Source organism: Diadema antillarum, unplaced genomic scaffold (genome assembly GCF_040938485.1).
Source record: "Diadema antillarum isolate AM-2024a unplaced genomic scaffold, OU_Dant_1.0 seq00000260_RagTag, whole genome shotgun sequence".
NCBI lineage: Eukaryota > Metazoa > Echinodermata > Echinoidea > Diadematoida > Diadematidae > Diadema > Diadema antillarum.
This window is the reverse complement of record NW_027271298.1, coordinates 1-72089: the sequence shown is the minus strand read 5'-3', so window position 1 is coordinate 72089 and position 72089 is coordinate 1. Positions and strand designations below refer to the sequence as shown.

The following is a 72089-nucleotide window of genomic DNA, read 5'->3' as shown; positions in this document are numbered from 1 at the left end:
TCTTTTAATTGATTGTAAATTATCTTGGCAGGAACAAATAAATCATTTATGTAAGTTATTATCAAGAAATTTGGGTGTTATACAGAAGCTTAAGCATGTTTTTCCCATATATATATATATATATATTACGTACATTATATATTCGACTTTGTTATTTCCGTATCTTCATTATAGCATACAAAGGGGAATTGTTCAAAAATACGCCTGGAGTCTATCTTTAGAATACAAAAGCGAGCTATAAGGATTATCAATTGTACCAATTATTTAGCACCGACAAGCCCACTGTTTAAAAGTAATAATCTCTTAAAGATTTTTTACTCCCTTGTGATATTTATGTACCAGTTAACTAAAGACGAATTACCTTATGCTTTCACTCCCATGTTTGTAAAAAATATACTTTCCTACCCAACAAGACAGGAAAATTCATTTCACTTTTCTCCCGTGAGAACTGCATTTGCTCTTAAAACAATAGTACATACAGGTCCGACATTATGAAATAGCCTTGGCTCCGACATTACTGAATCGTTGTCACTGAATTGTTTTAATCGTAAACTAAAAAAATCCCATGTGCAGGCTTATATCTAATAATACAACATGCAATTTTATTTGAACTCCCTCTTCTTTATCAGATTCGTTGTTTATTATATGTATTCCAAGTTTGCTTTTCGTTCTCTTTACTGAGTCATTTATGTCAAGGCTATTCCTGAATTAATAAATCATCATGCATCATATGCATTTTTGCGCATTCTTACAGTTACGTGACTGTGTTGCTCGGGTGACAAGGAGTCTTGTAAGCGCAATACAGGTGGCTACTTTGTATTTCGCCATGCTTTCGTATATTTTATTCCTTTCTCTTGCTCTTTTTGCTCTCTTTTCTTTTACGTCCCTTTCCTTCCTTTCATAGTTTTCGTTACTAGGTTGTTTAAGAAGACCAACACTTTCATATATACAGGGACCTATACATTACAAGCTTTGCTTTTTAGTAGGTCCCCACATTTCATGTTTGTTTAATTGTCTTCTCTTGTATTCTTTGTAATTACGACGCTATGTTTAATCTTATGTTCAATCGATCGTATCATGTTTGATGTTTTGAGATGTGGAACAATAAAATCAAATCAATCAAATCAAATCCTCCAAAAGTTCAAAATTTGAGCTAATTTCTGCAAAAACTTTAAATGCAAATTAATGGAACTCGTAAGGTCACATTTACTATGGTGGGCTAAGTGCGTGCTAAAGCTTTAATAATCAAAATTGTATTCTTAACTGTAAAATTAGACTGACAATACATTTTTAACTCCTTGCACAATAGAGCTGCGTGAAGCGCATGTTTGAGCAATGTAGATCTTGGGCGCGCATTGCGTAAAATTAGCCAGATGATTGGCTTATAGATACTGCGCCGGGCGTGTCCTGTCTTTCCTCATTAATATTCATTATTCATAAATGACTGTCGTAGGATAGGCTTAGGACAGGCTTACAGAATACCGATTTTGCCTGTCCTAAGGGTATCCTATTTTCTGTCCTACGCGCGCTCCTAGGATCGAAATAAGGATCGCGCTTACAGAATACCACCCCTGGCGTGTTTCTACAGCGCTGACACTGGAAACTGCCCCGGAAAGAACTACCTCATTAGACGGTTAAGTTAAGCGGAATCGGTATCGGAATCTGCATCGGAAAGAAACCGTTACTGGTGTGTTTCTACAGCCCCCTCTATCGGATACAATCCGATAGACCCGGGGTGGTATTCTGAACACTGTTTTATCTCTGTTGTAACTTCTGTTGTAACTACTGTTGTAAGTCCGTGAGTTACAACACCGCTAAAACAGTTGTTAATCGGTATTCTGAAAACTGTTTTAGCGGTGTTGTAAGTCATGAAAGCCACGCCCATCGCAATAATCATATCCAATAGGAAATATTGTTAGAAGTAGCATCTAAGACATTTCAACCAATAAGATTGCTCCCTTGGGCAAATGCGCCTTGCTTAACTCTGCGCGTTTTAACAAGCGCTCATTCTCTGGCGTGCGCACAAATAGGACAATGGTATGCGCAGGTAAAGAGAGCCAGAGATAAAATAAAGTTACAACAGAAGCTTGATCATTATGTCTTCTTACCGGTTTTGACGTATAGTTGGTGCAGTGGGGGATTCGCAAAGCTATCTCAGATTGAGTCTTTTTATTTGAGATGTTGTTGAAAAAATAAAAAGATATCTGGCGTTCATAAGAGGAACCCAAATTTCATGGTTTATGGGGAACTAGACGCTTCTAAATTAAGTTAAGCCCTTGCAATGCCATGTTATTATTATCATTATTATTGTTGTTGTTGTTGTTGTCACTATCTTCACAAGATATCTCTTGGCGATCATTATCACGTAAAGTTCCATCATGGAACCTTAGACTTCTAATACTTTTCTCAGGATTCGCGCCATCCCCAGCAATAAATATTTTTGAAACACCCAAAGGTACTGATAATGAATTCTTATTGGTGAAGATAGTGAAATCATATTAAAAAATATTTTATATTTCGAAAGATATTTTTGAAATGAATAGTGCTTAAAACAAGTTACTGCCGACAGTGCCGGTGACCTTTCTGTTCATGTGTTTGTGTTTTTATTATATGTGCATGATTACGCTACGCGTATGTACTTGCAATGTTACCGTTACCAAATTTTGTATTGTGGAATGAGTTAACATTTTGTCAAACTGCTATATCATTTGCCTTTCTGTACTTACATTGTTTTTATTTTTTGTGTATCTTTTTTATTTTGAACTCGTATACCACAATATTGAGTTGATGAATAATCTCACCATCTAACATAAGCTAAAACGAAAGTTACAACGGGGTTATAACACCTTCCACCCTGTTTTATCTCAGAAGCATAAATTTGCACGGGGCATGACTTACAACAGAAGATAAAACAGTTTTCAGAATACCGTGTAATCTAATGGGTGTTCAGGTTTGCGCCCACTGTTACGCGCGTGCGCATACCCTAAGACAATGGTATGCGCAGGCAAAGAGTGTGCAAGATAAAACACAAGTTACAACAGAAGTTACAACAGAAGTTACAACAGAGATAAAACGGTGTTCAGAATACCGATTTGTTACAACAGACTTACAACAGAGATAAAACAGTCTCAGAATACCACCCCCGGAATTTGGGGTTCTGTAGAAACACGCTGAATGACATTTTGTACGCGCATACGGTGCCTAGCAGTAGCCGGGTTCACACGTACACCAATTAGCGGGATACAAATCTCGAGATTTGCATCGCGATCGTCGTCCCGAGTTTTTTGCACGTGTGGACAGAAAAAACCCGAAAATTAGCGGGATAAGCATCGCGATGCTAATCCCAAGAAATCTTGCGCTGGTTCGCCAATTAGCGGGATAATTGGCCGCGCGCAGTGATAGAGAAGGGCGCTGTGTGACCCAGTTTGCAGGCTTTGCTGTTATCTCTATCGGCAATTAGCGGGATAATTCGGTACGTGTGGACGCTCGCCAAATTAGCGGCATACCGATCGCGATCGCTATCCCGCTAATTTGGTACGTGTGGACGCTCGCAAAAAAACTCGGGATGAGCATCGCGATCGTCATCCCGCTAATTTGTACGTGTGAACCCGGCTATTGGCTAAAGCAGTTTTTCATTCTGCGCGCGTGCTAATGTAGGGAGAGGGGTGGGGAGTGGGGGGGGGGGGGGGGGTCGGCTGAGACACCGCGTAATGGCGCTGCCCATGCCAAAAATACACATAGCGCGTCACAGAATCGGTCAATATTAAAGGGGCACAGTCCCGGTAGTGTAGAGGGCGCTGTTGATGAAACTGTGAGCGGACCACCGGCTACAGGGAATCGGACTTCTTCGGACTCGGAGAGGTGGGCCAAAGCGTAAGCGCTAAAGAGGAGTCCATAGCGTATCAGGCCTCTATAGGAAACTTGCGCCGTTCGCCCGCGTACGCATTTGACTATTCATGCACCTTTAATATACGGCACTGCGGCAGTATCATCAACAGTGCCCTCCCTCTACACTACTGGGACAATGCCCCTTTAAACCAATGACTTAATGATAGGGAGTTTATAAACATGGTGTTTGATATGCATGAGATTGCTCACAGCTTCAGAGCCCCCCCCCCCCCCCCCTCTCTCTCTCTCTCTCAACTCTTTTCCTGGTTAACGATGCGACTAATATACAATGATTTTCCCTAGAACAATAGAAATCATTGTAGGCGGTCAATTCTATGCAATCATTTAGGCAGAAAAGTTACAGAACACTTACTTCTTCTTTTGGGGTTATCTTTATTTTTTGTTTATTTTTTGGTGGGGGTACCGTTGATCGGATAATGTAGAACTCTAGATACGCTTTGTGAGCTTTTCACTGTTTAAAATTCATGACTTGTAGGCCTACAATGTATGTCTCTTTTTTGTACTGATCATTATATTATAAACATGAACATGTTGTTATTCTTGGGTGGCTGTGTAGGCCTATATTTTCAACAACACGCATGTCAGATTTCACATATTTCTTTTTGTACATTCTGTTGAAAAAAAAAATGATATAGTAAAGTTCGAATTTGAATTTGAATTTGAACTTGAATCAACATGGACCAAACCGATGAAGGCTATTATTATGCCTCCGCCAACGAAGTGGCCGGAGGCATTATGTTTTCGGGTCGTCCGTCCGTCCGTACGTCCGTCCCGTTTTGTTTTTGTCGATATCTCAAGAACCGTGAGGTGGTTTTGCATCAAACTTGGTATGAGGGTATATCCTGGGGGGATGATACTTTGTTTGGATTTAGGGTCACGGGTCAAAGGTCAGAGGTCACAGGTTATTTTGTGAAAAAAAGGTTGAAATTTCATGTTTTTCTCCGTATCTCGCAAATGGTTCAAGGTATCTTCATGGAACTTAGTATATATGCATGTACCGATGGGCAGTGATTATCTAGGGAAGTTGGGGGTCATGGGTCAAAGGCCAAGGTCAACTCCTCAAAATATCACTACTTTCCTTACATTTATGCAATGCCTGAAGGATTTTTTTTAACTTGATGTAATGCATGTATAACCCAATATTCATTCTGTGGAAGTTTTCTTGCCAAAAGGTCAAATGTCAAAAGGTCAAAGGTCAATTGAAAGTGCTAAATTGCACTTCTTCCTCCATATCTCAAAAGTAACTCAAGGTATTATCATGAAACTTACATATTTATGCATGTTCTACCTAACAGTGATTCTCTTTGGAACTGTGAGGTCAAAGGTCAAAGGCCAGGTTCTAGATAATACTATTTCACCATTTGATACTGAAATTATACTTTTTCTCAATACCTTGAAAATTACTCAATGCATAAACTTATAAAAGGGTCAAAAGTCAAGTAAAAATCATCAGTTCCCCCAAATACCTGCACTCTGACGTTTTAATCATTCATCCAATTGTACCTAGTTCTAGAAAAGTGAACATTCAGCATATTTGTGGCAAACCTGTCATTTCAATATTTTGCCAATTGTGTGAAACTGTCATCACACATTGTCAAGACATTGTACTATAGACCTATTAGGAGAACCATGCATTATGGCGGAGGCATACACCAGTCGCCGTAGCGACATTTCTAGTTTTCAGTATGTATTGTTTCATATGATGCGCGAGTTCGGGCAGATGATTTGGTGGAATCATATGCCGTCCTGAAGTAAATGAAATGAAATGAAATGAAATGAAATGAAATGAAATGAAATGGAATGGAATGAAAGTGTATAATTATCAACATTCTTATTTTTAGTATTATCGTTCTCTTATCTAATCGTGATTTTGTCGCCGTCACCTTACATTTTCACATTACTGATCCCAGCCTATATAAAAACGTCTCTTATTAATCATATCAAATGTTGACTATTCTTGCCGTAATATTTCTGAGTAAAGTGGCCATGTGTGTGTGTTTGGAGGGGGGGGGGGGGGTAAACATACATTAATCTCTTTTCTCGGCCGCAATACACATGTCAGATCGTCTCTCTTGGCCGCAAATTTTAATACCTCCAGGTCTGATCTGAGGACTTGTCTACCCCACTGCCCTCTCCAGCATCCCGTTGGATCTCCTGGATTATTCATGTAGAAATTCAACAATGTCAGCGCCCACTTTGTATGTGGAATGATATTTAGAATGTCTATAATCAAAGAGAAAGTATTCTGGGACAATGCGTGATTGGCTGAATCGTGGTCTGTCACCTTTTGATCCATGTTGTCGGTCTTCACGGTGCACTCTATTGGAGGTCGACAGTCATGGGGCCGGGGGGCGGTGCGTATTGGGGGGGGGGGGGGGGGGGGGGGGGGGGACTCATTAAAGGATGTCTCCCTCCCACACGAGGGAGCTTTTGTATTCTCAGACTTGACGATTTGGTGCACACTTTGGTGGAATATTTGCAATTTTTAATTAAAAAAAGATAAGTAGGAAAAGTGGCTAAATAATATGCGCGTCTTCAATGTGTAAGTTTATGAGAGGTGGACCAAAGGGGTCGGGGAGGGAGCCTATGATTTTTCAGAACTAAAATTCAACGATGTGATGCACACCATTGGTGCAATATTTGAAAATTTTCCATTAAAAATTTGTATCCTTTGGAACATGTTCGCACTGCAGAGCAGATACAAGCGCTATCAATAAAGTGTAAAAAAAGAAAAGAAAAGAAAAATGAGGAATGCTTAATTTGAAAACCAAGGGGGATAATCACCGGAAAAAAATTCCAGAGGATCATGTCTTCTCCCCCCCCCCCCCCCAAACAAAAGAAGAAGGTGTGATATAAGGCCAAAAGAGCAGGAGCAAAAGAGAGAAAGAGACTGAGGGAGGGATGGAGAGAGAAGGCCGCTTCAGTATAGTGTCTATAGCTCGAACTTTCAGGGACTATTATTACAGATTCGAAAATAATGGGCATTTCTTCATTTTTAAAAATATTTTTAGGCATAAATGATGATTCTAAATTGAATTTTGAGATCTTAAAGATTGCTATATCGCTGTTTGTCTACTTAAAAAGGAGAAAATTAAAGGGAAGCAGAATCCCCCCCCCCCCCTCTTGGTCACGTACTATACGCTCGCGATAATCCAGCGGTTTGCTTCCTGTAATGGCCGCCGTTGGGTTTCATGGCGTACGATACACCTGTTTACGTGTAAAATCGCCAGAGTACACCCTCTTGGCGCACTGCGTGCGCCTCTGTACTCTTTGGTTTATACCATGGACAAGATTATATGGCTTACACGGGTTAATATTTCCCCATAGAGACTTGTGTTGAAATTCAACATTCAAAAAATCTGTAAAATAGCTGGTAGAAATGAGGTCTCTTCGGAACCTGAAAAAGTGATATAATAGGGGAACGTGGGGCTGGATGGGCCACATTTCACTAAATGTGCTTTATTTCAAATACTAGGTCACAACCTACCACATGAAACAGGATTTACAAAGATTGTGTAAGGCAACACTATCACATGTAATATCATCTTAATTGCCTACTTTTATTTTACGTAGTAGCCATCTCATAATAGCCAAATCTGTCCCATCCTGCCCCACATACGTGGGGCACGATGGGACAAACAATGAAGACGTATATTTCCGTTTCCCACTTGAAACGGTCGCTCTTTCTTTTGTAATTCCGGACCATTCTGAAACTGAAAAAAGAATAAAACATATAGGCCTACATTAACCACATCAATGATGGGGCAAGATGGGAAACCCGCCCATCCTGCCCCGAGGTGGATGTCCCATCCTGCCCCATGCACACACACACTACACTTCTAAGCTCTACACAATACATGCAATGACATACAGTCTGCCTACATTTTGTGAAATAAACTTGATGTATAAAATATCAACGTTCTACCTTTCTCCATATTATGCCAGGGATACTATACATTTCTTAACTGCAGAAATTCTGCCGTCATCGATATCAATCTTTGCGTTTGTCCACCAAAGCTCAAGAGAATCTCAGGTTCACAGAGCGTAAAGATGGCTTCCTGACAGCGTGCTTTTTATCAGTGCAGATTATAGTGCCCTCTGCATAATGTTTAGTTAGATAAGTTATCGCATTGTCCCATCCTGCCCCGTGTCCCATCTTGCCCACGTTCCCCTACCGTTTCATCCATCAAATTTCCAGGGGGGGGGGGGGGGGGGGGGTCTTCAGCTCAAACTCTGTCCAAGGGTTCGCAAAGCCAGACTACGAGTTCTTTTTACTCAAAACAACATATTTTCTGTACATAATAAAATGGAGTCCTTTTGAATTCCATGAGAAAAGCTTTCATCTTCCAAGCAAAATGCAGCTTATAGATATCTGCAGCTATTATTTTTTTTTTTGCCTAACTGAATTTCTGACTTTTAATTATTTTTTTGTCCATTTATTTTGATATATTTGGTACGATTTTTTGAAGCTGTCATGGACATTCCATTTTATTTACAGGTGTGCGCAGGAGCGCAGGTGGCGACGATGCAGATCGGAACAGAGAAAGACCTCTGTTCATAGTCCATGTGTGTAGTAGGCCCATGGTGGATTCATGCGTGCTAACAGTTAACACACTCATTAGTGATACATTGTACTTACGATGAGGTAAATAGATATTAATCATTACCTCAAGCCACTTCTTGTATTCACTCTGGTACACCTCTACCAGCGATTAGCACGCCTGATGCCACCTCGCAATCCGTGCCATAAACCCTGAAACTAAACCATCGAAAATTTATATCGTTATCGTAGTGACACGTATGATGCATGCTTACTGTATATTAACAGCACCCTATCACTGAAGATAACACTTTATCATAAAAGACATAAACAGGTGAAAATAATGTGGGTGTTAAGATGTCACAAATATTCAAAATAACAAAACTGACATAATTTGAGAGTAGAACACGTGTGTCAATTTGTAGGTTCAGACTTTTTTGAATAAATTTTGTCTCATACGCCAAAGCAATACATGACAAACAAATCAATATATATATATATATATATATATATATATATATTCATATAGTGATATTAACAGATTTTCACAGTGATATATTAATATCACTGTGAAAATTCATTCGCACTGTCATCCCTGACGAAGGGGGAGGACCCCCGAAAATTCGGATTTTTAATTAAAATCACGATTGGCATTTAATGCATTCCTCTGTTGTGACATTATAGATAGATATATAGATATATAGATAAGTAACAAAGCTGCAACAAAGTTCATGCTGTATTCACCAACGGTTTATTTCTTCACACAAATTTTCCAGCGTCTCACCGCCCTTTCTCAAGTGTTGATACAAAGGGCGGCGAGACGCTCGAAAATTTGTGTGAAGAAATAAACCGTTGGTGAATACAGCATGAACTTTGTTGCAGCTTTGTTACTTATCCTTTTATCTTGCCAACACGTGGACTATCTTATCAACCATATAATTAATATATATATATATTATATATATATATATATATATATATATATATATATATATATAATATAATATGAGTTTATCTAATTGTGCACTGCAAGAAGATCGGTGGTAGATTTTGATACTATGGGTGCTAAATCTAACACAGATCAAAGCCAATAGAGGATCACACTGCCAGGAATAGAAAGTAGGCCTATTTTGTGATGGTGTTGAAGTGTTCACGTGCTGAAAAGTGTTTACCAGGCACATCGTGGTGTTAATTTGACACTGTAGCAGGTGATATTTTTGAAACTGTGCGGATGTTAATTCAACTACATATGACACTACATAAGTGTTGATTTGATATTGCTGGAGTAATGGTAGCAAGGACTATAGCAGTGTCAATAGGAGACCACATATCCATTTTTTTTTTTTATGCAGCCATTACTAGACCTATATGAATTCAATACGATATAGGCCTACGATATGTGGAAAGGATTTTTTTTTTTTCTGTAGTAGCTTTGAAGTGGATTCTGAAAACATCAAATAAAACTTGCAAGGGAAGCCATAGATTGGCTACCATAATTTTACATTAATCTTAATTTCCCTGCCCAAGTAGGTATGGGGTGGGTAGAGAATATTATTCTTCGCTATACTTTTATCCTTTTCACTTAAAACAAATGTATAATGTTCTCAGAACGTCAGGTCACATACTCACAGTAAAATTGCACATGGATGTAGCACGATGGTAATACGCTCATTTCCACATAGTATTCACTTGAGACCTTGCTTTTATCAGTGGTTTAAGTATACATTACTTGGGCTGAGCTCTTCGTGATACGGTATAGTGCTTGCGATTGACTTTGCAGTGCACTGCCAAAGGGTGGTTTCACACACACACACACACACACACACATATATATATATATATATATATATATATTTATATAATGTATACAAACGGAAAAAAAAATCGCATATTCCACCTTGATTGAAATGCAATGTTTTCTAGGGTAAATCAATCCTTCCACATCAGCGTGTGAATGCTGCCCTAAAATCCATATGCTACCAGAATAACAAAGACCTATATTGTGCATCATAATTAGACTTTCATGATGACGAAGCGCATGCACAGCACAGATGTATCACGCGACACGGGATTTTAGTATTATCATTATGTATAACATATTTTGTGGAACCACACCCGCGATCATTACATTATGAGAAACGGTTGACATTCGCAGTCCGACACGACAATGATTGCTAAGATCACGAAACAAGCAAAATGTGGTAACCTCGACCCTCCTAAGCCCAGTGAAAACGAAAGTATCTCACCTTTGTCATCACAGTGTAGATGTGATCGTGATCTCGTTCGACCATGAGAGAGCGCCACTGCGCGAATGCGCAAAATGTATGGTGGCCGTGAACAGATCATGCAAAAAGGAAATCTACAACTCAGATTGGGTGAGCGAAATGTATTCTTCTTCTTCTTCTTCTTCTCCTCCTCCTCCTCCTTCTTCTTCTTCTCTTAAGTATCGGAGAACTTTATAAACCATGATAAAAACGACGTGATAACTATACAAAACAGGGGCGGATCCAGGAAGGACCGCAACCGGCGCACGCCCACCCCCCTTCATTTTTTTTTGTTGAAACAAAAAATAAAAAATGAAAAGAAAAAATGGGGGGAGGGAAGCGTGCGCCCCCTTTAATTTTGTAAACACGCCCCCTCTTTACGGAATTCCTGGATCCGCCCCTGCAAAATGTACGGATCCGACGCATTCAATATTTGGCAAGAATTGTAGAAGGGAAACCAGTCCTTTCATTCTTTTTTTCAAAGCTTTTTCTTGTTTTTTTTTTCTCGAAGTTTGCTTCAGAAGACTACATGTAAAAGTGAAAATCAACCGTTGTGAAGGACTATTCATGATTATAACATGTAAAGTATACAGGTAATAATTTCCAGATAGACTGCCATGTAAGTTCTGATAACATCGGACGTGACAACGAAAATTATCAGACTTTGCATTTCTACATACCCTCACAAAATAATAAATTTATACAAGTGCGACATACCTAGGAGATGTTGACTTATAAGTCTCCCGTTGTCGTGCACGCAAATCTGTTCTTATTTAGTTACACGACATAAAAAAAAAGAAATTGGTTACACTGGCAGAGATTTTTGAGAATTTAAAGTGATTGGGATGAGGAATAAGAATGTTTTTGAAATTCACAAAAAAAAAACCACACACACACACTGAGCAAGAATGATGACATGTGGCAGCTTCACATAAGCATGCAGAGGCGGATCCGGGAACAAAAGAAATACAAAGAAAAAAAGGATCGCCTGCGCTCTTGTAATGTTGTAAAGGTGCCTCCTCTTTACGGAATTCCTGGATCCACCCCTGGTTGATTGAGTGATCGAGGATGCACTGAGAACAAAAGAAGGAGGCATGCATATTCTCCACAGATGGACCGTGTTAACAGGTGTTATTGCAATAGAAATAATACTGTTACATTACTGGAACATTGTGATAGGCATCCCATGACCTACAACACATGGACATTCATCGCTCGTTAATTAATTCGTGCACCTGTTTCTGTCAAAAGCGTCACAAAAACATTTTGAACATGCTTTCCTGCTTTGATCCAGTGTTGTCCACCGACAGCCAGCCTGGATAAAAACAAGACGGCGCTTTGAGAAATGTAAAAACTACATGCGCAGAATCTAATAACTCTCTTAAATCAAGAAAAATGTATGTGCAGTTGTAGTGTATATTGCGAAATCATCACTAACGCAATTTCATTTGCGAAATGCAAGTACTTTTCAAGAAAAAGCAACTAATTAAGCAGATTGACGGTGATTTGTAATCTATTTTTCCCAATTTGTCGCACATTGTTTCAGAGTAAACATGGGCAGTGACAGTAGACGACATGCTTGTCTTGCCATTCAGGGATGTGACATGCATGGCCGCAAGTGGCCGCTTCAGTAATTACCAATTTTGTGACGCAAAATTTGTCCTTGTTTCGGCTTCAGTGTAATCGCGCAAAAGGCCAAATGCGAGGCCAAAATTGGCCTCGCATTTGGCCTCGCTCTGGAGGTGGTTTCGGCCACGGCCACGGCCGAGCCGCGGCCGAGCCCGGCCTTTTCTTGGTGAAAACGCAAACTGGGCCAAATGCGCGGCCAATTGCGCGGCCAATTTTAGTCCGGCTTCCAAACCCTCTACATGTATCTTTCGCTATTCAGGATATTAACCCCCTCAACGTCGAAAACTAGTATAGTTTAAGGTGGTTTTGTCTTGCAAAGGATTCTTTCCTTCGGCAAAAGGCCTTTGCCCGAACGGCGACTTCGTCGCCACGGAATTCGTTTGGCAAAGGGTCTGAAAACCAGACAATACCAAATCGCGTTTGTTTACAAGCAGAGCGCCACTACGACAAAATATTGGAAGGTTTGAATCAAAAGCGCGGCCGAGCCCGGCAGTGTAAACGGACAAAATTGCGGGGGCCGGCTTCGCAATTGAGGCTGGGCTCGGCCGCGGCTCGGCCCAGCCCCGCACTGTAAACGGGGTCTAGGAAAGACGTCTGTTCATGGTCCATTATTGTGTAGTAGGTCCATGGGCATCCTATTCCAATGTAGTCCTAATCATCAACCACTGTTCAGTGTATTATACGTTTTGGGGGTTTTCAGAGAATTGCTGTTCTAGGACCCCGATATATTATAAAAATCTACGGAACTATCTATAATTATGATGTGAAATTATCCATGGAAGGTTTTATTGTCTGGAATGCCCCTTTAACCATGCATGTTAATTGGCAGATGTTGCTGAAGCAATGCACTGGATGTCACCATTTTTGTTTTCCGAAGACATATAAAACCATTGATACTGTACTATGACTTTTTTTAAGTATTGTGATTACAGTGAAATTTCTATACCATACCAACTGTTTTCTTGATTTCCCGCTATTTAATACACATTACATGCGCAACGAAATATTGTATATTCTCATGAATGATAACAGCTACAAAACTGCAAAGAAAAAAAAAAGTGCAAATCACAAAGGAATTTGTTAGCGGTGAATGTGACGTTATCAAGATGTGAAGAAATAAAAGATAAGACTGAGCACAGAGAGTAGGCCTAAGTCACCTTACATGTCAAAATAGTGTATGAAAATTATAAAATATGTGACCCCGCTGCAACAAAAGGATCCGAAAGTCAGGGAGGACAATTTTCTGAAAATGACATGACATTATTCCGTTACTCTTCCACTTTGATGCCACTTATGACTCATAACAGTACTCGATTGCGGAGATATCGATGACTTTATTTGTGCATGTCGAATGGTTTAGGATATCAGCGTTTCGAATAAACAGCCTTCAAAGTTTTCCCTCCGACGCTATCATGATCGAGGGGAAGCAAGACACAGTTTTCACCGTTTGACAATGAACGTACGCTCTTAGCAACGTCCGCGATGTTCATTCCAGCTTAGCGCCACTGCGCCAGCGGTCTACGCACGACCAATCAGTAACCAGGATGCCACGCACTGACCAATGAGATCACTCCCTCGTTGCTAGAGGCGGAGTCTATAGCTGCGGCGCCAAATCTAAATCTTCGGACAAGTTTCTGTGCCGTTGAAAGTCGGAAAATCATGGTCCAGAAAAACGCTATTTTCTTAACTGCCTTTCCTTTGATCATTTAGCTTCGAAATTCCGCCAGGTGATAAAAGATACATTAGACTACAAAATTATGTCAAAAAACAGATATCCGAACGTTTTGACAGATTTTGATGATCTGACTTCAAACTCGATTTTCTCGGCTCACCCGTCAGCGACTTCAGGATCCTTTTGTTGTAGTATTCTTAATAGCGTTAAGAACTATACAGAGAGGAGCCGTCTCCGCAAAGAGATTTTTGAATGTGAATCCCATCAAGCAAGAGGGCAATGGTTACCTCGACCCTCTCAATGTAAAAAAAAAAAAAAAAAAAAAAAAAAATTGTCATTTTCAATTTTATCATATTACATTATATTATATTATGTCATATTATAATATTATATTATATTATTAATATTGACAGGCCCTGAGGGAGGTACCAGAAAATATTGCCCAAACTGAAAGCATATTGCCCGAGTCGAAGACGAGGGCAATATGTTTTCAGTGCGGGCAATATTTATCTGGTACCTCCCGAAAGAAAGGCCAGTCAATATCATAATTATTACCTATCCCCTAGGTAAATTAAGAAAATATGTGAATACGGCTATACAATACGATACAGATCAAGCCACATACCTGTAGACCATCAACATGTTGAATAATTGCAAAATTGTTCATCAATGTATCATTCAACTCCAAATTCAAAGATACATATGTAGTTGTAACAGGCAAACTTCAAACATCTGAACGCTCTTACAATTTATTTTTACTTCTCAGTTTAAAGTTGGAGGGCTGTAAAACTAATGGTCACTGTGCAATGAGCACAAATGGACTAGTCATTGTTTGACGCCTAGTGCTGCTGCCAAGTGGTCGACCGTGTATGAGTTGATTTATCAGCGTTCTTCTGCGGTGCGCCGTGTAACTGACACCCTGGACGTCCTGGAATGTTTTCTTTTTGTGGTCGATCGGAATGTTTGAGTTTAAAGCAGGGAGGTGGGGAGAGAGATTCCACGCTTTCTCTTCCCACCTCCCTGTTTTACAGTGCACTCCTATTATAACGACCACGGTTATAACAAAATTCTGGTTATAACGAAGTAAAGATTTGAGCTGCAATGTCATCCACTATATGTATTTCTATTGTTTATTTGTTCAGTTACAACAACATTCCGATCTAACGAAAGAAAACTGCCGGTCCCGAGGATTTCGTTATAACAGGAGTCCACTGTATATGTAAAACCCCCGGATGCTCGTGATATGCTCTAATGTCGCCTGCTGAACTCCAGACCCTGCAAAATACCAACTGTAATTGCCTCGCAAAACTACCTCGTATAGGTAATAATATATTATATTATATTATATCATATTATATCATATTTCATTGTCCATTGATGTCCATTGATGGAAATTTATTTTGTTTACATGTCTACACATTAGATCGGTACATGCATTTTCCACTCTCCTATCTATCTATTTGCCTGGTATGGCGGAGCACTCCATTCGAATGTCACAGAGGTCTTCTATATCATCTAACCTATAGGCTACTAGCGCTTTGTTTGAATAGGGTTTTTTTGGTTCATTTTTATTTAGTTTGTTTTTGTGAAAGGCAATAAAAAGTTTTCGACATGCAAAAATAAAGAGAAGGAAATGCCGTTTTCATGAGTATGAGTGTCCTTACTGCTTTCAGTCATCACTGAATAAAGTGCAACTATTATTTTGTTCTTCATCAAAGTGGCCCGTGAACATTATAAATAGGACACCTCTACATTATAGGAAATAAGAATTGCCTAGAAACAAAACTCTACAGTTCAGTGTATAATGAACGTTTAAGCAAAAATTGATTTCATCACATATTGGCTAAACAGTCACAGGTTGACGTGACCGGCAGATTATAGAAAGTTTGATACGCGACGGGTTTTCTTGTCTCATTTCAATAAGAACAGTAGTTGCAAGATAAAAAGAATAAAATATTTGCTTCTCTATCAGGACATTTATTTCGGGAAGGGCAGCCGAAAATGTATTTGTGTTAAAAGGGAGTTCCATCCTGATATCAGGCTGTTTTTGTTCACGATGAGAACAGACAAATCAAAGATGTGGATCGGAGAAACTTTGGGCGAAAAGCAGACATGTGAAAAAAAATCAAATGAACTGCTTAAGATCAGAGTAAGACAAAAGTGGTAACTCTGTGATAATCTCTAGGGGTTAAGCGGCTCCCAACAGTTCGTAAAAAAGTTCTCTTTTTGTTGGATAAAAGGTACATGTCTGGCTCGAATCTTACAAATTATAGCAGCTTTGTACTTCAAATAAATAATAGAAGTAAAGACTTTCTAAAACCTGTACCACTTGCCTATTCATTGTTAACTATATACATAGATAGAAGTAGAGACTTAATCCCACTTGAAATTTGAGCAAAATTGCTCAAAACGATGTCTTTCAATAACATTTTCCATGAGAAATAGATGGAAATGCATCATCTTGAACAATTCCTCACCTTGTAAGACCCACAAGCTCGACACATGTTAGGCAGAAAAAAAAAGCCCAAGACCGCAATACATACATAAATCTCCGTGATAAAATGACGATCTCAGCTGGCTTTTTTTTTTTTCAGCCGAATCCAATCCATCTCATCCATCTTGTGCTCCCAGAAAAAAAAAAAAACAAACATAAAAGTAAATAAACAAACTCCGGATAGTTATGATTAGGCCCTGCGAGATACGACGAGCCAAAGTGTGTTGGTCCGTTTAGGCCCTTTTTCATTACAGTAATTAACAATGACTTTTCTGATATAAAGCTATAATATTTTATCATGAAGGGAAAATTCTGGCTTGCCATTTGATTAGCCTCATCGGATTATCCATCATGACTTAATCTTCATGGTTCGTTTGTCTTGAAAATGCATAGTAATGTAAAAAATCGGCTCCAGTGTATCTCTGCAAATCCGTGCACGAAGTTCTCATGAATTAAGTAAACGAACATCAATTATGTTACGAACTATAGTCTTGTATTAGCAACGTATCCCCAATGCTAACGTTATCTTCAACTTTTTAAATTCTCTGGGCAACCGGTGTGGTTCGATACGACGCTCGAGTGTAACGGGGCCTTAGCTGCTATATAAACGCTGGTACCTGTATGTTTATATACAGTGACATGACGTTGAAAACATACAGAAGAAGAAGAAGATGGCGTTTCCATTACCTTTATGGTAGTGAATCCTATATGGAAGCCCGTTGAAAGAGATTGTAGGATATTCCAATATACGAGTACATGGAAGGTATGCCTTGCGATCACTACCCACGCAACATTCACTGCGCCAGTGGCCTCTATACAACTCTACTTGTATTGTTGTAGCACAGCGGGACTGGGCTACGTTTTTCAGAGTGGGGGAGGGGAGATTTTGCTGGGACTTGTGAACCAATCAGGTGACGAGTAAAAACAAAATATAAAAAATAAAACAAAAACAACAACAACAAAACAAAGTAAAACAAAAACAAAGTCAACAAAGAGCAAACAGAGTCTACTTTTTTTGCGGTGTAACTCGATCCCCCACTCCCCCCCCCCCCAATAAAAAAAATGAAAGCAAATAAGAAAAAAAAAATGTTGGTCAGGTTAATCAAACAGAGTACTCTGGCCCATATAATTAAAGTTGTTAACCAAAACTGAATCACGGAAAAACAAGATGTTGAGGAAACAGGAAATTAACATTACTTCTCAGTCACAATGCACACACAGAACGTGCAGATAATCATAATGTTGTGTGGGGGAACAAAAAATACCCGTAAAGATGGCAGCAGATTTTTAATGATTGTCTGCTAGCCCAGACCCTTTCACTTCAATTTGATGCCTTATCAAAATAATACACGTGTAGGACCTATCATTAACATTATGTGTACGGGAAACAAAGACAATTCAGAACCTGCGCACTGCATCTCACGTGTAGGTATACAGTATTTCAATAATTATATGATTTCATAGCTTTTAGATTACCTATGTATTTTTTTGTTTGTTTCCAAAGCACTTGTTCCAAGAAAAATTCTAAACATTCTGATGTTCTAACATTTTTTTTCTATGAGATGATGAGAAACCTCTTATGATAAATGAAAGACAATGTAATTCAAAAACGAATTCTGCATTTATTCTTTTGATGGAAATTGGTCTTGAGATGATTGTGATATATCAGAAACAGAGCGATCCTAATAAAAGGTAGGACCGACCTTTTGTTAGGATCACTTTGTTTTACTTTGTTAATTTTGGGATGCCTCAACTATTCCGAAACAGATTTTCATCAAAATATCATCAACTTTGAATTCCTCTTAGAATGGCATGCTGTGACTACTATTTACTACGTGGTTTCTTGGTATCTCGCAAAAAGTTAAAAGCGTAATTCTCAGTTCCACCAATACTATACCATTCTTTTAAAGACCACCCACCTTAACTTGCTACTTCTTTTGTCGTTACACTGTAAAAACATCGGTGTTAGATTTAACACCACGGGTGTTAAATCTAACACCGATCAAACTTCAATAAAGGACCACACCCACAGGTGTTAAAAATACACTGTGATGGTGTTGAAAAGTGTTCACCTGACACTTCGTGGTGTTAATTTGACACTGTACCTGGTGTTATTTGGACACTGTACTGGTGTTAATTAAAAAATGACACCACATGGTGTTGATTTGATATTTGCTGGTGTTGATATCAATGGTTTAACACCCGTCCAGCTTCAATAAGGGACCACACCAGCTGGTGTTACTTTGGTGTAAATGTATTTTCACATTTTTTCAAAAATCTAGTATTTTAATGTAAAATTCTTGGTCGTCTTGTTTAAATTAGAAATCAACAAGAAGTGCAGTTACTAAGAAACTCTTCAAAAAACAGTTTAAAATTTGGAAATGACACCCGTAGGTGTTAATTTAACACCATAAATGAGCACCGAAAATTTAACACCAGCTCGGTGTTCACTATTTAACACCGGACTTTTTGCAGTGTAGAGGGTGTTACCAGTAATATTCGGGGAAGGAAATTAGTACGAACAGACGGTCTAGTAGTCAGACTAGGTGTGACGACGCCTAGTCCGCGTCCAGATCACAGAACTCTACAAAAAAAAAAAAAAGTTTTGTGGTCCTGGGCCCCATTTCATAAAAGATGTTAGGATGGCAACTCTTGCTGGAATGGCAACTTCCAATAGCAACAGCCAATCAGGAAGCTGGATTCCTGTCGTTACTATGACAATTGCCATTCCAGCAAGAGTTGCTATCATATCAACTTTTCATGAAATGGGGCCCAGATACTCAGTACTGGACGAATACGCATCCACCTCAGTGCGCCGCTCCATAGCTTATCGCGCTATCCCCTGAAACCGCTCGATGCCCACAAACTGTACGCCCGAGGTCGACAAATACACTGTACTAGTACACGAGAGTACGGTACGCGTGCTGCTGCAGCTGGAGCAGTGTCAGAGATAAGCGTCTTTGAGCAGTGTGTGCGCGCGGTAAATGATCACACTGATCAAACAGTCCAAGCAGTTGATTGGAAGCGAAGCCGTTGCAGCTGCCGCGGTGTTCCTGAAGAGGCTTGTGCATACAAAGAAATAGAACATTGAAAAAGAACAATACATAACGGAGTGATTACAAGCACGTATCACGCTTCTATGCCGTAGTTCATTCTTTACTTGAGTCTTGTAAGCATAATTGCGTTTTCACAAAAGCTGACAAATAGGTGAAAACCACTCATGCAGTTGAGGGAGACATGAATGAGCCAGATGGTTGCTTCTGAACACGCACTGGGTTGAAATGTTGACATAATTTGCAAATGTTAAACGGCAAATGCTGTATTCAAAAGGAAAAAAAAAATCCAACATATTAACACTCTCCCCCCGGGCCTCCCGTTGGCGTCTCGCCTGATTATTCCGCAAAAGAAAAAAAAAAACAACAAATAAATTGTGTTCACACAAGAATTCCATGTTTTGTAAGCGCTGAATTACAAACATTTCCTGATCGCTCGTCGAAATTCATATATAACATAAAAGAAGATAAGAACAAAACGTGATGACGCGGACAAAATGACAATATGTCTATTGTGTTCACACATACATTTAGCAGGCAAAAATGTTACACGGAGCACCTGCTGCAATTTCTTTCGTTCTGAAGCGATCGCAGATTGGATCAAACAAGGCACGTGCCATGTGTCTCGCCCATTCGCGTACAAGAAATTGTATACGCGAATGGGATATAACAGATAAAAAGAAGAGATATAACAGATAAGAAGAGATTAACAAAGGTAAATTTATGACAAAAAAAAAGAAACGTGCCATAAAAACTTAACATTGGGCCCTTAAAGTTCGTTGACTCATGCCTGTTAGAAGATAAGAAGAAAAACGTAAGATGACGCGGAAATATGCAAGTTTCAGTTCACTCGCTAGTACTAATTTAGAATATTATCAAGTCCTCAGTTCTTGGTATAAATCGTTATCTTAAAGGCCTTCACTATACATTCTATCTTGACTAGAATTGTAAGATTTAATGATGAAAAAATGATAAGAATTCCATGTTTTGTATAAGCTGAAATACAAAAAAAAAAATAGAAATGTCGCTACAGTGACTGGTTATACCCCCGCCAAACAACATTTCATAAGCTTTGGTCAAAAAACTGAGGATAGTAGTTAAATCCGCAAGATCTTTCCTTGATCTTCTGCCATTAATATGCCGTTACCATGGCAACGTACTTTCGGGTACTGTCGAAAAATGCGTCTTGCACATCTACAACCAAAGGCACACATCTGTACCAAGTTTCATGGAAATTGGGCAAAAACTGAGGAAGTAGTTTGCAACACAAAATTTTCCATCATTTTGGCTCATAATATGTGAGCTGTTACCATGGCAACATACTTTTTGTCACTGTCAAGAAATGTGTCATGCTGACCTATATCCTAAGACAAACATTCAATATGAATTCCATGAGAATTGGAAGAACACTGATGAAGCAGTTTTGCCATGAAGCATTTTGCCCTATATTTTACCAATAACATGCCGTTACCATGGCAACGCACTTTTTGCCACTGCGGAAATATGTGTCTTGCACATTAACATATTCAGATGAACATCTGTACCTAATTTCATAAAAATTTATCAAAAACTGTGGGAGGAGTTCGCGACGCAAGATTTGTACCTATTTTTGCCCATAATATGCCGTTACCATGGCAACGTACTTTTGGGTACTGTCAAAAAATACGTCTTGCACATCTACAACTCAAGGCACACATCTGTGCCAAGTTTTATGGGAATCGGTTGAAAACTGAGGAAGTAATTCGCGACGCAAGATTTGCAACGGACCGACCGCCCGACCGCCCGCCCGACCGCCCGACCGCCCGACCACCCGCTGATTCCTATATACCCACTTCAAACTTCGTTTGGCGGGGGTATGAAAAAAAAAATCGGCTCACTCGCTGCGCTCAATCGCCAAAATGTGTCCAAAAAAAAAAAAAGAGATGAAGATAAGAACAAACGCGATGACGACGCGGAAATATACAAATTTCGGATCACTCGCCCTTACTAATAGAGAATTTTTTCAAGTCTTCAGGTTTTTTTTTTTGTATTAATCGTTACTAGGTCGTCACTATATCTTCATTAGATTTGTAAGATTTAATAACCAAACTAGAAATGTCGCTATGGCAACTGGTATGCCTCCGCCATAATGCATGATTCTCCTAATAGGTCTATAGTACATGTGGACAATGTGCGATTACATTTTCACAAAATTGGCAAAATATTAAAATGACATGTTGGTCACAAATGTATTGAATGTTTACCTTCCTTGACCTATGTTTAATTGGATGAATAGGAGAGCATGTATTTGGGGATTTTAAAGAACTTTAACTTGACTTTGACCCTTTCATAAGTTTATGCACTGAGTAATTTTCAAGGTATGGAGAAAAAGTGCAATTTCTGTATTGAACAGTAAATTGTTATCATTTTCATCTGGCCTTTGATTTATAAGAGAATCACGGTCAGGCAGAACATACATAAATATGAACTAAGTTTCAAGATAACTTGAGCCACTTCCGAGATATGGAGAAAGAAATAAGTTCAGCACTTTCACTTGATCTTTGACCTTTTGACCTTTGACCTTCTTGGCAAAAAAATAATCCCAGAGAATCTCTATTGGGTTATACATGCATACATCAAGTTAAAAAAAAAATAATCCTGCTGGCATTGCATAAATATAAGGAAAATAGTAAAATTTTGAAGTATTGCCCTTGACTTTTGACCCCGACCTTTGACCCCATGAACCCTAAATTCCCTACGTAACCACTGCCAGTCAGTACATGCATATATACTATGTTCCATGAAGATACCTTGAACAATTTCCAAGATACAGAGAAAAAAAAGAAATTTTAACATTTTACTTGACCTTTTGACCTTAGACCTTTTGACCTCATGACCCCAAACTTTCACCAGAGAATCTTAATTGGGTAATACATGTATACACTAAGTTTCAAGAAAATATCTTCAGGCATTGCATAGATATGGGGGAAATAGTGAAATTTTAAGCATTTGACCTTGACCTTTTGACCTTTGACCTTGAGCATGTGCACTTAAAAGTTGATAGGCACAACTTCACCCTCTTATACACATACATGCCAAGTTTCGTCAGGATACCTCAAAAGGTTTTGATAGTTACCCTGTCCACAACATTCATTACGGACGGACGGACGGACGGACGGACGGGCGGAAGGACGGACGGACGGAAGGACGGACGGACGGACGGACGGACGGACAACCCGAAAACATAATGCCTCCGGCACCACTTCGTGGCGGAGGAACAAAAAGAAGATGCGTCACTCGTTGCGCTCGCTCGCCAAAATTTTATCAAAAATTATTATATTTAATCACCGTCAAAAGATCCCTTTTAAGTGCTTGAAAAAGCATATCATGTGGTACATCTTTAAAGTCCCTACCGGGATGGGGTTGGGGTTGAACACTTTTTCAGAAATTAGGGGCGCAATTTTCGCCCTTGCCCCGGGCGCCGTTTTCCCTGATTAGAATGCCATTGGGCGATGGGAAATGTAGATAGTGCGTTAAATGCTTCATTGTTTCTGGCATAGACTCGAGCTCCAGGGAGCAGAAAAACACACAATATATTATTCACTGTTCTCTTCTTCATGCCATGAAGATATCTGAAAAGGATTTAATTGGTTTTCATCAGTCGACCGTGCATTGGCACTTTGCATTCTGGTACCCTCTACCTCGTTAAATCTACATTGACACTCGATCGGTATTGATACGTTGTATAATAAAATGCAAAGTGGCAGAAAGTACCCGACCATCATCATTATCAATATACAATGTACATTGTCTATCACATCATTCCCTTGCTGCTATTTGGGCCTTGCTCTGTACACGATGACAGAGATACGAAAATTTGATAAATCCGAACTTCATTTTGTCTTCTTTTTTCGTGTATGCTATCAGAACGTAACAAAATCCAAATACACAACCTCAGGATAATTCTTTGCAACCAATATAATAAACACCCACAGTGTGTTTTCTGCTCCTGTTTGGAGGCGATGATTAGGGCACAATAGCACCAGGGAGATGGGAAGAGAAGTGTCTCTTCCCACCTCCCTGATAACACTGACAATGACAGGGAATGTTCAGGGACACATTCTAATCATTTTTCCAAATTTTCAGCGGCTTCTGAACCTCACCAAGCAACCACACGACACGATAGGTCTCGGCATTTAGTATCAAATGTTTTAACATTTGAAGTTTGTTTATTTGTTTGTTTTTGTTTATTCGTTTATTTGTTTGTCAGTAACGATCCAAAAATCATTAACTCAACCTAACCTTTAAGTCCAAGGGAGGGGGGCACAGTACCCCATAACAGATTTTCATTCGCCACTCATTAACCAAATTTGGTGACTTTACCTAAAATCTTATTCCGAACATTTTGATATATAATTTAGCTATATTTGATATTGTTGGTTGCCATATCAACCATTAATTGACAACCATTTTGCGTATTTTTCTATTCCAATTCCAATTAACAATATTAAATTGTATGAAATGAATTTCTTTGCTGAAATTTGTTGAACAAGCAAAAATGTGAATTATTACCCTGAAATGTTTTCTATTGTTTTCTTTGTTTTTTTTTGTGACAGCATAAAACAATAGATATAATAGAGAAACTTGAAAATAACAGTATTTTCCGAAGATTGCCATTCTATTTTCTGTCATTTTGATTCCTCCACCCAAGTTACACCTCTAGTATCATTTGTTTATCACATTATCAATCTACAAACTTAAAATTCCAATATTATGGGAAAATGAAATAATATGATAACTATGCATGTACCTATCCCAAACATAACATCACAGGTCTCATAGTGTATTTCTTAATGTTGTTATGAATAGTGCCCTCACGTGGTAACCTTGAGAAATTTCAACTATAACAAATAATGAGCTTTGCTTGCACATCATTTGTGGCAAATAAGAAAATTATTGGTCTGTCATAAGACATATAGAATATATACAGGGGATAAAGAAATTATGCAGAAAAATATTTTTTTCAGCATATTTCCAATGTATTTCTTTATATTTTGGTAAATAACGCCCTCTATGGGTGACCTTGAAAAAGTAAAAGTATGTGGTCAAGTAAAGTATGAGTTGCTCTACCCACGTGCCAAATATTATTGCGATGAAACATCAAACAATAACAAAGTTATTATAGGGGGGCACAATGTGCCCCCCCTTGGGCCTGGGAAAGGTCAAAATTGCTAGTGCTTTATGGGGTTAAGTCAAGCATGATTCAGTACATAACTTTTAACCCTCAGTTAAAATTACATATTTCAAAGAAGTATTTCCCTTATTTAATGATTACTTTTTGCCTGATCGTTGACTCAAAGAGGTACAGGTAAATTTTGTGTACCACGTTGGTACAAGCTTTCTTGAGCTCCCCAGTATTTCAAGCATACACGCAGTCACTCCTACACAAACATTTTCTTTCTTTCTTTCTCTCTCTCTCTCTCTCTCTCTCTCTCACACACACACACACACACACACACATAAACATGCAGTCACTCATAGACAAATGCAGAATCTTACACACAAAGAAATTAAGATACAAAGTGTGAGTATTACTTCCATGGCATTTGCTCCTGTGACAATTGCTGTGATGAGATATCTGTACGCTATCAAGCAATACATACATTCTACCCGCAAACATAATCCTACCCCTTATCTACTCAGTCATATCAAATTAAACCTAAAACCCATCACATCTCCAACCCAAACCCTAAATCGTTGAAGACAAGGGAAGTGCCATAATGTGTCACGCCCATTTGCGTACGAGAAATTGTACGCGAATGGGATAAAGCAGATAAAAACAAAGAGATACCACAGATAAAAAGAGATTACAATAAAAGAGTAACAAGGCAATTGCCAAATTGTGTCTCACCCATTCGCGTACAAGAAATTAATATTTGTCTAACTCCCAGAAGTTCATTGACCCGCCTATGACATTTGACACTCCCCAAGGAACATTTACCATTCAAGTTTGGTCACAAACGGACATAGGGATCAAAAGTTATGAGCCACAATCAAATTGCGCCCTAAAAACTTAACATTGGGCCCTAAAAGTTTGTTGATCCCTGTCTGTGACCTTTGACCTTGTGATGAGCTTCAGCTCCCCAAGGGACATCTACCATTCAAGTTTGGTCACAAACGGACAAAGGGATCAAAAGTTATGAGCCATAATCAAAACACGCCATAAAAACTTAACATTGGGCTCTAAAAGTTTGTTGACCCCTCTATGAGACCTTTGACCTTGTGATGACCTTCACCTCCCCAAGGGACATCTACCATCCAATTTTGGTCTTAAATGGCCAAAGGGATCAAAAGTTATGAGCCATAATCGAAACGCGCAATAAAAACTTAATGGGCCCTAAAAATTTGTTGACCCCTGTCTGTGACCTTTGACCTTGTGATGAGCTTCACCTCCCCAAGGGACTTCTACCATCCAAGTTTGGTCACAAATGAACAAAGGGATCAAAAGTTATGAGCCATAATCAAAATGCGCTACAAAAACTTAAAATTGGGCCCTAAAACTTTGTTGACCCCTTGTATGTGACCTTTGACCTTGTGATGACCTTCACCTCCCCACGGGACATCTACCATCCAAGTTTTGTCACAAACGGACAAAGGGATCAAAAGTTATGAGCCATAATCAAAACATGCCATAAAAACTTAGCATTGGGCCCTAAAAGTTTGTTGACCCCTGTCTGTGACCTTCGACCTTGTGGTAACCTTCAACTTCCCAAGGAACATCTACCATCTAAGTTTGGTCACAAACAGACAGATTCATCAAAAGTTACGGGCCATAAAAGAAATGCGCCCTAAAAACTTAACATTTGGATGGGCCCTAAAGTTCATTGACCTCTGCCTGTGACCTTTGACCTTGAGGTGCCCTTCATGATTGGTAAAATGTGTAACTTTGTATAACCATTCTTCCCTCCAAGTTTGATTGAAATTGAAATCCTAAGTAGAGTTATTCAAGTTTTTGTAGTGTTACGGACAGATGACGGATGGACAGACGGTGGACGGAAAGATGCCGCAGGCGATCCCTTAGTCTCCCCTCCGGTGGGCTCGACAAAAATGGCAAAAAGGCAAAAAAGAAACGTGCCATACAAACTTAACATTGAGCCCTTAAAGTTTATTGACCCCTGCCTGTGACCTTTGACCTTGTGGTGACCATCCACTCCCCAAGGGACATCTACCATCCAAGTTTGGTAACAAACGGACCTATGCATCAAAAGTTATGACCCATAATAGAAATGCGCCATAAGAACTTAACATTGGGCTCTAAAAGTTTGTTGACCCCTGCCTGTGACCTTTGACCTTATGGTGATCGACCATCCACTGCCCAAGGGACACCGGCTACAACTCGTTATTCCGAAGGTTCGTTATTCCCATGTATTTCAAATGTATCCATGGTCTTGCCCCTCCTTACTTATCTGATCTCATAACCATCCGTCACCCATCCCGGTACACCCTCCGCTCCTCACAAGGTATCACACTGATCACCTAACTTCCAAGATGCTGGCCACACTTGGTGATAAAGCATTTTCATCTGCTGCTCCCAAACTGTGGAATCAACTGCCCAAAACTCTCCGAAGCCAGCAATCTCTCGTCACCTTCAAAAAACATCTAAAAACTCACTTGTTCCGTTAATATCAATAATCCACTGGTAAAGCGCATTTGAACATGTATGTTTATGGAAAATGCGCTATATAAATGTATTATTATTATTATTATTATTATCATTATTATTATTATTATTATTATCATTATTATTATTATTATTCCGAAGGCTCTTTATTCCCGAGATTTGTTATTCCGAAGGTTCATTGTTCCGAATTTCATTTTCGGATTAACCAATCTTCGAAATAACGAACCTTCGGAATAACGCCACAAATTTTCGGATCAACGAAACCTTTTTCATTTTCAGATTAATGAACCTTTAGGTATAGGGAATTTGGGTGTTTCGGATTAACAACCCTTCGGAATAACGAACAGCACCCGGGACACCTACCATCCAAGTTGGGTTACAAATGGAGATATGGATCAAAAGTTATAACCCATAATAGAAATGTGCCATAAGAACTTAACATTGGGCTCTAAAAGTTTGTTGACCCCTGCCTGTGACCTTTGACCTTGTGGTGACCATCCACTCCCCAAGGTTCATCTACCATCCAAGTTTGGTCACAAATGGAGTTATGGATCAAAAGTTATGACCCACAATAGAAACGCACCATAAAAACTTAACATTGGGCCCTAAAGTTCATTGACCCCTGCCTGTACCTTTGACCATGAGGTGACCTTAACATATGGTAAAATGTGAAACTTTGTATGACCCCTCTTCCCTCAAAGTTTGATTGCAATTGAAGCCCAGAGTAAAGAGTTATTGAAGTTTTTGTAGCGTTACGGACAGACGACGGACGGACGGATGCAGAGACTCCAACCCAAAGCACCTTCTGAACTGGAGATTCTCCCTCCTGAAACCCCTAGCAAACGGGAGACTCCAACTTGATGTGTGCGAAGTTCCTAGGGTTGTAGATGCTCTCTGGTGCTATCTAAGGTTTATTTTTTCAACATACAGTACTACAGAAATAAGTAAGAAATCCTTTCCAACGGGAGACAAAGAGCCAGGGCGGGAGAAATTGAATCTCAAGCGGGAGAACGGGAGATTTTGCAAAAGTGGGTTTTCGGCGGGAGATCTCCCGTCGAAAACGGGAGAGTTGGAGTCTCTGCGGATGACGGACGGACGGATGGACGACGGACGGCCAGACGCCGCAGGCGGTCCCTTAGTTTCCCCTCACCTCCAGTGGGCTCGACAAAACATAAGACTGGAGCAATTGTCGCAGGAGCAAATGTTGTGTCACTGTGAGTATACATACGGTAATACACGATCAAATGGGTGCGCATCACAAAATTGACACCCATGAGTTATACAGCGCAAGTCATAATGATACAGCTCACCAGTCACACAGCCCGTGAGTTTGACAATATCAAAAACAAACAAGGCCCACAAGTTATTACTTCTGTTCCTGTTTTGTATTGCAGTTTGTACAGATTCCATCTTGACGACTTTACGATTTGATGTACATAGAAATACACATTTTCACTCTAAAGCCCCCGTCACACTAGAGCGGATCGAGCCAACCAATGCCCAGCGGATCCGAAAATTTGGAGATACGCTCACATCCGTCGCTCGTCGTTCGTGACACGCTTGACGTTCGCTGTATCCGCTGGCTGTTCGCAGAGATTCGCAGAGATCCGCCGGAGCCAAATTTTGATTTTGGACATGTCCAAAATCTTGAGCGGATGACGAACGGAATGACTATCCGCTCTGTGTTCGCTTAGCATCCGCTGATCGAAAGTTTTGGTCGCTCTGCATTCGTTTCTTATTCGTCCGCCGTTCGTCCAAATTCGTCCAGCAAATCTGCACAGCAACACACGTTAATTAAACGTAGTAGGAAATATATATATATATATATATATATATATATATATATATATATACATAGCACACATAATAGTAATAAGGATAATAATAACAATGATAATAAGAAAAAGGTCTTATTTACCCAGGGTAGCCTCTTCAGTGTTGCCACTGGCTGCTCTACCAGAGGGCCCTGCTGTTATCATTACCCTAGCGTTGCCAGGTATACCCATCATTAATACACCTGCATGGGTCGAGAAGGATATCGTGGGTAAAAAATCTTGCCCAAGGATGTAAGCACTGGGCGGTATTCGAACCCGGGTCCTCGGTTCGGGAGTCGGGAGTCTTATCCACTATACCACAGCCCCCTACATGACATTTCATTAAACATGTACGTATTCTGGCATGATGTAATAACTGGTAGATAATAACCACACTTGCAGTGCTTATATCGAGAACATTATTGTAAACCGCTGCTATAAAAGTCAACCTGTAGTAAATGGGAATCTCTGCATGGAAATTTGGAATTGTGGAAGTTCGACTCCAGTTGGAGGCACCAGACGCAATAGAGGATGTTGGACTACCAACATCATCGTCAACGTGATCATCAGAAGGAAGTGCACTTTAATAGGGGAATCTTGAGGACTGTCGAGGGTAGTGACATCAGGAGTACTTGGTGTTGACTTCTGCTTCCTTCTTTTTGGGGCCATTTTCACAGTCACAACATTACTTGATACTGTCACTGCTCAAAATGATTTGGTGAAGTGTGCGTCGGCCGAGATCCGTCATGTGATCGCCACAGTATCGCTCTACATATGCTGGGCATTCGCTGCTCATTCGCTTAGTCCGCTCAGCATCCGTTGGATGGACTGTACGCATTCGCTTTCATTCGTTACTTTATCCGCTCGTAACATGGTTAGCATATGCTCATCATTCGTTAGGCGAACATTCGAAAACCACATTTTGCTTGCGAATTCGAGCGAATTTGAGCGTATCTGGACTTTGCCAAATTTTGCCCATCCGCTAGGCATTCGCTGATTTATACGCTGTAGTGTGACGGGGCCTTAACACACTGATTCAGACGAGCAAATGCAAGTGCAAACACACATCAAAACCCATGATAAAAGTGTCAGAAATGGACATTCTTGACATATTTATTGCTACTATAATAAATGGAGAGGAAACTACCACAATAAGAATAAGAATCTTATGAAATAAAACATATAGGGTGGAATTCAACTTCTGTCTGTTTAGGAAAAGTCAATCTGATGTCCCATCATACATCATCCTCCAAAAAAGTTTGGTGAAATTTGCTCTATCCAGTCTTGAGTTATCATGTAAGCGGATACAATTTCATGATTTGACCTTGACCTTTGACCTTTAGCTGATTTCACCCTAAATCTAATCAAATAATTGCCCCATCATACTTCATACTTGGACCAAGTTTGGTAAAATTCCACTCAATATTACTCAAGTTATCACGTAAACGAAAGCGGACGGACGGACAACCCGAAAACATAATGCCTCCGGCACCACTTCGTGGTGGAGGCATAAAAAAGAAAAAATGGAGGGCACATACACCCCCCTTTAATTTTTGTAAAGGCACCTCCCCTTTACAGAATTCCTGGATCCATCCCTGGTACTGTTAAAGCATGCAAATAATTTTGGAAAAAATAACAGACTTAGAGGAAAAGAAAGATTCTCACCTGAAGAGTCTTGAATTGCAATGAATTTACTTTTCAAAACTCTTTTATTTTAAACAGAATACAGAACTCACAGAAATCTATTTCAAATGCATTTATTGTTGTTGTTTAATAGACAATCATATGCCTGACTGACAATGCATCAGAGAAAGACAGGAAAAACAAAGATACACGTAAAACACATGCAAAAAAACACTCAAAACAAATATCAATATGTCTGACACATACTGCATGATGTTGATGAATGTTTAATTCACAAAAAAAAAATATTAAAAAATACACATTAACTTCACTAACATTGTCTATCAACTATTCAGGCAATGATCAATGCACTCAACTGTGCAGAAATAGTAGCAACTGACCAATGTAAATAACCAAATAGCACTGCCTATCCAAGCCTCATTCAAATAGGTATTCTAAATCAAACCAGACATTAAACATGAAATTTGTGGAATTTTCATGATATAAAGCTTTTGAGAAGTATCAACATTAGTCATAATCACTGTATGCAAAGAAAATAGGTGATTATGTCATGGCTGTCCAACTTTCCCACCAATAAACATGACACACTGTATTCAATTTCATTACTCCCTATTAACATTATCTCTAACAAGGAGAACAAACAGTGCAGTACTACATATCACTGAGGCCTACCACATACTAAAAATGATTTCCCCTTGGATTACATCGCAAAGCATTAGTGCATGAAACCATTTTATGTCTTTTTAGAACGACTCGCCCAATAACGTTAATAAATAGCGTGCTTTGCCTTGGGTTACTGCTCAAAAATAAATAATAACTAGAAATGTCGCTATGGCGACCGATGCCTCCGCCATAATGCATGATTCTCCCAATAGGTGTATAGTACAATGTCTTCACAATGTGTGATGACAATTTCACATAACTGGCAAAATATCGAAATGACAGGTTTGTCAGAAATATCTTGAATGTTCACTTTCCATGATCTGGGTTTGCTATAATTGTCTATTAAAGAGTGCAGGTACACATATTTGGGAAATTGAAAATTTTTACTTGACTTCTGACCGACCTTATTATAAGTTTATGCATTGAGTATAATTTTCAAGGTATGAAGAAAGAGTGTAAAATTTACAGTACAAAATATATATTTTTTTAAATTTAAACCTGACCATCGACCCTTAACCTTTGACCTTTGACCTTCTGGCTGGAAATTTCCAAGAGAATCTCCATTAAGTAATACATATACATATATTGAATTTTAAAACTAATAATGCAATCATTGCATAAACTAGTATGTGAGGGAAATAGTAACATTTTGAGGAGTTGACCTTGACCTTTGACCCCCTGACTATTGACCTATGACCCCTAAATTCCCTAGATAATCCCTGCCAGTCAGTACATGCATATGTACCAAGTTCCATGAAGATGTATTGAACCATTTGCGAGAAAAGTGATATTGCAACATTTTCACCTAACCTTTGACCTTTTGACCTTTGACCTTATGACATAAAACTCTCTCTGGAGAATCTTTACGCAGTAGTACATGTCTACACTAAGTTTCAAGAAAATAACTGCGGGCATTGCATAGATATGGGGGAAATAGCAACATTTTTAGCATTTGACCTTGACCTTTTGACCTTTGACCTCTTGCCAATGTCACTAAAATCTACTCAACTAATTGTCCCATCATACATCATCCTTGGACCAAGTTTGGTGAAAGCTGCTTCATCCAGTTTTGAGTTATCACGTAAACAGATAAATTTTAGGATTTGACCTTGATCTTTGACCTTTGACCTCTGTCCGATTTCATTGAAAAACTAACCAAGTAATTGTCCCATCATACATCATCCTCCAACAAAGTTTGGTGAAATTTGCTCCATCCAGTCTGGAGTTATCGCGTAAACGGATGCAATTTCATGATTTGACCTTGACCTTTGACCTTGACCTTTGGCCGATTTCACCCAAAATCTAATCAAATCATTGCCCCATCATACTTTATACTTGGACCAAGTTTGGTAAAATTCCAGTAAATATTACTCAAGTTATCGCGTAAACGAAAGTGGACGGACGTACGTACGGACGTACGTACGGACGGACAACCCGAAAACATAATGCCTCCGGCACCACTTCGTGGCGGAGGCATAATGATGGTAACATGATAAGTGTTTCCTGATAGTGCTTGCTATCAGCAAATACGGAAACAAACCCCATGCTAATGATTAGCCAATGTATTTGCAAGCTTCGTGATAAACTATCATCATGCGTGGGCAGGGTAAACTTGGTGTATATTACGAAATCGGAGAAACACAATCTCGTAAAGCACTCGCACAACTCATTTTCTTTTTATGTGTGTTGAGTCATGAGGTGAATATAATGCCACAGCTATTACAAGAAAGTTGATCCATGTTTTCCTCCTGGGTTCACGTTTCTAAAGTGGGATATTCTGCAGTGTGGGACATTTCACACTCTTGGGCAATTCGATACAATCATGGAAAATAAAAATTGGGAAATATGATGATGATTGTACGCATAAATTTAGCCCTTATGTTGGGAAACAAATCAACAGTCACCGAAATTAGGAATATACGTATTCACCTCACTGGATTGAGCATGATAATTTCCCTGATCACTGTGCAGAGAAACTCTTTTGTAACTACATACATCCCAAGGACTGCTGATTTTTTATAAAATCGCTTCAACAGAATCCTCTTCATAAATGCATACATTATGAACAAAGAAAAACACAAGCAGATATTGGAACTGCGAATGAGCAATAGCACTATGTGCACTGCACAGCTGAGAAATAACACAAACTAAATTTTGATATACAATGAAAGGGAAAGTAATCACAAATTTAAACTATTTAACCTCTTTGGCTCACAAGTAGCCAATTCAAAGAGAGTAAGTTGTAGACCCCAATTTGGGATGTTGCAGAGGTACAACTATGAGTTCAGCCACTCTATTCCAATCTATTAGATACAAGTCACATCCACATTGAGCACTGTTCCTGCATAGCCACTTGACCTGCAGCCTGGAAATTGATAGAAAAAGCTCAATGCATTTTTTATGCATGTCTGACGGTTACTTGTTAATTCACAGTACACTTGTTCATTGCGTACAGTGCACTCCCGTTACAACAAATTCGGTTGTAACGAAGTAAAACTTCTGGTCCCAAATTTATCGCTATGAAAGTCTATGGTACAAAATTTGCTTATATCGAACACAGTCACAGTGAAATTTTCGTTATAACGAAGTCTTTTCCGAGCGCCACTGACAAAAAAACCAAAAGAAATGTGCTCCATTATAATGAACTGAGGATCACTTTAAAAAATATGTAGCGGAACAAGCATTTTTAGCGTCTCTGCATGGGCGAACGCGTCACATCCACATCACTGTGTGTTCGCTTGGTGTGTCACGCACAGTTTCCGAGGGGATCTTACGTTATTGTAGTACAATAGTCTGAAATTGAATAACTATTTGTTTCATTGTTCACATAGCTTTCCAGTGTATGACGAGTATTCAACAAACAGATTATCATATAAACTTAGCTTCCTTGTTTTTGTTTTTATATTGTATTTGTTCGGTTATAACAAAATTTTGTTATAACGAAAGAAAACTGCTGGTTCCGAGCATTTCGTTATTACAGGAGTGCACTGTACTTAAATATAAGCATGTATACACGCACACATCAGTAAATCTGGACAGCATGGGTAGCATAGGAGTGAATGGGTACGGTATCGTGAAGTTAGTTTGTGTACTGTAAAAGTGGAAATTCTTGCGCATTTTGCGCAACCAGAAATTAGCGTGAAAATAAAAGCATGCAAATATTTTTGCTTGCCATATGTTCCTGTGCGTGATGTCTCGATTCCGCGGAATTAAAAACATGAAAAACTCTTCTTACCCAGTGAAGAGTGAAAAATTAGTCGCGTGAAAATATCCACTTTTACAGTATTTAAGTTTATGTTTGTTTAATGCTGATGCTGGTTAAAGAGCAGGAGAACATCAGAAAATGAAGCTTTGTTGTATCTAATCTGATGGCATATATCCTTCTTTGTTTTCAAATCATAGAAGATGTCCCAAAATGAACAGAGCTTGTTCCAACTCAGATTACTATGACAGGGACATCATTCCATATTCATATCAACATGCATAGAACGATGGGACCGATGATATCACCTTGTTTAAAGTGGTACCTTCTTATACCCGTGATTGTAATAATGGGGTTTCCCCCCGTGCATGTCTGATGTGATTGCCACTGGCAGTTAAGTAACAAGCCATATTTACAGCTGAATCTTTTCCTTTAGCCATTGACTGATGCTCTCTCCATCTCTTGCCAACCATTTGGCCTTGAGCCGGATGTTTTCCAGCGATTGCTGTACGGTCCTCTCAGCAGCTGGGGCGGGGTGGTTCTTGAAAAACTCCTCCACTTCAACTGCCCGTGCCTCAGTCGCAAACCCCTCTGTACATGACTGGAGAAAGAGAGAGGGAGGAAGGATAATAGATTGCAGATTGATAAAGGGAATTTTGATAGTAAACTGAAATTGTAGCATTTTCACATGACCTTTGACCTGGTCAAGATAAACTTGAAACAAGTTCAAACATAGCCGAAACTGGAAATGTTGCTATGGTAGCTAGGTATTTCACCTGAGTTTTGACTGTTGACGTTTAATAATAGTAATAGTGGCTACTTATATAGTGCACAGGTTAATCTTTTGGTGCTCAGGGCGCTTCAAGATTGATATATAAGATATTGTATATACCTCAGGACCCTGAATTTTCGAGAGATCATTGTCTAGCAGTGCATGCATACCAATATACTAAGTTTGATGAAGTTACCACAAGCAATTTCTGAGATATGGTGGAAAAGTGACATTTCAGCATTTTCACTTGACCTTTGACCTCTGGACTCTTTACTCCCTGGCCAAAACTTTTTCTAGATAATCTCTACTTGGTAATACATGCATACACTAGGTTTCATAAAAATATGTACCTGCAGGCACTGCAGAGATATGGAGGAAACTAGAAATGTCGCTACGGCGACTGGTGTATGCTTCCGCCATAATGCATGGTTCTCCTAATAGGTCTGTAGTACAATGTCTTGACAATGTGTGATGACAGTTTCACACAATTGGCAAAATATTAAAATGACAGGTTTGCCACAAATGTGCTGAATGTTTAATTTCCTAGAACTAGGTTCAATTGGATGAATGATTAAAACGTCAGAGTGCAGGTATTTGGGGGAACTGATGATTTTTACTTGACTTTTGACCCTTTTATAAGTTTATGCATTGAGTTATTTTCAAGGTATTGTGAAAAAGTACAATTTCAGTATCAAATGGTAAAATAGTATTATCTAAACCTGGCCTTTGACCTTTGACCTCACAGTTCCAAAGAGAATCACTGTTAGGTAGAACATGCATAAATATCTAAGTTTCATGATAATACCTTGAGTTACTTTTGAGATATGGAGGAAGAAGTGCAATTTAGCACTTTCACTTGGCATTTGACCTTTTGACCTTCGACCTTTTGGCAAGAAACTTCCCACAGAATATATATTGGGTTATACATGCATACATCAAGTTTTTAAAAAAAAATCCTTCAGGCATTGCATAAATATGTGACCCTGCACCTCAAAACAAACAAAAAGTCGCCAGACATGAATTTTTAGCTAAGACCATATTCTGAAAGAACAGACTTTAAGCTTTAAAATGATGTATAACTCAAATCAAATGGACTCTCCTAACCTATCTAAATATTGGAAAGAAAGCACAAACTCAGGAAAAGTGTGAACTGAGAAAAGAGCTCTGAAGTACAGTGTCTATTCAAGCGCTTAATCTTTACAAAACCACCAGAGTAACAACAATGAAGAGATTATCAAATTAATCTGAAATTAAGCATGCCTCATTAACACATTCTGTCCATAATTGATACCAACTTTCAAAGCAGTAGCACTATCCTTTCAAAAGTTATTAGAGTTGAAAGTGAAGAGTGTGGACAAGGTTTTTCAGAAATGAAAAAGGGATTCTAAAGACACACCTAATCACAATATTTCACCAAAAATGTTCGAGATAAACTGCTAAAAAAACACACTTTCCTGCCCGTTTTATGATACCAAATTTTAGCATAACGTAAAAGAAGACCCGCTCTTTCAGAAAATATGAAAAAGTCAAGTTTGGCTAGGTTGACCAATTTCACTTATTTTCAGTCCTCACGCAAAATCTCTGTGTGCGACTTTATGTTCGTTTTGAGGTGCACGCTCACATATAAGGAGGTAGTGATATTTTGAGGAGTTGACCTTGACCTTTGACCCCTGACCTTTGACCCATGACCCCCAACTTCCCTAGATAATCACTGCCCATCGGTACATGCATACATACTAAGTTCCATGAAGATACCTTCAACCATTTGCAAGATATGGAGAAAAACATGAAATTTCAACCTTTTTTTCACAAAATAACCTGTGACCTTTGACCTTTGACCCCGTGACCCTAAAATCCAAACAAAGTATTATCCCCCCAGGATATAACCTCATACCAAGTTTGATGCAAAACCACCTCACGGTTCTTGAGATATCGACAAAAACAAAACGGGACGGACGTACGGACGTACGTACGGACAGACATACGGACAGACGGACGGACGGACGGACGACCCGAAAACATAATGCCTCCGGCCACTTCGTTGGCGGAGGCATAAAAAAATGAAATTTTATGAATATGACCCTTGACCCACAGTTTCAAATGTTCACAGAATCAATTATGAACTGACGTACACACAGAAGGAAGGATGGAAGGATGGACGGACCAATCAACCACCCCAAAACATGCCTCCAGTGACACTTCACAGCGAAGGCATTATAAAAAAAGAGACTCTCCACACATCCAGGAACAGTCGTAGAAAAGCAATTCAAGAGACTAGACATGAAAACAACTCACAGGGCAAAAGAAAATATTTATGTTATCTTCCTCTTAAAGACAATTCAAATTGAATTTCCAAGTGAAAACTAGCATGCAATTTAACTACAATGTACATGTACTCAAGCCCTCTTGAAACCCATGCTTTACTGGACTGGCCTGTTTGCACTTTTCATTATGCCAAGGACTCAATGCATGAAGTGGGTGGAAGTGGACAATTGGGTAACAAGTGGGCATTGTACTTCTAATACCGCTAAGCAGTTTCATATGAAAGTGTGACCAAGTTCTTAGTGACATCACATGTTCTTTACTTTCATTTTCTTCTTTGTTAAAAGAATAATCTACCAAAACAGGAAAAATATTCTCATAAAACAGCAATATGTCATGAGGTCCAAGGTCAACAAACAAGAGACATAGAGGAAACCACCACATCACTGTTCATGCATTTACACATCTATTTATTTGTGTACAAATGTACTTTAAAATAATTTTCTTGATGTTACCTGTTCCTGGCAAGGCTGCAATATTTGACATTATCATCTATATAGGACGTATTTGCCAGCACACTAAAAACGTGCATTCTTGTCCGCTCAAGTTTCACCACGCAATATGAGTGTATTGAACGAAATGCATACTACACCAATGTATTGATTCCCCATAGACTACTTACTGTTAATGGCAATGCAACAATTCGCCATATTTTGTCTCGTCTCCTGTGAAAGTGTTTGCCGAGTGCGTGATTGCTTGCAACTGTACTAGCGCGTGAACTCTAATTGTTAAAGTGTGCACACATCTTGCAACATATGCCAAATACAATGTGAGTCGCTCCCCTTTCAGTGCAGACTCAACTTCAAAGTCTAGTTGAAGTATGTATGTATGGTACTTTTTTATAACTTCTCTAGATAATGATTATAGATGATAATGATTTCATTATCATACAGCGCTACTGTATATTGGCACTCGTTGAAACCAATATTCATAGAATATTACCCAATATCCCACTCATACACACTGTAGTCATCCAGCATAATATAATATTTTCTGACCATTCTGCATGGGGAAAAAAAGCGCTACATTAGCAGGGGCTAGTTTGCTCTCACCTGGACCAGACGGGAGAGGAGAAATCCACCTGAATACCGCTCATGAAGCTCACTCCATTTCTCCTGAAGGAATTCCCAGGCCTGCTCCCTGCCTTGCTTCGTTCCCGTCACACCGCTGATAACAAATACGGTGTCTTGCGAGCGAACATGCTCCTGCAAAAATGGAAAAGGGATATAAATTCAGAGAAAGGTAACTAGGGAATTCTTTATTGCAATGGGCAACCCACCAAAAAGCGTTACCCTTCTCATACAATATAGCACTGCAAACATGCATATTTTTTGCGAAAGTAATTTTTCATGCACTGTTGAGTAAGATGAATTTTGAGTGTTTTGATTCGGTGGAATCAAGACATTACAAAGTGGTAAAGAGAAAATTGAATATGTCATGTTCTGGTCGTGTACAGGGCATAAAAATTAAAAATTACCTCTTTAAGCTCACGTTACAGAGCTCTGAAAAATAAGTCTTCGCTGGAATACAATGACCTTTATCCTCTTATATCATTTAATTCACAATAGGTTAAATACTCTTCATCATCAAAATAAATTAAAGAATAAATCAATAAATAAATAAATGTGTTTTTTTTTTTTCAATACCCCTGGATATTACTAGCTGATGTCATGGATTAAAACAGATTATTTCAAATTTGATCTTGACTACCTTGGGAGTCAACCTTTAACACTCTTTGCTCGAAGGATATTGTTCTCTATTTCTGTCCATTATTGGTAAGGGTGGGATTTCACGGAGCACGTGAACGATTTGTGAAGGACGCAAATGGCAAAATCCAGCATTTGTATCTTAGTCTGCAAAAAAATCGCCAAACGAACGTGAGGGTTTGGAAGCGTCGTGAATTGTTCGCGAATGTCGTTTTTACTTCGGTGAAAATTTTTAAAAAGTTTGAAATTTTTTGTGAACCTTTTCCGCACACTTGGTCGTGATTTGCTCATGAATTGTTCTCGAAAGTGTCTTTAAAGCCTCGTCAAATGCGCAGGACCTTCGCAAGACACGCAGATGTTCGCAAAATGTTCGTGAAACCCCAAACAGACTCCGAAACTTTGGAGAATGTCTCGCGTATGTTACGCGAAATCTGCTAAGTTTTTTCCAATCATTTTACGACGCAATCGCAAACTGTTCGCGTACCTTTTGAGACATTCTCGCGAACGTTTAGTGCACGTTTGGGGGATATATGACCTATACGTTTTCTACAAATAAAAATCATAGCATACATCTAAACATCAAACAATGAATCCGCACCCCCCTCGACGTTTCGCGCTATAATTCTGTAACGCGAGAAGGCCTCGTCGCGAGGCTTCATGACTTTGTTTGTTCAAGTCTTGCGCAACTTTTGAGACCAAATTTGCGACGTCCGCGCATATTTCTGCAAAGCCACGCCCATTTTTTGTAACGGAATGTCGCCCCAAAACGGGCACAATTTTGTGATTTTGTGTACATTTCCTATGGAAAACAGTGCTCTGTCATGAAAGTCATAAAAACCTGATTATTTTTACAATTAATCACATTCATTGATTAGTTTTGTGCTAATTATGGTAGAAAAGTGGTCAGTGACAATTTCCAATGAAAAAACAAAGAAAAACAAAAGCTGAAAAACAAAGAAATATGTAAGAAATTCTGAAAAACAATAAAACACATAAGAACTGAAACAAATTTTGGAAGTTTTTGTGATGTACAATTGTTGAATATGCTAAAACAGATTAAGAGATCAAAAATAAGACTCTCAATGCTTCTAATTAGGCTAAAATATGATCTTGAGCTTAATTTGCATAATTAATTAATTAAAATTAGAAATTGATTGTTTCAAAAAATCTTATGACACAATCTTGTAGATTATGACGCGGGTCTCACGCATGCATTGCACCACCGATGGTCGAGATCTGGGGGGGGGGGGGGGGGAAATCCTACATTCTCTAGATAATCACTTCCAGTCAGTACATGTATATACTATGTTCCATGAAGATACCTTGAACAATTTTCCAAGGTACGGAGAAAAAAAAGAAGTTTTAATATTTTTACTTGACCTTTTGACCTTTGACCTCACGACCCAAACTTTCACCAGAGAATCTTAATTGGGTAATGCATGTATACACTAAGTTTCAAGAAAATATCTTCAGGCATTCAATAGATATGGTGGAAATAGTGAAATTTTATGTATTTGACCCTGACCTTTTGACCTTTGACCTCATGACCCAAACTTTCCCAGAGAATCTTAATTGGGTAATACATGTATACACTAAGTTTGAAGAAAATATCTTCAGGCATTCAATAGATATGGTGGAAATAGTGAAATTTTATGTATTTGACCCTGACCTTTTGACCTTTGACCTCATGACCCAAACTATCACCAGAGAATCTTAATTGGGTAATACATGTATACACTAAGTTTCAAGAAAATATCTTCAGGCATTCAATAGATATGGTGGAAATAGTGAAATTGTATGTATTTGACCTTGACCTTTTGACCTTTGACCTTCAGCATGTGCACCCAAAAGTTGATAGGCACAACTTCACCCCCTAATACACATACATGCCAAGTTTCATTAGGATACCTCAACAGGTTTTGATAGTTACCTTGTCCACAAAATTCATTACGGACGGAAGGACGGACGGACGGACGGACGGACGGACGGACGGATGCTACGACGGACAGACGGACGGAAGGACGGACGGACGGACAACCCGAAAACATAATGCCTCCAGCACCACTTCGTGGCGGAGGCATAAAAAGTCATAGGGTTACACGGTTCAGCCAACTTTTGAAGGAATTTTCCCCCCTCAAAATCATGATCTGGTCCTTTAAACCTAAGTCAGGTAAAAACAAAATTCATTCTGTCTTTTTTTTTTTCCTTTTTTTTTTTAATCACGAAAACAAGATTTATCGCATAGATGGATGAACAGATGGAGGAATGGACAACCATGTCACAGCCACCACAGAAACCAGCTCAGGAATGAAACAAGTATTATCAGTGAGATTAAAAACAATGTGGTTTGGGAGGGAATGTACAGGGTAAATCATCGAAGCTTTTCCACACAGTCAAGTAATATCAAACATGCTTTTCTTGATTATTCCTATTCTTTTTTCTTTTTGTCAGTAGGCTTCTAATTTACTGGTCCATTACATCTATTGATATAATGTTTACCTCTCCTCTTTTTTTTTCTTTGTTCTCAATTTCTGGACCATTACTTCCATTGATCAGATGTTTACCCTTACTGCTCTTTTTTTATTATTACTATCATCATTTTTCAATTTACCAGGCCATTAGATCCATCAAAACAATGCTCTGAATCAACAAAAATAACGCACTCTGTGCCTGAAACTATATCACAAAAATGAAATGTTTGGACATCACTATTAAAAGTACACAAGTGCACAAAATCCATCTGTTTGCATGAAGTGTTTTCATATTGAAGTTTACACAAGGATAACTATTTTCATCAGTCCAAGAAGCATTCAAGTGCAATTTTCATTCATCAGCACATGATTGGAAAAATCACCCATAAGGAATGAGCTCTCGTCTTTCATGCCATACAGCTAACTCTAAGATTGTCTTCTTCTATTATCATTCAAATCAAAGCCCCCTTTTTTTTTCAAAACTAAATTAGAGTGGTATTCAAAGTGCCCAGATTGTGTGCTGATGTAGATGATAATCTCTCTTTTCTTTGTCCCTACTGCTATTCTTTATCCATCACTCCTTCATTCTCACCATATTTTGATTACATTGGGCTAGTTTTTGGTGTGGTTTTTTCTTTTGTGTGTGTGTGGGGGGGGGAGGGTGAAGAATAGAGAACATTAGAAATTACCAATCAGGCTATTCCTTGAAAAATTATTCAAATTAAATGAAAAAAAATTAAATAATTGATTGACAAGTTTCCATATCATTTTCATTTTGTACAGATATTAAGCGAGATAAACAGAACAGTTGTGCAAATCTTAATCTTTACAAATGACTTTCATGTAAATGTCTTTCATCATCTTTTGTTCAATCTTGTTAAATTTTCTCATCTTTCCTACCCATTGTGCAATTCTCTTGTTACCTTTCTTCTCCTCTTACATCTTTCATCCCCTGCTATCCTCTCTATGTCATTCATTGTGTTTCTTTGGGTTCTCCTACCACCATCTCTTCCATGTTTTTTATATTTTTAGTTTAACCCTTCTCTTATTGCATTATATTACATACATCTACCAGTTTACATATTTATCATAGGGCTTTATCCTGTGATATGGACACATTTTTATGTGTCCCCTTGAGGACACCATACAGCTTTTTGACGGCTAATATCAACCCACCGAGCTGCATCTTCCCTGCAAGTGCAACTGACTGTACAGTGAATCAGCGTAGAGCCTTATCCCACTGCACAACAATCTTGGCACACTGCCATGTACATCTAGCACTTTTGTCGTAACCATGAAAGGTCACAGGGCAAGACAGGGGGCAAGACAGAGGGCAAGCGCCGGAAGCTGCCAATTTTCAGAGCATGGGAGTCAGCGTAAACGTACATAATGAAGACCCCAGCTGTAGCATGGGGTTTTATTGAGCGGGGAAAATGTGGGCTCAGTTTGGGTGTGTCGTTTGAGAATCCCCATTACTGTAAATGTGGATATTTTTCGCAAAACCAATTTTTCGCGCTTAGCCAGGTAAGAAGAGTTTCGCGTGTTTTTAATTCTGCGGAATCAAGACATCAGCTACTGGAACATATGGCAAGCAAAAATATTCGCTTGTTTTTATTTTCGCGCCAGCTTCTGGTTGCGTGAAATGCGCGAAAATGTCCACTCTTACAGTATGCATTGTGTTCAACTTCACTGATCTTTAGATAACTGCGCAGCCAGCAAGACTCAGAGAATCTTGATTCGCATGGCTGATGGGTGCTACATTCATGGTTTTGAATGTTCTTCGGGAGGCAGGGCACGAAGACTGATTCAATTCTAGATATCTTCTATTCAACTACCTATGTTTTCCTATGCTACAGGGTCTAAATACTGATACTGATCTTGTGCACAGTAATACTGCCTCAACCAAACACTGACTATAATTGTGCCAGCCTATTCAAGCAATGAGCTACATTGTATGCACATTACAAAAGATACATCAATAATGGGAAAAAAGAACTATTTGATAATGAATGTATGATTCAGAAAAGCCCCAGAATGCCATCTCCACTTGTATACTATGAATTGTGAGGCAATCCTAAAATCTAACTTGAATAAAGGGTGGGGGGGGGGGTGATATTATGATTACAACTCGGCATGCTATTGAAAAAAAACATCAATAGCTACATGCACCAAGCAACCATTGTACACTGCCTTTACACTTCCAACCCCTTTGGCCCTCCTATATTCCAAAATACAAAAATCCGAGTACAGTACAGTATACTGTATAGCGATATCAAACCCCATTGAAACTGAAACCCCCAGGGTTAACTTATGCAGGTATGCAGGCAACTACTCAACAAAAGGGAGTTTTGTCTTATTTGATCATGAAACAGAACCCAATATCCTAGGTGTCTACAATACATACTATACCCCAAACAGCTTATTGTTTTACATTAATGGAGTTCAGAAATGCTGTACTCAAGCAAAGCAGAAAAAAAAGTTAAACTTGTTTTCTTGGAATAATAATTCAGTAAAAGATTAATGATAACAAAGAAAAAGGCATACCTGGTATTATGAGATATCATGTGGTACAACTATAGGCTGATATGTACAAGTACACAACAGTTGCTCAGTACACCTCAAAACAAAATGATGCACTGGCCATTCTCCTCCTAAATGAAATATTGACTACAAACTTGGCTGTCAAAAGTTATAATATAATGTCTTGACAAATGGGGGAATACACCAAAATTGTGATATTTTTGTTTCTGGTCAACTTTCTGGTCTAAACTTTGAACACATGCACAGGCTATAAAGTGCAGTAGGTTTCCATTTTGATTGGTAAGATTTAGAAAACAAACAATGTAATTGATTTAATGCAATGTATGATATGTGTACATTAATATATGAGACCCCAAAACATGTGCAAGACCAGCAGACACTAACTGTGCAAGATTGCTCCAACCTAAAAATAGTCCTGAAGCTGATCAATACCCCTGCTTTGCATAGTAATTAGCATTTGAGATTAAACAATCACAAGATGATAAATTACAGGCATATCACCTTTAAATCAGATGCAGGTTGCAGCTTTCTCACAGTGTGTTTCTATGCAAAGATCAAATGTCTAGATGTGTTTGAAGTACTACATTAGTATGGTACTTGTAGCTAATAATTAACATGTACATTGAAAGTACGCACGTAAATTCATATCTCTGCAAGAAGATTATGAGGGAATATCTGCTCACAATTTTTGCAACATGGTCATCTACTATACCACAAACTCTTAAGAACAACCCGTTAAAATAAATGCACATGAACCATACCAGCATATCTGCTTTAAAGGGACAGCAGAGCCTAGAAACAAACTGACTGAAAGGTGGCCAGATGTGGCTTGCAATGGAAATCTTTGTAACTTTTCGGCAATGTGCCCAACTGGGATGGTTCATCAGGATGCAGCAAACTCACCTAATTGCAAAAATTTTTGTCTTTTTTGCCAATTTTATGTGGAATGTAAAATGAATAGGATAAGGAAATTGTCTCTTAGATCTTAACCTATGACTGAAGGAAAGAAATTCTCCTTTTGAAAAGGACAGGGATTTACAAAAATAGCCCTATTGATGTGGAGTTCAAATCTCAAAGGGAAATTCAATTGCAGTTACAAGTTACACTGAACAGAAGGAGTGAAAAAAGTGACAGTCTTTCTAATCAGACTAACTTTGAACTGGCAGACTAGAATTCCTCTTTTAACTACATCTGGTCTGTTCAATGAAGAAGATCTGATAGCAGGATCTAATACCCGTCTCTAATAATCCTCATCTTTCCAACTGGGAAATCACACACACAAAAAAAAAAAACACACAAAAAAAAAAACAACAGTATTGTTTTACACTTTCCACAAAAAGATACATTTTTACCAGAATTAAGAGAATCACACCCTGAATGGTATCAATTTTATTTTTAAGTCTCATGACAAAGGGGGCAAAAAAAAAAATGGACATGAAGCTATCTTGCGATAATATTTGTCTGGTCACATTCTGTACGCACAAACTTTGGGCACATTTGGATAAATGGTTACTGAGTTATGAAACAGGGAAATTGTGTGTGTGTGTGTGTGTGTGTGTGTGTGTGTGTGTGTGTGTGTGTGTGTGTGTGTGTGTGTGTGTGTGTGCATGTGAGAGTAAGGCAGCGCTACAACCTTGAATAACAAGACGCCTTTAACATGAACGCTTTCAAACCATGACACCAAGTGTTTAACCCATTGAGGACGCGTTGATTTTGCTTCAACACACATTTTCCATAGACACTTGCCCGAATATACTACGGACTCATCCACCAGGGGATAAGGGCCTTCTTCACATTTAAGTGTACAGTTCGTCAGTTGAGAATGATAAGGGCGTTAAGTTGCCACAAAACCCATAGTGTAAAGACCATTTCATGCCCTTCGCATTCTCAACAGAAAAGTTGTATCTTTTAAAGGACAAGTCCACTTTCATGTACATGTGGATTGAGTGAATGCAGCAATATCAATAGAACACATCAGTGAAAGTTTGGGGAAAATTGGATAATCCTTTCCAAATTTATGAATTTTAAAAATATTTTAGAAGTAACTGCTGGATTGTGCCCCGCCTACCATATTTCGTTTGCCACTCCCGATTTCAACCAATTTTACCTGATTTCAACCAAATTCGGTGACTTTCCCTAAAATCTTATTGCGTAAATTTTGATGTATGATTAAGCTATGTCCGATATTGCTGGTTGGCATGGCAACCGTAAACTGACAACCATGTTTGTCAGATTTTGCATGATTTTCTGTTCCAATTTTAGTTTACAAATGATAATGGGTGAAATGGGGGTTTTCTCGGCTTTAATTTGCTGAAGGACGAAAAGGTGAAGTAATGACAGTGTATGGTGTGAATTACCCTGAAATGGCCTTCTTGTTATTTCCTTTACTCTGTACATGACATAAGCCTCAAATATGTCAAATTTTACCTACACATTCATTTTCTTTATATCATTCTATGCATGTGATATCACAAGCTGTAGTAGTTTTCTCATCCAGCAGTGACTTCACAGAAACTTCTTAAAAATTCATAACTTTTGAACGGATTGTCTGATTTCCAAAAAACTTTCTCTGATGTGTTCTTCTATTTTTGAATTGCTGCATTCACTCAATCCAATGTGTATTAAGGTGAACTTGTCTTTTAACCCATTGAGGACAAGTGTACTCGGCAGGTGTCTATGGGAAATGTGTGTTGTAGCATAATCAAACTGTCCTCAATGAGTTAAAACATCAACTTTAACCCTTACAAATGTACTGCCAGATGGTTTGGGATCATTTTCACATGATCAGCAAGGTCACATTCCATCTGGTCATACAATTTTACAGTGCCCCAGTCACAACAACCATTTCCCAGGAACAAAATAAAAGAAAATGGGTCCAATCACCCACGTTCATGGCTTTCAAAGTTACTTGAACCATCTGGCATCAGGAAGTGGCTACCTCCTTAAGAATTGGTTTCATGATTCAGGCGGTGATATTAGAGATGAAACCAAAACAATATATGATACTATAGCTATATTTACACATTCAAGGTTCCTCTTCATCAAAGATCTCGCTCATAATATGCATGTATAACGATTATTTACTATGGAAGTATGCAATATGTGTAGGAAAAAAGTTGACACTGACTAAAATGTACACTATGTGCATGTACAAAATATGTTTCTATTCTTTTCTATTTAGACCTTCTGCTACATGTATCTTTAGCATTCTGACATTTAGGTTGACAAAGAAATCACTCTGCTTTTACACAGTTGTAGATATTTAGGAGCAAACTTTTAGAGATCATCTTTGCCAAACAATATTGCAGTAATCTCCGCTTAATGAGGTACGGCTTAATACAAGTGACATACCGTGCTGTGTGTGTGATGCAGAGTTTTGTGATTAGCATGTGGTAGCGACACTATCAACAGGCTATCTCTGGTTGCTGGCAATGACACTATCAACTTAGAACAAATACTGTAGTTTCGTTGAAACATAAGCAACACTAAAATCTGATGACCTTTCCAAGGGCTATTTTTGTTTTGTTTTTTGTTTTTTGATAAAACCTCACGCTCTTGGGCCATTTTAATTTCCTGTTTACATGACATGGTATTTCAATGCCAAAACTGCATATCATGCAGTGTACTGGTACCACAGTCCATAGTCTGTGTTGCTACAAATCTTGGCTCACCACGGTTGCACCAGGGAGGTGAGGGTTGCACTTATATACATGCCAATTGCCAAATGTCTTTGGTTTACAGCCAAAGTCAGTTAGACTTACATGTAGTCTTAACACAGGCACTGAGTAATTTGCCATTAGTGTCTCTTTCACAATTTCCCCACATGAAGATTAGTAGAATGATGATACAGTGTAATACTTACAACAGGGTCTTCTTTTTCAACAGTAGCTTCTTCAGCACTGTCACTGTTCTACTGGAGGGCCCTGTCATCATACTCATATTCGTGACCAGGTACCCATTCATACCCTAATTTGCAGGCACAAACCCTTGTTGGTCGTGAAAGAGTTTGCGCCAAAAAGGCTACATGCACAACTGGCAGTGTCCTGTAGGCCATGTATTGTAGCTGCTCCCCATACCCCAAGGTTATGAGGGACATGATGGGTGAAAACATCTTCTCTGAGGATGTACATGTAAGCGCTGGACTGGATTTGGACTGGGGTACTTGGATGTTCTGACTGAGAGTCAGAAATCTTATCCACTAGGCCTATGTCACTGTGCTCCCATGCATGCATGCTTTGAAGTGACTTTTGCACATCCACTGTCCGCTTCTTTATGCATCATTTATCGCTACAACAAAATCTGCGAAATCTCACTTTCGGATGAAACAATCTAATGGCCTGGCATGTGGAAGACATGTCACAAAAGCACTAACAGTAGATTCTTCTCTAACCCGTTGACGAAGGGCTGATTTTTCTTTTATACGCATTTCCCTTCAGACACCTTCCCAAGATTACTCTGGACTTGTCTTCAATGGTTTGAATAATACTATGTAGATCCAATATCGATAGGCCCAATTTCCAGCCTATCACAAATGGCAAGTAAAAGTTGGAGTCTTGAAAATGAATCCCTGGGTCAAAGTCAGATCCACTTCGCTGCAGTTGTGACACTATAAACATTGATAAACACCAGTGTATACGATTTGACGGGAAGCATTGTTTTTGCTCCTATAAAAAATCCATGCCTCTCAATACACAACGGAATCCATAAAGCACCATCAGCACAATAATCCATGGGCACAGTGTGAGAGAATTTCCCAGCGCTGTTCAAAAGACATTTGCGATCATAAAGTGATTTTCTGCCCACTGATCGAATGAATTTCAGAACAGGTATCACACAAACTCAAAATGAAGAAGAAGAAAAAAATATCTGAAACTCAGCATCAATGCGTGTCTGTGTTATGCTCCTTGCTGAAGGCAAATTTGTCAGGCTCACAACAAGCAAACTGCTAAAAATCACACTTTTCAACTTTATAATTGCTGTGATTTTCAAGACAGAAAAAACCCACAAAAACACAAATGTAATCCACTGTACAGTCCGCATGATGTTCTTGCCCTCTTCCAATCATGGTCACAAGTACACGGCAAATCATCCAACACGACGTATTTATGTCTGCGTACTGTCACGAATGCAATTCGTACTCGTGCTGTTGCAAATACTTCCTGCTAGTTACATGCAGCATCTAGCTAGGTATCCATTTGTGTGACGTATGCAAATCATACGAATTGCGCATGTGCACGAATTTCACGATATGTTATTGATATGTCGCTTCTTCTTCTTTTCTTTTTTTTTTTGTATAGAGCATTTATCATTAAACAAGTACGACAGGAAAAGCATTGAGAAGAGCGAAAGTGCAGGTGTGGACTGTTTGGACACTTTCATCACCAGAATCATACATGTTTATAACAGTTTTGACAAATTGTCCCTTCAGCATCGTATGTGACAGTAATATAAACGACATACAACACAAACATCAAACCCATCAAAAGTTTCCGTTACAAGTCTATTCCTTTTTCTTTGTGTCTGTCTCTTACTGGTTTTGACTTTCAGTAAATTAATAAAATATCAACCGACTGTGCAATACCTCATAACAGAAAAAAAAAAGAAAAGAAGAAAAAGGCTGGTTCCTTGACAGCAGTAGAAAAACATACTGCCAGATTTTTGACACCATCAGAAGGAATTATTCTGTTTTTAAATAGATATGCTTCAAGCTTTCCATAATAAGGACTATCGGGCTATTCTGAGAGTACATGGTTGCAGTGATGTGGCGGATCCCGTGGGGCACACCGAGCACGCGCCCCCTCTTCTATCTTTTTTTTTTTTAAGAAATAAAAAGAAAAATGAGGGGAGTAACGCCTCCCCCCCCCCTCCCCCTTAATTTTGTAATGGAGCCTCCCCTTTAAGGAATTCCTGGATCCGCTCCTGTGGCTGTAAGTGGATAATGTACTAGATGAATGTAAATGCTTGTTACAAAGACTTCATGCAAAGATACAATCTACAAATATCACATATCACATTTAGTTAGAAATCAATTTTTGAATACACATGTCTTTAACACACAGACTAAGTTAACTCTTTCTGAAAATAAATGCACAAAGAGAGAGAAATATTGAAAAGCAGTTTTCAAAACAGAGTGTGTCAGTCTGTAGAAAAAAGTTCACACAAAAGGATTCAGAAAAATTTCTGTAAAAAAAAGAAAAAAAAAAGAGAAAATGGAACAAAAACCAACTGAAAATGCTTGTGGTTTTTCTTAAACTTTCAAAACTATGAAATTGTGTCCTGAATGAGTGTAGGTACACTTGTAGGTACTAGCAGTAACAAAGGCCTACTTGAAAGTAAATGGATGATTTAAGAGAGCAGTAGTTTTGTTATTGCAAAATGAAAGTATAGAAAGCTTGAAGAAACAATGAGTTTCTATGATAATAATTGTGGCTATTACAGAAAAAGAGCTCATTGTTGGAAAGTTTGCATGGCAATGTAAATGAGGGAGAGGTCTGCATTAACGCCATGTGTACGTAGTCCTTGCTGATAGACTATCGTTTTGAGATGAGGAGAGCTTTGAATGATGAGATTTAGGATGAAGGAGGATAGTAACATACAGAGAGTGCATAGACAGCACACAATGACAGCTGAAAGGCAGAGGGAAGTGAAAGTTGAGGTTGTGCTATAGTTGAAATTGCGGAATAGGAGACAGGAACAGCTGTACGGAAGATTTTTGGAAGTCAACAAGAGGAGAAAGATGGACCAGACAAGGGAAGTGGGGACATGGAGAAGATGGTCAGAAAATCATCGAGAAATATATTAAGAAAAAATGATAGTAATAAACTGAAATTGGAAAGAACATACTCAATCAGGAAATGAAGCAAGAGAAAATGATATCAGTATGCAAAGACGAACCAAGCAATGAGAGTTACACCCCCCCCCCCCAAAAAAAAAAGAAAAATGAAGAAAGAAGGAAGAGGGTGACAAAGAAAGACAGCTGCTGGAAAGAACTGATGGAGAGCTCAAGGATAGAAGAGGACATCATTCTGTGGAAGGAGGAATGTGGGAGAGTAGACAATGAAGTAAAAAAAAAAGTGTAGTCTTGAAGTGTAAGGGGAGAACTGAAAAATCAGTTTTAGTTAACATGTGTACAGTTGTGATGTGATCTTTAACAAACATGGGAAAGTATAGGTAGGTGAAAGGATGTGACAAACCAGGAAATGAGAATTACACCCCTCCCTCCCCCCCTCCCAAAAAAAAAGAAGAAATAAGGAAGAGGGTAACACAGAAAGGTGTTGCCACCTCCCTGGTTGGAAAGAACTGATGGAGAGATCAAGGATAGAAGAGGACATCATTCTGTGGAAGGAGGAATGTGGGAGAGTAGACAATAAAGCGAAAAAAAGCGTAGTCTTGAAGTGTAAGGGGAGAACTGAAAAATCAGTTTTAGTTAACATGTGTACAGTTGTGATGTGATCTTTAACAAATATGGGAAAGTATAGGTAGGTGAAAGGATGTGGCATGCTGTATAAACCCAGGGTGTTGTTGTACACTAGATTTTGGTGTTATGTAGCACAGATTTAATCTTAATGGTACATTGTATGCATCTATGTATATGGCTTTGCTTAATGAATGAAGAATTAGGGATGATGAATTCCACATCTGCAGCAAACTAGTAAATGACTGACAAGAGCGATGCAGGACAGGCAGGCAGAGCTGCAGCAGTTCATATGGGAAAAATGGTTGGCTTGGGTTGGGTGTTGGGTTTTTCGTCCGATGTCTTTGTTGATTGACATGGGCCCTGTGATCATTTTGAAAGGAGGCTACTGCCCGCCAGACAGTGAGATTTATGGTCAGTGGTGATGCAGCCGATTGCTAGTGGCTAATTTCCCCAAGCAGGCTGTTTTGAGCTGAAGATGATGCACATTCGCAATATCGGGCTATTTTCCCAGACCGCACAATATGCCGATAGTTTGAACTTCGGGCTGATGAAGACACCCCTAAAGTGGCAGGCAGTACACTATCCATTCACTTGATGCACACTGCTATCATAGCTGTCAAAACTTGATCGACATATGCTGTAAATCATTTGTAGGCACAGCCAATAAATCAACGTAACAATATCTGTCTGTCATCAAGTAACGAAGAGTCTCAGTTGATAATGTCCTCTACTTGAGAAAGTTTTCAGCAAATTGTTTCAATGAGCGATAAAATAATTCAAATGCATGTATACTTAATGCTTAAAAAAAAAGGATAAATCTCAAGTAATGATAACTTTACATACAGGTATTCTTTTTCAGGTTTTGATTTGGGGTTTTCATATTCCACTTGTGCGTGCCTACAAGAATTGCATGTATCAGTGATCGATCACATACGAAACTGAAGGCAAATTTTCTGCAATAAATATTATGTTTTTACTTTCAACCCTTTATGTGCCCACCTTGTACACTGGAAAAGAATTTTTTTTTTTCATACACACTAAATAATACATCTAAACTAGACGTGGTTGTAATGATTGTTCCAATTCTTGTGGGATTCATTTAAGAGTACATTATATATCTATCATTCTGTGAAAATTATTTGCTTCAGAACAGTCTCATATTCAAGTAATGTGCAGTTAAATGCCCCGTCAGTGTACAAGCATGCTAACCTGGAAACTGCACACTACTTAAATATGAGACCATTCTAAAGCAAATAATTTTAACACAAAAATACTTATATAATGTACTCTTAAATGAATCCCACAAGGATTGGAACAATCATCTTCCAGCATTCCTACTGATTCCCACTAATCAGTTACTAGCCATCCCCTTTAACCCATTGAGGACGAGTCCTGAGTATACTTGGGCAAGCGTCTATGGGAAATACGTCAGTGTACAAGCATGCTAACCTGGAAACTGCACACTACTTAAATATGAGACCATTCTAAAGCAAATAATTTTAACACAAAAATACTTATATAATGTACTCTTAAATGAATCCCACAAGGATTGGAACAATCATCCCCCAGCATTCCCACTGATTCCCACTTATCAGTTACTAGCCATCCCCTTTAAGTTGGAGACTCAGAGTCGGGGTGGGAGAACAGGAGATTTTGCGAATAATGGGCTTTCGGTGGGAAGTCTCTGATCGAAAGCGGGAGAGGTGGAGTCTCTGCCAACCAGCAAATTAACCTCAGCATTAAAGGTTAAACTTCAGCAAGATTTGATGATGAGCAGTTAATGCATAACTTCAAATGCCTTCCTTGTGAAATAAATTCATTGTCGTTACAAAAGAAAAAACAAAAAAGAACCTTCACCTACTCATTCACCTTTCATGAGCCACTGGCAAATCATTTACCGATTGTCACTTTTTATTTGAAATTTAACATTACTGAAGACAGAGCATACACAAATAAAATCAAAATAAACTGTTCAACTATTAGGAATCCAGAGAAAACTGATATCTAAATCGACCTATAGCCTACTGAGGGCCTATCATAGAACCTAGTAAAAACAGAAAAAAACTAGATATATCGCTACGGCAACTGATATGCCTCCACCATAATGCATGGTTCTCCTAATGGGTCTATAGTACAATGTCTTGACAATGTGTGCTGACAGTTTCACACAATTGGCAAAATAATAAAATGACAGGTTTGCCACAAATGTGCTGAATGTTCACATTCCTAAAACTAGGTTCAATTGGATGAATGATTAAAATGTCAGAGAGCAGGTATTTGGGGAACTGATGATTTTTACTTGACTTTTGACCCTTTTATAAGTTTATGCATTGAGTAATTTTCAAGGTATTGAGAAAAAGAATAATTTCAGTATCAAATGGGAAAATAGCATTATCTAAACCTGGCCTTTGACCTTTGACCTCACAGTTCCAAAGAGAATCACTCTTAGGTTGAACATGCATAAATATGTAAGTTTCATAATGATACCTTGAGTTACTTTTGAGATATGGAGGAAAAAGTGCAATTCAACTCTTTCACTTGACCTTTGACCTTTTGGCAAGAAACTTCCCACAGAATATATATTGGGTAATACATGCATACATCAAGTAAAAAAAAAAAAAACCTTCAGGCATTGCATAAGTATATTAAAGGAAAGTAGTGATATTTTGAGGAGTTGACCTTGACCTTTGACCCCCCTTGACCTTTGATCTATGACCCCCAACTTCCCTAGATAATCACTGCCCATTGGAACAAGCATATAAACTAAGTTCCATGAAGATACCTTGAACCATTTGCGAGATATGGAGAAAAACATGAATTTTCAACCTTTTTTTCATAAAAATAACCTGTGACCTTCTTTGACCCCGTACGGACGGACGACCAAAAAACATAATGCCTCCAGCCACTTCGTTGGCGGAGGCATAAAAAACAGCAAAAAATAAAATCAGAATACCATGCTTTTTCTGAAACGAATTATTTTAGTTCATTACTTTAATTTGTCTTGTTCCTAATCATTTGAAATCTAAACCAAATAATATTTTGGGACCTTCCTCTCCCAAAACCTTGTAAAGCAAGTTTAATATTAAGATTTGAGTTTTAATTGAAGCCTCATCCTCGTTGAATTTCCGTATTAGGTTCTAGGGAGAATACCAGTAATGTTCTCTCTAATATTTGATTTCCATAAATCATTTCCTCTTTTGGAATCGATGAAGAAAAAACTATTTATATCCACTGAAAGCCTGACTGAACTCCCTCCAATATTTATCTAGATTCCATGAACAACGCCATCTCTTCATTCACAGAAGATTGAAAGCAGCAAAGTCCACATTATTATGTGTGAATCTTATAAACAAGTTGATCTTGTCAACTCATACAGTATAGGTTTCACAGGTAAATCATACACATTTTTATGTGACATAGCTTTTTCAAGCCCACTATTTTTTAGCATACACCACTTATTTCCAAAAGTAATTATCAGTTATCAGATGCAAATCTTCATGTGCAAGTTTTATGCAGAATAAAACTTGTGTATTACACTGTAAATACCACAAGCACTTGTTGATTTCATATATTACACTGAAATCCACAGAAAAATTTGATTCCTTTACCACAACCAATGCACAATTTATCAAAATCAAAATCATGTGTTTACAGAGACTACCTTACAAATTAGACAATTGATATGATGAGAACAAGCAAAGAGAGTACATATTTTTTACAAACCCATTCATCAACCCTCCCCCCTCCAACTGTCCAAACATACAGAGACATTATTAGGGCAGTTGTATTCAACAACTCCCTTACATGGTAGCTGTGCATACCGGTAGTTCAAGAGCTATGTGGTTAAAACCAAGGGCCACATACATATGTACAGTACTTCAAAGCTTACATGTACACGCACATTGCCTCCCAACAAGAAATAACAGAAAGTACGTACATTGAAGAGCTGAATGACACAAATATGCATTCTTTCTACATTGTAGAATCCTCTCAGACAGCTTGGTCCAGCCCCGAATTCCAGTCCCGCCCTTTTGGAGAATTTCAAAACTGGAACCTTGTAAGGGCATGAGAAAGTTTTCCGTGTTCTTTGTTGTCTTTGATAGGCTCTTTACAAGTTAAATTGCATTTTGAGTGCTTGAAGTCTTCATTTCAGTTTCTCTAGAAGTATAATCATTCTTTTATAGAGTCATTATATTCAAGCTTGAAAATATGGCCCAAACAAAATAAGCGACACAGACAATGGAACCACTCTTGGCAGCTCCTCTTCAAATTCATAAATTGATCTGCAAGCATACTCCTATTTTTGATTGTTTCTGATTATATCCAACTTGTCTGAGTGTTGTGTGTACTTGTCTTTGTGTGTGTGTGTGTGTGTGTGTGTGTGTGTGTATGTGTAAAGCCCACCGCATGCTATACGATCTAATCGGTCGAACAACCTTAAGACCGGAAGTGTGACATTACCAGTCTTGCCAGTTTCCAGTCGTACAACTGGGTCTTAGCGCCAATCGTAGAGATTTGACATGCTGAATTTCCACGACAAATCAGGGCTTTCAGCCAATCAAGATACAGTAAAATGCAAGTGCACGCAGTGCGCACTGCGCAATACTCATTAGTAAAATATACTGAAGACAGAACAGTCGTAAGCCTATAGTACTCTTAAGGTCAAGTCGTATAGTCTTGAGTCGTATAGTGTGCAGCGGGCTTAAGTGTGGAATGTGGGTGTGTGAAAAATCCAAGCTTCAAGTGTGACATTCAATTATTATGCATTTCCTTATGAAAGCGTGGCATTGTCAAAGAAAATGAAAACAAACAAAAACAGAACAAAGTCTAGATGCTTATAGGGTACTGCCAGGAAAGGATATCATTTGCACTACATGACAAATACATCACCTATAATTAAACATTATGTCACAATTGATTTCATCTAAACTAGAAATGTCGCTATGGCGACTGTTATGCCTCCGTCATAATGCATGATTCTCCTAATAGGTCTATAGTTCATGTGGCCAATGTGTGATTACATTTTCACAAAATTGGAAAAATATTCAAAATTAGATGTTTGTCACAAATGTGTTGAATGTTCACCTTCCTTGACCTATGTTTAATTGGATGAATAGGAGAGCATGTATTTGGGGATTTAAGAACTTAACTTGACTTTGACCCTTTCATAAGTTTATGCATTGAGTAATTTTCAAGGCATGGAGAAAAAATTTGAAATCACCTCCATAGACTACTGTGCTAGAATTATTCTCGGACTGAGAATAAATGCAATTATCATAGATATCTTCATAGTTAATGTGTTACTTTCATCATTTAAAAATGCATTCTTGTTTGTTTTGTCATCCATCTGAACATAATTAGACTGGTCCGGCAGCTCAGTTTTAGAATTTTTTAAATTGATCAAACACAATGTTAATCAGTGGCTTTTAACTGAAGTTTATGGGTCTAACATCTGTAATAGTAACACTTGTATTATAAAAATATTTTATTTTTGTTATATCATAAGGACCTTTGGGACCTTTGACCTTTGACCCCAAAATACCAGTGAATATTTGTCTTGTCATACTCTACCCTCACACCAAGTTAAACGTTCATGTCTAATAGTATGTAAAATACTGTAGCAAAAGTTTTTTTTCACAAAATAACCTGTGACCTTTGACCTTTGACCCGTGACCGTAAAATCTAAACAAAGTATTATCCCCCAGGATATACCCTCATACCAAGTTTGAAGTAAAACCACCACAAGGTTCTTGAGATATCGACTAAAACAAAACGGGACGGACGGACGACCCGAAAACATAATGCCTCCGGCCACTTCGTTGGCGGAGGCATAAAAATACATGTACGCACGCGTATCTACTGACCTTACAAAAGGACATTAATACCATCTTTTGCCAGCTTGATTCTCTGTGACAATGCATCACTTTATGCAACTAGAAAAGCACTCTGAGAGCGCAGACCTCTGTCAATTAGCTAATTTCCACCACTGATCTTGTTCTTCTGTAGAGATCAGTGATTTCTACCCATATGTATGCATGCTGAAAATCACCTGATTTCCCCAATACAGAGACTTTTTGTGATGCCACCAATGCCAGCTGCGGGGCGTACCTCGCCCTGGACAGAAACTGGAGTACCCTTCTAGTGTGCACATGAAGACCTCGAAAATATGCAGCTTGAACTCAGAAGTTCATTGACCCCACCTGCCAAAATATTGAATATCCTTCATAAAATCCACAAAAATTTAAGGATCACTACCAAAATTTAATCATTTGTTCCTTGTGTCATTATCAACCTTTCCTGCAAGTTTTATCAAATCCATTCACAACTTTTCGAGCTATTTTGCACATGGACAAATCAACGTTAAAGGAAGACATAACCTCTTCCCTTGGTAGAGGTAATTACCGTATGCATTGAACAGCGATGTACATGTATTATTGGCCTCTACATGCACTTAGCCTCATCCAAATAGTACTTGTCATGTCGTTGTACATTGTGGTCTACATGTTTGCATGTAAGTGATGCTAGAAAGCTCATATGAGTGCACATGTACACGTGCAATCTATAATGGTGCGCTGCTTGAAACTCCTCCTGTGGCTGAAAGTATGTAACTCAATAACAGACACACCCATTCAAGTGACTCTACCGTATATCCCCCCCCCCCCCCACACACACACACACACACACACACACAATACAATGGGAACCTTTGCAATGATAACTTTAACAATTGTGAATCAATCCAAATATAATTTCAGGATATGAGACTATAACTTATTACCCACATCTTACAGAAAACCCCATCCGATCTGCTTCAGTGGTCAAAGAGAAATGAGGAAATTTGTAGAGCATGTCAGGAATCCCTTCCCTCCAAGTTCTGTCCATTGTGTTCACACATTATGCAGTTCTAAGAGCATCCAAGTGCTAGACTTGGAAGAATCAGACCCATGACATGTTTTACAACAATCCTCATTTCTCTGTAACCACTTAACCAAATTGAATGGGGTTTTCTGCAAAATATAGCTAAGATGTTATGTTTTAAGACCCTGAAGAAGCATTTAGACAGTTTAATCATATTGATAGTTATTAATGCAAAAATCCAATTTTGTAATTTTGGGGAGGACATACTGTATACTGTATATGCTGTTAGTTTCGTGTAGATATTTTTGCAAATGACGTCACAGACATTTTTGCGAGATGTTGATTTTGCGTATTGTCACAGGGGCCTAAAGCGCACTATTACCTTAGCACACAGTGTTGTTAAATTCGTGGTCCAACTGTGATTTGCAGTATTCATGAAAATCAAACCCTTTCAAAAATAACAGATTATACATTTATCAACAGTTTGTGTATTTGCTTTTCTAAAACCTAGAATAAAATTACTAGGATGAATGATTGGAGTTACCAAAATTCATAGACTTCAAATCTAAATCAAGGTTGTTTTCTCTGTCCTGCAGTAAGATATTCCAACGGATTGCAACCTCTTAGAGCCGCTTGCATAACCGTATTTATGCTAAATTCTAAAGCACAGTAGTTACATGTCTGTTGCAATAAAAACATATGATATATCCAGCATATTCAGCAGAAAAATGTCCAGATACAACCAATGCACAGCAAGTAAGTACTCAAATAAAAGTGACTCCATGACAGATACATGTATTATAATATCAAACCAATATCCATAAAATTATGAAAATATTGTTGGACAGCAAGGGAAACACTCATACTCATTTCTATATAGGGATGTTTCTATTCCCAAATTGAAATTGAATTTCCAGGAACAACAAACACAGTGTGACATGTCAACATCTTCATTCTGGTGTTACTCTTCGCGTATGAGACACAACAAATGATGGCTAAGGAGTAAACGAAGAGCAGATGCCTTTCTCCACAGAGACAAAGGAAGAGTTTTAGGAACAACACGGAGAGACCATGCTATAAAAATGAAGAAGTACAGTATGGCACAGAACCAAGGCGGAACTTTTGACCCAAACCATAAGTAAACACAGGATGAGTTGGCTTGGCCACGTACTCTGGATAGCTGACAAGAAAATCCTTTAAAAACAACACGTGAGTGGAAGTCAGTGGATGGAGAGAGAAAAAAAAAATGGGAAGACTACTCAAAACATGGAGAGGAGTAGGAAATGAGCAAAGGAAAAGAGTCTGAAAAAATGTTGATTGGGACAGAAAAAGACCCAGGTAAATGACAAAAAGTAGCGGAAACAAGAGACCAGGGGCATACTCCCCTCAGTATCGCGAGTTCACCTTCCACTCATTCTTGCAAACTATTTACCTATTAAAAACATTTGAGGATTTTTTTTTTTTTTTTTTAGGGGGGTGGGGGTGGGTGGGGGCAGCTATGAGGGACTCCAAGGGGCATGGTTTCCATTTGTACATTATATCACACTGGCAGATACGTATATCTGATCAGTATGTAAAAAAATCTGACTGTGTATCTTCAAAATGAAGATCAAATTTAACCTGTTGAGGAAGAGTCCGGGGTATATTTGGGCAGGTGTGTATATATGCGTGTTGCAGCAAAATCAAACCGTCCTCAACAGGTTAAGAACTGGCCACGAATTTTTTCCTGTCCACAATGGGGAACATTGCAGATGGAATTCCTCGACCTATACATACCATTCATAATCATGAAGGTACATTCCCAACATAATACAGTATTTACAAGTTTTGAAGTTCAATTATCCCTGTTGTTTTGAAAGATTTTTTTTTCCCCTTTTTTTTCAAAGATTCTCTAATTAGCCCATTAAGGATGGTCTGATGTTATAACACATATTTTGTACAGACACCTGCCTGAGTACACTCGGGGACTTATCCTCACCGGTTTACCGAGTTCTGGGGTCCCAAGAGGTATGTAAGATGATGTCCATTCTTATGAACATACTATCCTGTTAAGACGCTAAGTTTAGCGACAAATTTGATGATGTATTTTCATGAAGAAGATAAAAATGTGAAAGGTCTAAGAAAAGAAGATTTTATTAAAGATTCCTTAATTTGGAGCATTTTGGGAGAAATATGGTGCCCATTTGAACAATTGAGATTTAATCTCTTAGGGAAGCTCCCTGCCAAGTTTGGTGAAAATTTGTCTTGAGTTTTTCAAGAAGAAGATGAAAATGTTATAAGTTTTTTAAAGCACAATTGACAGTGTGTGACGAACCACACACAACAGACGCTGGATGTTGAATGATCGCTTGAGCTCACATGAGCTTGAAAGTTGAGGATTAATGTCCTTTCGAGGATGGAATGACCCAAGGCCTATTAAGGTCAAGTCATAATGGTGCAGTAAGACACCGTTGTACCAGTACTCACCCCCATTGAGAACTCCAGCACCTTGCGGATGAGGGCGGGGTCTTGGATCGCCCCGAGAGACCGCTGGATGCGATCCTTCTCCTCCTGAAGATCTTGCTCCTTATAAAACTGTTAAAAAAAAAAGGTTTGAGACACTTTGAGAAAGATGCAGATCAAGTTCAAATTGATTTTAATTCAGTTGTGTCCTACAATAACATGTATGAAAACCGCCCCCCTCGACATTTCGCGCTATAATTCTGTAACGCGAGAAGGCCTCCTCTTGAGGCTTCCTGACTTTGTTCAAGTCTCGCGCAACTTTTGAGGTCAAATTTGCGACGTCCGCGCATACTTTTGCGAAGCCATGCCCATTTTTGTAACGGAATGTCGCCCTAAAATGGGCACAATTTTGTGTACATTTCCTATGGAAAACAGTGCTCTGTCATGAAAGTCATCTAAACCTGATTATTTTTACAATTAATCACTTTCATTGATTAGTTTTGTGCTAATTATGGTAGGAAAGTGGTCAGTGACAATTTCCAATGAAAAAACAAAGAAAAAAACAAAAGTTGAAAACAAAGAAATACATAAGAAATTCTGAAAACAATAAAATACATAAGAATTGAAATGAATTTTGGAAGTTTTTGTGATGTACAATTGTTGAATATGCTAAAACAGATTTACAGATCAAACAAGGAAAAGTAGAAATTACGCAGTGCGTAACATATGTCCCCGCCGGAAGTAGCATTTAGTGGCAAAATGTACAATATAGGTCAAAAATCAAGGTCAAAGGTCAAAATTCTGTGTAGAAGTTTTGAAGCCCTCACCTAGTGCCATCACATAAAGCAAACGGAATCGAAATCGGGTTAGAAATGGCGAAGGAGTAACATTTTGTAGCAAAATGTACAATATAGGTCAAAAATCAAGGTCAAAGGTCAAAGAAGTCAAAGGTCAAAATTCTGTGTAGAAGTGTTGAAGCCCTCACCTAGTGCCATCACATAAAGCAAATGGAATCGAAATCGGGTTAGAAATGGCGAAGGAGTAGCATTTTGAAGCAAAATACAATATAGGTCAAAGGTCAAGGTCAAAGGTCACAACTGAAATTCTGTGTACAAGTTTCAAAGCTCCCATGTAGTGCTATCATATAAAGCAAACAGAATCAAAATTGGCTCATAAATGACAGAGAAGTACTTTTTAGCAAACTGAACATTTTGATCACACACGGACGCACAGACGGACGGACGGATGGACACACAGACACACACACGTACGGAGCCCGTTTCAAAGTCCCCTGCTCGAACTCGTTCGGCGGGGACAAAACATAGACTCTCAATGCTTTTAATTAGGCTAAAATATGATCTTGAGCTTAATTTGCATAATTAATTAATTAAAATTAGAAATTGATTGTTTAAAAAAATCTTATGACACGATCTTGTAGATTATGACGTGGGTATTACGCATGCAAAATTTCATTGGGATTGCACCACCGATGGCCGAGATCTCGGGGGGGCGGAATCCATCCCCCCTCGGTCTGAGCATAGCCAAAAAAGCCCGGCCCCTTTAGGGTAAAAGTTTGTTGACCCCTGTCTGTGACCTTTGACCTTGTGGTTACCTTCAACTTCCCAAGAGACATCTACCATCACCCAAGTTTGATTGCTATTGTAGCAACATGTGCTGAGTTACGTGTGATAAGACAGGGCTCGACACTAACTTTTATTTTTGGTGGCCCGATCGGGCCACCAAAATCATTAATTTTTATTTTTTGGTGGCCCGAAAGTAAAATCTGGTGGCCCAAAAAAAAATATCAAGAAAAACATAAGAAATACTAAATTGGTCCTACTGAACATAGAAAATGAAATATTAAGTATTACTGAAGTGATACATGTACCCATGTCTAAAATAAATGAAGAGAAAATTCAATCATCTTACCGTTATTCTGAGTTCTAAGATTTAGCAAATAGGCTTATAATAGATTATTATAAAAGTTGATGCCTATTTAGGTGGTCAAAACTTACGTTTGAAACGATAGAGTGGGAGCATTTGCAGACATTTGTGAACATCCAAAATCTGTTTTGGCATTATAAAGAGCTGGAAGTTACCGTTATTCATTTCTGATTGTAAAAGCAATTATCCAACACTTACTAGTATTTTAACACCGTACGAATGTTATTATTTTTTTTTTTCCAAATGTAAAAGCAAAGAACTGACATTCATTTTAGCATCTTACGGAGCTGAATGTTATCCTTATTCATTTCTGAACGTGAAAGCAAACATCCCCAATTTATTTTAGCACCTAACTGAGCCGATTGATACCGTTCCTAAAAGCAATAATCTGTTATTCAATTTAGCATCGTACGGAGCAGAATATTACCGTTATTCATTTTAAAATTCAAAAAGCAAACATCCAACATTTGTTTTATTATCGTACGGAGCCGAATGTTACTGCTGTCCACTTCCGAAAGTGAAATGAATTATCTGACAATTTAGCATTGTATGGAGCCGAATTTTACTGTTTTTCATTTTTGAACGTCAAGGCAGACATCAGACATTAAATATTTTACCATCAAACGCAGCTGAAAGTTACTGTTATTCATTTCGAAATGTAATAGCAAATATCCGACATTCATTTTAGCATCGTATGGAGCACAATATTACTGCTATTCACTTCCAAACGTAAAAGCAATCATCTGACATTTATTTTAGCATCTTCCTTTACTAGCCGAATGTTATTGCTATTTACTTTCGAAAGTAAAAGCAAACATCCGACATTTATTTAATCATCATTCGGGGTTGAACATCATTGTTATTCATTTCCGAACGTCAAAGGGCAAGGGATCATTCGACATTTATTTTAGCATCTTCCGCAGCTGATCTGTTATTGCTATTTACTTCAAACCTGAATGTGAACATCCGATATTTATTTTACTATCTATATGGAGTTGAATATTATTGTTGTTCATTTCCGAACGTCAGAGCAAAATTAATATCCGACATCTATTTTAGCATCTTCCGGAGCTGAATGTTGTTGCTATACACATTCAAACATAAAAGCAAACATGATACATTATTCTTATCATTCACCTGAACGTGAACATTCAGTATTTATTTTACTATCTATATGGAGTTGAATATCATGTTTATTCATTTCCGAACATCAAAGGGATCATTTGACACTTACTTTAGCATCTTCTGGAGCTGAATGTTGTTGTTATTTACTTTTCCAACGTAAAAACAAACATCCGGCATTTATTTTCTCATCGTACGGAGTTGAATATTATTAGTATTCATTTCCGAACGTCAAAGCTAACATTCCACATTTATTTCAGCATCTTCTGGAGCCGAATGTTATCCTTATACATTTCCGAACACAAAATCAAACATCCGACACTTATTTCAGTATCATACGGAGTCGAATATTACCGTTATTCATTTCCAAAATAAAAAGCAAACATCTCACATTTATTTTAGCATCTTACAGAGCCGATTGTTACCGCTGTCCATCTACAAAAGTAAAGGCAATTATCCAACTTTTTGGTGGCCCGATTGGGCCACCAAAATCTTCATTTCTGAAATTTTGGTGGCCTGACGCGCGTTTTTGGTGGCCCCGGGCCACCGGGCCACCGTTAGTGTCGAGCCCTGGATAAGAGAGTCTTGCAAGTAAACTTTAACGTATGACCTCAAATGACCTTTGACCTTAGCATGTGACCTCTTACGGCACCATAACATGAAGGTACCCCCAGTGCATCCATCACCCAAGTTTGATTGCCATTGTAGCAACATGTGTCGAGTTACGTGTGATAAGAGAGTCTTGCAAGTAAACTTTAACGTATGACCTCAAATGACCTTTGACCTTATCCTGTGACCTCCGATGGCACCATAACATGAAGGTACCCCCAGTGCATCTATGACCGAAGTTAGGTCGTAATCCAAGCAACTTATGTGAAGTTATTTGTCAAAAGAGAGTCTTGCAGGTAAACTTTAACGTAGAAAAGAGTCTTGCACACACTCTTTAATATATGACCTCAAATGACCTTTTACATCATCACATGACCTCCGACAACACCATAACATGAAGATACCCCTAGTGCTTCTATCACCCAAGTGTGGCTGCCATTGCTGTAACAGTTGCCAAGTTATGCATCATAAGAGAGTCTTGCAGGTAAACTTTAACATTTGTGACGGACGACGGACGGACGACGGACGGACGACGGACGGACGCCATTTGGATCCCTTAGTCTCGCCTTCACCTCCGGTGGGCGAGACAAAAAACAACATTCATCTTCTGCAAAATAGTGTGAGAAAATGATAAGGTGAAAATGTATGTTTTTACAGTATGATAGTCACAACTCACTGCTATCATGTCATTTAGGGTGTCTTCATCTCCATGTGTCAGAACAATTAAGTATACAGCGTTCCTGAGGTCAGCGGGCAGCTGGTCACCGCCTGAACGGTGGGCCTTGAAGCGTCTCCTCGCTTCCTCCACAGTGGGCTCGTGCCCATTTCGGCCCATGACGCGTATTGCCAGGGCCCGCAGTAAGGCATTGAGGTGACCTGCAACACAGATAATATGAAGAGATAAACAAGCATGACATATATGATGAGGAAAGATATGATGTCATATGTTTAACACTGGTCCTATTAATGGTGAGTGAAAACATTTATTTCCTTACTTATTTCTGTTTCTTATGCTAAATGCTAATGATCGGTTTAGAGTCCCCTTTACCTGGAGGACCTCCAGAGGACATGCCAGATGTAAATAAGCAGTAGAAATGAGAAAACCCTGCATGGGATTAGACAGATCCCTGTTTTAGAGTTTCTGGTCAAACATTCTGGATTCACTCCAGGTTTGTCTTTTGTGTCATGTCTGCGAGACTAAAATGTCTCAGGTAAGCACATCAAGATCTCTGAAAGTTGCATTGTGTTTCAGAGGACTCTAAATGGGCTGCAAGACATCTTGCAGAGAAATTGTAAAACCCATGCTCAAAAATGGTAAAGGAACTGAGAAAAGAGTGAGAATGAATATTACAGGCATGAACAGGGTGAGGTACTCAGGTACAGTGAGCAAGACTCTTAGCTTTGATACAGAGGTTCAAGTTTGAGTCATGCCATGTGCTTGCATCCCCGAACGAGATGCTTATACCAGGATGTCTTTCTAGACCCAGGTGTAAAAATTTGTACCTGTCGATGCTAGGGTAATAATGGCACACTTCTTGGTTGAACAGTGCTATTTTTAACACTAAAGAGGCTACATGGGTAAACAAGACCATTACTAAATGAAAGCAAGATATTATTCAGAGGGGTGAAGGTTCAGATGCCAGTTTCTTCAATGTGTCTCCCTCTACAAATGAGATTTGTTAAGATCGCCAACTGCTGATCTGTTCCGACATGTTTGTTAATTTAGAGATCAGTAGTTGCGATTGTAACAAATTTCATTTGTAGAGGGAGACAAATTGAAGAAACTCACAGCTGAAGACTATTACTATTACAATTATTATCTACATTACTACATTACTCTTATCATAAGTGCTTGATCTGTCCACCAAAGAAACATCTTCTTTTGGAAATTTGGTGGTTGACACCAATTATGCTCTTACACTCATTCTCCATGGTACCTTTACTTTTCACTCTGAACATTTTATAACGTATTCAAAGGTAAAATGTTTGGTAAAAAGGGGAGTGCACAATACTGCACATATCCTGGCTTTCATGTTGGCAAATTTATCAACATAATGAAGAGCCCAATTTTAACTTTTGTTTTCTCTCTGAAATTATTAATTTTGAAATTTTAATGGCCCAAAATAACAGAACATAACAAGCCATGCTGAATCTTATCATAAGTGCTTTATCTGTCCACCACAGAAACATCTTCTTTTTTAAATTTGGTGGTTGACACCAATTTTCTAATGGCCCCAGGGACCGAGCCCAAGCTAATCTCTTGTCTTGGTAATGCAAACTCACTGATATACGTCAATTTAAAGGACAAGTCCACCTTCATATACATGTGAATTGAGAGAATGCAACTATGTTAATAGAACACATCAGTGAAAGTTTGAGGAAAATCAGACAATCCATTCAAAAGTTATGAATTTTTGAAGTTTCAGTGCCGCAATCGCTGGATGAGCATGTGGTGTCACATTTGTAAAAAGATATACAGAAAATATAAAGACAATTTAATAATATTTTCACTTTTCTTGCAAATAAATGAGAACTCATCTAACCTCTTTCAAAAGGCAGGGGAAATAATGTTGCCCTTTACATTTTAATAGGTCAGTGACAAGTCGAGGGAATGTGCACGTTTTTCAAAAATTGAAAATTTGTGAAATTCTCTTTGTATTTTTCATAAACTGTACTAGTCTTTTCATCCAACAGTGACTGTGCAGTAACTTCAAAAATTCATAACTTTGGAATGGATTATATGATTTTCCTCAAATTCTGACTGATGTGTTGTGCTAATATTGCTCCAATTACTCAATTCACATGTACATTGTATATGAAGGTGGACTTGACCTTTGAGTATCACATCATTGGTACTGGGCGACAGAAAAAAAAAGAGTGATCACAAATGGTTGTACTCCTTACTTTCATTTTCCACCATATCCCAGCCCATCTTCTTGTAAACCTTGGTGAAGAGCTGTTTGACGAACCCTCTGAGGTGGGGTCTGCAGTCGGTCTCAGCCAGTAGGACTCCCATTAAGCCCAGGTTGGTGGCTATCTCCATCCACACTGTGTAGTCAGTCTCATTCTCAAAGGCCTCAATGAGCTTCAGGACATCCACGGTGCTTGCCTGCCCAGTCTTGGCCTAAACATTGGTGGAATTTGAAGAGGTGTAGAATCATAAAGAGGGGTAAATGTGCATTGCACATGATCATCTTTCTCTACATGTAGGAAAGGCGAATAAGCATGAAAGCACAGTAAGCCCCTAATGACCTGTCTTTTAGCAACCCTTCAAGCCAAACAATCACTAATAAAATTGTCGCTGACTCTTCAATTATTGTATAAATTCACAGTACTAGAGTAAATACAACCATAACCTTTACTTCTGTGTTGCTACAATGGTGTTTTTGTTGGTGTTACTGTCATCCTCTTGATTTGTTGGCTTGTTTGCTTTGTATGTATGTTTGAGCATGTTTCTACGATGGAAACTTGATATGAAGAGCTCTGATATAACAAAATATCTACTGTAAAAGTGGTTTCTTTCGTGTACAGAAACTTTCGGGGTTTCCATCGGTGCGGACTTTTTCGCGTGTGTTTAAATTCGCGGTCGGTAATGAAAGCATTGTACAAGCGACGAGTTCAAAACATTTTCGCGTGATGTTAAATTCGCGGTTCAACCTCAAAGCGCGAAAAGCACGAAAATAAAACCACCGCAAAAGAAACCACTTTTACAGTAATATACAAAGTAGCAAAACAAATTTCTCCTCTTCCAATGAATTTTTTTCCCTTTGTTTTGTACTGTTCACTGACTACTGACGTAACAAAATATCTGATATAAAGAGCAAATTGTCTCGGTCCCAACGATCTCGTTATACTGAGTTTTCACTGTACCAGGCATTTTCCTGCTTACCAATGCGAACATGTCGGACTCTAGACCTAGTCTGTCCCTGGCTGGCAGGACCTGGTCCCTGATCCCAGGCAGGAGGGCCTCCAGCATCTCACTGGAGTACTGGACCCGGTAGAATCCAACTGTTCCTGGATTGATCTGTAAAGGAAAGATACAGCAGTGGTAATACCATTTAATTGGTGAATGCACAAGTATGTGGCGATTAATGCCCTTTAACAACATCTTAAACTAACGTTCAATACCATAGTGATGTCATTACATGGAATATACACGTGCACAAAAACAAAGAACAAAAACAAAACAAAAACAAACAAGCAAACTAACAAAAAACAGTATTATTGAGTATTCACCAAATCATTCCTCACTCAAATGTCTCAAAATATTCAGTGATATTTGCACACTTAGCAAAGCAAACCTGCAATGGTAGTGATCAGTAAATGTTATGTGACGAGCAGTTGACAAGTTGGACAGCAACATATTTGTAGGCCTGGTGTGTTATAACACTTTTTTGGCCACAGTCATATGATGAGCAGTCAACCAATAGGGCAACAAGAATCTCTTTAGTGTTGTACGGCTTTCATTACATTCATTCTGTTTCACCAAAGCTTTGCAGGATATGAGAAAAGTGGCAACCATAATGGAGTGTTTGAGGGAAGGCCTCTCTATCACACAGACATATTAGAACAGCTGGTGATGTCATATGGTCACTCACCTTTATACCTTCACTGTCAGCTGCCGAGACAGTGACAGACACTGAGGGTTGGTCCAGGACCAATTTCTCTATGACCTTTGTAGGCTGGCTTGCTGTGGCAATGCTGATTGGAACCATCCACTTGAAGTCACCATCTGCACGAATAAGAAATTGAACGCTCCGATAATGATACATATACACTCAAGTCAACCTATATTTACAAAATACCAACCATGTTGATAGCATAAAGTTTCTCAAAATTTGTCCTTCATATACTTGGGTTGTCTATGGCAATCATGAAACAATCTGTTTCAATGAACAAAAATATATGTAGGATTATCAATTATAATGACAACATACATTTATATTGTTGATGCCCATACTATTTACCCGTTGAGGACGGGTCCCGAGTATACTTGGGCAGGTACATGTACCTATGGGAAATGCATGTTGTACCAAAATCAGTCCGTCCTCAACAGGTTAATGAAAACTGTAAGTGGTGATAACAACACATAAAACAAAATGCAATGCTAAGTATGAAGACAGAGCTGACGACTTTGATAAAAACAGTAACAAAAGACATGTGTGGCTCATGCTAACCAGAGTACCACAAGTTAATTTTTCAAACATTTTTGCAGAATACAACCTATGAACAGCATAGTAAGATGTTTGAAAGATTAACAAATTTGGAGGTTCTGGGCCATTTGGGAGCCCCTGTTACAAAGTGGGGAATGGCGCCCATTCATACTTTTATCATCCTAGGCTGTACAGTCAATAGAAATAATAAACACTGCCTGCATCACTGCAACACAAATGCTTCTACTAGCATACTTTATGTAGCCAGCAAAAATGGGAAAAATTAAACAAAACTTTGGAGGTTGAATCTGCAAATAATGGTGCTGTCAGACATGTCATGTCTTTTATGATAATACTAAAGTACACGGTTGCACTTGGTAACAGAATTCATATGACTAACCCTCAGGAGAAACTCTTTTCAAGTCAAAAACATATAAACACATTGAACAGTATGTGGGCTCTGTAGAACTCTGTCTTTTGCAATTGGCTAATGCAGGGCTGCACACTAACTCATTTTTTCTACTGGTCCGACCTGTCTGTCGGAGTAGCAGGTACTCACTTTTTCCATTTCTGAAAATGTTACTGGTCTGAAAGTGATTTTTACTGGTCAGGGACCGTCGGACCAGTGCCAGTGTGCAGCGCTGGCTAATGTGGTGCACGTACAGCTGTAGGTTTTTCTCTGTTGTGACACTGAAGTCCAAATGTGGAAATGCTAGTACAGTTGAACCTCTCTTATCCGGCCTCCCTTTATCCGGATGTCTCTATGATACGGACGCAATCTCGCCGTGATTTTTTTTGAAATAATTACGGGAGGAAAGGGGTATTCCCCAACTCCTTGAGAACTCCTACACAAACACACATGAATTACATATTACTTCCAACATGATTAACATACATTACATCAAATTTCCTTCCAAATTGCTTACCTTCAGACATTTGAACATCCCCAAACATCCCCAAATGTAACAATGAAAAGGTTGCAGTATACACATTACTACATGTGGTACTACAATGGGCTACATCAGTACATGTGTATGTATATGTACATGTATACAGCATTGAGTCTCCCGTATCCGGCCAAATCCCTTATCCGGATGAGCCCCGGTCCCGACTTGTCCGGATACGAGAGGTTCAACTGTACTCTGGGTTATAATGTAAGCATTATCACCCTGAGGAAGAAGTAATTTGTTTTTAGTGTTTTTAAACAATAACATCATTATTTGACTCTATCCCATGAAATCTACATGTACTTGCTTTACATCGGTTCTGGGACAGTTACCCCCTGGACAATTACCCCACACCCTTCCCATGACCCTAACCCTATTCCTAACCCAAACACTACCCAAACTCTAACCCTAAACCTAATCCTAACTATAATCTTTACTCTTACCTTATTATTAACCAGTATTTAGCTAGGTGGTAATTGCCCTGATATGCTTTACATCACATGCAATAAATTTTGGTTCACGTGAGGAATCTAACACTTGAACTATGACTGTCCCACAGCTCCTATGATAGTTTGGGGGGGGGGGGGGGGGGGGGGTTACATGGGAGACCGAAAGTTCACTATCACTGCAATATTGCCCCTCCCCCTAGCCACTATAGTCATTAAACAGCTGCAATGTAATAGTGAATATCCTGTATCGAGGAAGTTCATACTGCTTGCTGATTTCCTGAATCACCCTATTGTACATGAACAATTTCCTGATACACTCTACATGAACAGTTTAACTATGTCACATTTTACAGATGACTCCACCCTCTCCATTCCTCCATGAAGAGGGAATTTTGAGTATTAACCCAACGTGACAACAGCTGAGAATATAAAGTACAAAGAGCAATGAAATGTTGAGATTGTAGTCCTGGAAGGGTCAACCCTAACTAGGCCGGGCTATTTCGGTAGATCATAGAGCCGGGGGGGGGGGGCCTCCCAGGCCCCCCCCTCCAGATCTCGGCCGTCGACCGCGCGATCGCGACGAAAATTCGCACACACATTGCCTATGATGTAATCTAAAGTACCATGAAGTTAGATTTTTTTAAAATTGTCATTTATGCTTAATTATGCTAATTTATGCATAATGATGCATGAAATCAGACAATTTGGTATAAATCACTAAATAAAGCTCAAAATGGGCTCATTTTTTGTGTAAATATTCTTTTTATTGCCCTGAGCAAATATAAGAGAAAA

The 72089-nt window shown here is 38.7% G+C and overlaps 1 protein-coding gene across 1 annotated transcript; it reads right to left on the bottom strand.

Annotated features, from left to right (window-relative positions):
* Positions 1 to 34956: 34956 nt before the first annotated feature.
* LOC139729729 (puromycin-sensitive aminopeptidase-like) lies at positions 34957 to 69730 on the bottom strand. Its single transcript, XM_071640666.1, has 7 exons — positions 69347 to 69730; positions 68638 to 68772; positions 67653 to 67872; positions 65425 to 65624; positions 61098 to 61205; positions 38691 to 38843; positions 34957 to 35145 (listed from the first exon to the last, which is right to left on the bottom strand). The coding sequence occupies exons 1-7, from the start codon at positions 69518 to 69520 to the stop codon at positions 34957 to 34959; spliced, it is 1179 nt and encodes a 392-aa protein (XP_071496767.1). The 5' UTR covers positions 69521 to 69730.
* Between the last annotated feature and the right edge of the window lie 2359 nt (positions 69731 to 72089).

Excerpts from the sequence above, each read along its gene's own strand:
- LOC139729729 (XM_071640666.1), bottom strand. The coding sequence starts at position 69,520 with ATGTATCATTATCGGAGCGTTCAATTTCTTATTCGTGCAGATGGTGAC. Across the intron at positions 61,206-65,424 it reads CCCTAAATGACATGATAGCA|TTTTATAAGGAGCAAGATCT; the intron begins GTGAGTTGTGAC and ends TTTTTTTAACAG. Across the intron at positions 38,844-61,097 it reads TGCTGGAGTTCTCAATGGGG|GAGCATGTTCGCTCGCAAGA; the intron begins GTGAGTACTGGT and ends CCATTTTTGCAG.